The sequence below is a fragment of the Arvicanthis niloticus genome, chromosome 25 (assembly GCF_011762505.2).
Source record: "Arvicanthis niloticus isolate mArvNil1 chromosome 25, mArvNil1.pat.X, whole genome shotgun sequence".
Taxonomy (NCBI): Eukaryota; Metazoa; Chordata; class Mammalia; order Rodentia; family Muridae; genus Arvicanthis; species Arvicanthis niloticus.
In genome coordinates this window covers 40,034,332-40,106,420 of record NC_133433.1, presented here as the reverse complement: position 1 = coordinate 40,106,420, position 72,089 = coordinate 40,034,332, and the positions used below count along the sequence as shown (strand labels likewise).

Sequence of the window (72,089 nt, the reverse complement as noted above, 5' to 3'; positions counted from 1 at the left end):
TTTCTGGGTAGAAACCGGCTCAGTGGCTTTGCAGTACTAGTCACGATTTAGTATTAAAAGTTTATTAAAGTAGGGTTTCTCAGAGCATATCTGTTTATAAATACCAGATTGTCCCTTGACGTTTAACTTGCTGCACGAAAACCTTTAAATGAACAATGAGAAGAAATAACCAGCCAAATGAAAGTGCACAAAATACTGAGACTTATTGTGTGTAACAAGTGGCTGAAGCCAAGTGACTGGAACTGGAATTACTCCCAAGGTGCCCCCTGCTTGCTCCTGGTTTCTATGCTGCCTCTACTGATCTGGTGTACACAGAGGTCTTCTCATCCACGGACCAGGGAGTATTAAAGGAGAAGCCCCCTGTCTTCACTTACATTTTGCAATTTTGTCACCAGTCCTAAGTTTAAAGGGGAAAAGAAAAATAAGATAAGCCACTAAAACAGTAACCAGAAAAGTTTCATCGTTCCTGAGCACCACCAGCTAACAGCATGCTGTATACTGATAGTACTGACATCACCTTGGAAAAACTGGGATATTTGCTGGGACGGTCAGATCACCACCCCCAGGAGTGCAAACATGAATCTTGTGGCATCTCTAGGTGTGTCTGGGGTAGAAGGGCTGGAGGAAATGAGGAAGCTTTCAGGTTAACATAACCTTCCAGTGACCTGCTTCTCAACCACACCACTGAATTCTTTCTTCAGCTGCCAAACATTTAAATCCATTTTATTAACCATAGCTACTCCTACACACCAAATATTTCTCTTTCTGTTCTACTGATGAGAGACTGAGGAATAGTCTGGTTTGGGGGACTTAGGAGCACTGGCAGGAGCAGGCACAGCTATACCACATCTGTTGCCCCTGGCAACTTCAGTGGCATTAGCCCTCTTTGCCTCAGCCTGAGAGACAGTAGGCTCCCAGACACAGTCCACTTCAGGGAGCTGCAGCTTGTGTTTCTTGTGAAATCAGGCTAGGTGGTCAACCTCTGATTTCCTAGAAGTTTAAAGACAACCTTTCACAAGCAGGCACTGTCCTTCTCAGTGACCTTGAAATCTTGACTGTGTTCTTTCTATCACTTCTACCTCAATCAAATACTCCTGATGGCAAACTTCTATATATAGGAAATTATATAAACACCAACACTCTGCACCAAATACTACCATTCTAAGCCAGACAAAGTTATTATATACTTCAGATAGAATTTATAATTGTCATTTGATATAAGATTTGTTACACAGATGCTTGAATGTCTGCAATTGCTTACTTTAAATTGCAATCAACCATATTCTTGTTACCTATTTTACACACTTATACATTTCTCAAGCTGAATGTTCATGCACAGTTGTCCTCCCATACTTTTGAGTGGAAACCCTTGGTAACATAGGGTATAAAATTGTGATGCTATCAGAACTGATACAGTGAAGGCCTGTACAGAGGAAAAAAGTGAATTCTCTTGTAGATTAATTTTTTTGATATAAGGAACTTACAAAATATATTTAAAATAGTATATTACATTCTGAAATGTTGTTAGTATAGCTTTTTAAGGAACATGAATTTGGTGATTTATTTACTACTATATTTAAATTATAATAACATTATATAATACCTTGCAGAATATTTCTGTATGTATGTTTCAATTTACTTTAGAAATGACCTCAACAGTAGGTGTTCCTACTGTTTCCTTTTTTTTTTTTTTCAAGAAGAAATGGAATTAGAGCGGTGAGTGACTCACCCAGAGTCACAAACAAGAATCTAGGTTTCAATGATTCCTGTGCTTTCTCCGTAATCCGCACCATGAATTCGGCTCTACACATACAAAGGAATGACTCCACCATCTTCCTGTGAGCAGTGTGTCTTGCTTCATTGCTGGAAGGACTTTGGCTCACTTAGATTTCAAGGGCACTCCAGTGAGGGTTGAAGATGTGGTACAGCATTTGTCCTGTGCATATGCGTGCATGTATGCATGTGTGTAAACATGTGTGTGAGAGCATGTGTGAGTGAGCATGTGAGTGTGGTAAATGTGTAAGCATGTGTGTGCAAATGAGTGTTACAATGTGATCGTGTACGTTTGTGTGTATGCTAGAGATTGATTGCTATGCATGCTAGACAAACATTTGATCATTAAGTTATATTTTACTTTTGTTGTTGTTGCTGTTGTTTTTGTTTTTTTGAGACAAGGTCTCTGTGTAGCCCTGGCTGTCCTGGAACTCACTCTGTAGACCAGGCTGGCCTCGAACTCAGAAATCCACCTGCCTCTGCCTCCTAAGTGCCACCACTGCCAGGCCATTAAGTTATATTTTACCTTTTACAATGTACATTGAAAGAAATATTTTTTCAATAGTGCTCTCTATTACTGAATGCCAATAACAAATATAAGGACATAGAGTATAACTAGGTGTATCCTATAAATCCTTATGGCAACACATGTTTCAACTCATTTTCCAAAATCTTTCCAAAGGAGATTTTTCTCAGTGGATCTGCAGAGGACCTTGGGAATCTGTACTCTAAGAGTCATGGAGTTCTGTTCCCTAGCCAAAGGATGTGTTGTTTTATTATATTACAAGGACAATTTATTTATTTATTTATTGTAGGGAAGTTGGAAGGATTGCATGTGTGTGCGTGCTGGCCTGTTATATAAGGAGACCAGAATTTGACAGTGGGGATGTCTTCTTGAATTGCTTCTCCACTTTATCTTTTGAGACAGAATCTCTCACTGAACCTGGAGGCCATTAATGGGCTAGACTAGCTGATCCATGAGCCTCTGGAACCCTTCTGTTTCTACCTCTGTTTTTCTGTGGATGTTCCTGATCAAACTTGAGTTCTTGTGCATGTATAACAAGTGCTTGCTTTACCCACTAAGCAAACTCCCCAGCCCTGTGTTTTAAAACAGGGACTAGAAGTAAAACTTGGCTGATGGAGTGGTTGACCAAGCAACCAAAGAGCCCCAGATTCAGTCACCAACACTGAGAGAAGGGGAGCTGACTTTGCTTAGTTTCTTAAATTTAATCAATTCATTTTTAACATTATATATGTTGGTGGTGTTTTGGTTGCATATATGTGGTTTGAGGATATCTGATGCCCTAGAACAGGAGTTACAGACAGTTCTAAGCTGCTGGGTATTGAACCAGGGTCCTCTAGAAGAGCAGTCAGTGTTCTTGACCACTGAGCCATCTCTTTAACCCCCAACTTTGCTTCATAATCCCTGATTATATGTAAGATAATGGAAACTTCTAAGAAAAGAACCTTGTTAACATCTTTTCTATAAAATAGACGTAGACCGGACTACGTTTATAATAATAAGTGCAGAGATAACTGGTATCCAGAAAGGGTGTACAATTCTCAGGTTAGCAATTCTTTGTAAGTTTGAAAGTATTCCCAATTTAATTGTTAAATTAGGTATTGACTCTTGAAACTATTATGAATGAATAAAGAATCCTGCCTTAGAGGATCACATACTGCACTACAGGCTGCTCAGATGGGGGTGGGGGGAAGGGGGAGACAAGAACTGGGGATATTTGGTGAAAAACCTATAATTGATAGTAGTGTATACAGCAGAATATACTAAACTGAACTGTATATGTTAAACAGGTGGATGTTATTATATATGAATTTTATGTACAAAATGCAGTTACCTTAAAATCAGAAAGCAGAAGCAATCTGGAAAAAAAATAAAACACAAATAGAAGATCTGAAGCTAAAAGCTAGCTTGGCTGGGACAGCACAGTCAGGACTTCTCTTCACCAATATGGTCCACCCCTGCAGTAAATAGATCATCCTCCCACCCCCAGAGTATCTCATAGAAAAACATTCTGTTCCTAAGCTTTCAGACCAACAGATAAAAATGCTAACATCAGAGCTTACTGGAAACGAATTCACAGATACTTCTAAACGAGGCTTTTTGTTTGTTTTTAGTTTGCCTAAAGAACTGTGTAAATTTATTTTGGAGCCTTAAATGAGATTTGTCCTCTCTGTCTTCCCAGAGTGAGGAAGCACCTTGTTGGCTGCTCAGGCTCATTTTCTCGGTTTTATTAAGAAGAAGTGGCATCTGGGCTTCAGGAATTCCAAGGAATTGAAACAGTGGATAAGCTTACCTTTAATCAATCAAGTTCAACATGATGTAGGCAACTGCAAGGATGGGAAGAACGTCCACTTAGCACGTTCTCGTTGTCCCGACGTGAGTGGGCTAGCCAATCTATTTTTATCAAACACTTCCTCTTTGTCACTCTGAGACTTGAGAGATTTCAGAAGAACTTAGGTCAACGTTCTCGGCGACTTTATATAAGAGTGGAGGCTGACGCAGCTTGAAAAAATAGTGTGTAGGAGAAATTTTTCATTGGTAGTGGATGTTTTTTCTCCTCCCCACATGAAATAAAACAACCTTACACTAAGCTTACAAGCATGTGACTCCTGACTGAGTTCTCTCGAAAGTGTTTTCTACAGGAACCTGAAAACTAAAGGGCTTTGCATGTGCCGCTGCCTTTATGGCCGCCAGACTGGTTTCATTTAAATATGTATGTGACACATATCAACATGTGGAAATCAGATCTGAGAGCATGGTAGTGTGCATGCCTAAAATGCTTACCGCTTTGGGTTAAGTGATCAGCACTGAAATAGATGAAAGAAAAAAGCTAAAACAAAACAAAGAAAACCCCTGAAATGCTAAAATTCTTATAGGTGTGGCATCCCATTGTAAATGGAGGTATCACAGGTAAGGGGATGGAGACATTCCACCGAAAGGTGGAGTGAATGTTTGCCAGCTGCCTATAGACATCGAATTTTCCTTCCTGTCTTCAAAGGAAGGATTTTCCTGAAGTTGCTTGTGCTAAATTTTCTGTTTGGAAACATTTGTCAGAAGAGAAAATGACACTCCCTGTAACGTTAAGTGATAAGCCTTATCATTCATTTTGAAATCTGGAAGTTATCCTCCTCCTCCTCCCCATATCCAAACAGGTAGTGTGACAGAATCAGAATAAAGAAATTTTACTTATTTTGGTTATTGTATGAGTGTCCATTTTGCAAAATTGATCATTTTTACTTCGGCCCAGGGAAAAGAATTTAGCTGTCTCAAAGAATCAGAGATCTTTCTTTCCTTTCCTTTCCTTCCTTCATTCCTGTCTGTCTGTCTGTCTTTCTTTCTTTCTTTCTTTCTTTCTTTCTTTCTTTCTTCTTCCTTCTTTCCTTTCTTTCTTCTTTTCTTTTGTTCCTTCCTTCTTTTCTTTATTCCCTCTCTTTCTCTCTCTCTCTCTCTCTCTCTCTCTCTCTCTCTCTCTCTCTCTCTCTCTCTCTCTCTTTCTCTCTGCTGTTTGTCTGTCTTTCATGACAGAGCTTCTCTATGTAGCCCTGGATGCCCTAGAAGTGCTATGTAGATCAGGCTAGTCTCAAACTCAGAGATTCATCTGCTTCGGCCTCCTGAGTGCTAGAACTAAAGGTATGTACCATCAGTTTTCTAGACAGCCAACTGGATTCTTTACATTTTTACACTTTTAATATATGAGAATTTCTCCTCTTTCACTGGGCTGTAGAATTGCTATTGTAAACAGAAAACCACTATGAATGAAAACTAAAACCCAAAGAAACACAGATCTCTTTATATAATTCTCAGACCGACAAACAGACCATCACAAACATTTGGGCTGTGAGGAATTTTTACTGTTGTAAACCCATGTGCAGTTATTATATTCTGTATTTATTTTTCTGAAGTTAATTACTAGAAGATGGTTTAACAGTTCTTGTCTTCTATTCTGGTGTTATTTAAACTTTTAAAGAAAGGTTATATCTAGTTTTGGAAGACTGTCTCCTAATACTTTTTGATAACATATTTGAATCAGATTAATTGAGTGCCCACAAAACAAATATCTATGGTATAATATCAGTTCATTAAATACTGACATGCTCTTATTTATAGTCCAATTTGAATTTAGAATCATAGAATTTTCTAGACCTGCCAGATCATTTAGCTTTGCCTTGAGTAAGTTCTGAACTTTAAAGCAATTATTTATCCTATGAATTTATTTCAAAGTAAAAAGTATTCTACCAAGATATCTGTCAAAAATTATATTTTAACAAATATTATTTCTATTTGAAATAATATGATTTAATTCAGTAAAAACACACACACACACACACACACACACACAAAAAGAAAAAGAACGTTGAGTTGTAGAATGTAGTCATTTTGGCCTGCTTTGTTGAGTCAGATCAAACACAGGCTCCTTGCCCAGCAAAGTGGACATGCTAAGTTGGTTTCAGAGCTGATTTGTGCAGCCCATTATAAACTTCACAAAGTGTTCAAGGTTGCTTTTCCTTTCACTCAGCCAGAATCAATAAATCTCTCACCTGGCTTCTTTGCTGTATGTGTTGTCCTGGTTAATCATGTATGTATATGCATAGCACAGCAGGCTTGGAGAGTTTGCTGATAGGAGCCAATTTTTAACCACCACACTGTTGAAAACTGGAAACAAAGGAAAGCACTTCTGCCTACTATTAAGGTGTATTATCAACTAGGAACCACAAATAATTCTGCTGGCCAATTTCCAGGGCCAGAAATAAAGGCAGAGGAGAAAGGGAGAAAGCCATCTTCTAAAGTTGTTCTAAGGAATCACAACTCCAGGTAAATCTTTAATAGAGAGACACAAGTGCTCAACAAGCAATGGGAAAACAGGTCCACAAATACAAACACAACTCCCTGCCTTGCATATGCACATCAGATGCTTTCTAAAGACTGAGTGCTAAACCTTACATCTGTGTGGTAAGTGGAGAAGAGCTGTAGTCAAGGAGAGTAGCCCCTCCCTCATACTGGCTCTTTTAATTTTCTCTGGATTATTCTATTTATATTATAATCTGAAATTAGAGGTTTTTCGAATTTTCGAATTTTTGAATTTTCGAATTTTCGAATTTTCCATGTACTTTGGAGGTTTTTTACTCAACCAAATTATACCCAAGACCACTAAGGATGCTGTTTGGAGCATCAAAATGGGTCCTCCTGCCTACCAAGATCTGTCTTGCACCTGTAGCTCAGTTGCTTGTATGACTTTGGGATAACTCTCTTCTTTCTTCCTCTATGAAATACAGTGTACATATTATGCACACTTTTTGTTGTTTGTTTTTGTTTGTTTTGTTTTGGGAGTTTTTGTTGGTTGGTTGGTTTTGTTTTGCTATGTTTTTGATTTTCTATGTTTATCCCTGGCTGACCTGGAATTGACCTTGTAGACCAGGCTATCCTCGAACTCAGAGATCTGCCTGCCTCTGCATAGCTCTACAGTCATGTTTAATTGATGTTAAATTTAATGATGGTTAGTTATTTTTTAAAAAAAGAATTTTAGAGATTTATTTTATTATTATTATTTTTAATGTTTTGCCTGCCTGTATGTCTGTGCACATGTGAGTGCATGGTGCCATCAGATGCCATGGAACTAGAGTTACAGAACTGCCATGTGGGTCCTAAGAATTGAACTTGGGGGACTGGAGAAATAGCTCAGTGGTTAAGAGCACTAACCGTTCTTCCAGAGGTCCTGAATTCAATTCCCAGCAACCACATGGTGACTTGCAACCATCTGCAATGGGGTCTGATGCCCTCTTCTGGTGTATCTGAAGAGAGCAATGGAGAATACATTAAAAAAGAAAAAGAAACAACAACAACAACAAAAAAGAATGGCACTTGGGTCGTTTGCAAGAGCAGCAAGTGGTTTTAACTATTGAGCCATCTTTACATATTATAGAATTCATTTTAAAGTGTGCAGTTCAGTGGTTTTCATTATACTCACATATGTACATCTATAACCACCATAAGTGTTACAATATTTCATCACTTGCCAAAGTAACTTATAGTTACTCTTATTTACCTTAGGCCTGACCTTAAAAACCATTAAACTAAGTTCTGTCCTCCAGTTTTGTCTATGTTCAACACTGCACATACTACATACCTGTTTTTTTGTGACTGCATTCTCTCAGTACAGTGTTTTCAAGGCTGATGTGTGTTGCTAATCTGGAGCATCACTTCATCGATAGTTCAATAGTCTTCCTTTGTATGGATATGGCCCATTTTATTTGCCACTCGTCAATGGGTTATGCCATTCAGCAAACAGCTCAGTTGTTTCTGTTTGGGGCTATTACAGATGATGCTATTATGAACATTTACGCACAAAAAAATTTCTTGTGAGGATTTACGCTTTCAAGTTCCTTAGGATAGAAACCCCGACCATATGATGACTGTCACACCTGAGTAGCTTTTGGATTGTTTTTCAAAACAGCTGCACCATTGAAAATGTACTAGCCATACGTTTCCATTTGGGTTCTCCGTATCCTTGCTGGTATTTACTGATGCTTGTTTTGTTTATGTCTGTATTTGTTTTGTTTATTTGTTTGTTTGTTTGAGATGAGGTCTGTCACATAGTTCTGACTGTACTGGAACCCACTATGTAGACCAGGTCAGGCTCCAGTGCTGGGATTAAAGGACATCACTACCACACCCAGGTACCGAACGTGTAAGGAGTAGGTTAGACTGCAGTAAATGGGCTTCCGTTGCTGAGCCCCTGTCCCAGCTTCCCCAACTTTCATTCTCTGCCCATTTGACAGAATCTTCCAGCGATTCCAATCTGCAGCGATTCCAAGGCTGCAGCTTTCTGTCTTCTATCTCTGTGGGCGGAATTACCCTATGTTAGCAGAATTATGTAGTCTTTGCTCTTTATGAATGGCTAGTTTCACTTAGCACAGCATCCCCAAGACTCATGAATGCTGCAGCAGCATCAAAATCTCTCTCCTTTATAGGATGAATAATATTTCTTTGTTTAAATAAACTCCACTGAGTTAAATGTCATTACGGTTCAGGTAGGACTATGACTTTATTATTTCACATACACAAATGTAGTTGTTTGAATGTCATGTGGCTCTCTAATCCCTAGTACAGGTAAGTATTGGGATTTAAATTTCTTTATTATTTCAAATTCTTAAATGTCAGAAAAGAAGAATCAAAATTCGGTTGCAAAAGACTTGTTTTAGAGGTGACCATATGTACTCAAGATAAACAGTAAAAATAAAAATAAAAACAAAAACAAAAAAAAAAAACCAAACAAAACCATGTGGTATCATGAGGGTCTTGTTCTTTATAGTTTTTATATTTTTTCCATTTTACAATCAAAATGTAGACTACCACTGAACAAGGGCACTAACAGAAACTGTAACTTAGAAGAACCTTAATTTCTCATCATTATCATTACCAGCATTCAACTATAATGGCTTTTATAAAGCACAAATGAGCATACAAAAAGAAAAAGAATTGTAAAAAAATCACTTGTGCTTTCAAGTTGACAATAGGTGGCGCTAGCCATTAAGTCAGCATTATCAGCATTACATTTGTTTTTACAGTGTTCTAAGATTAATAAACTATTTAAAAAAAAAAAAGACAAACCACCTTCAGGAAAGACACAGATGAGCAGGATAAGATGAACACTTTCCTTCCTCCCAATGCAGTTAGATTCAAATCGATGGTCCACAAAGACAGTTCTGCTGACCACAACAGGGACCTTGTTACAGATTTAAGTTGTCCCAACATTTAAGAGAGGAGCCTTGGGTCTGTTCATGTTGTCTCTTATGATCACAAACACAGTAACCTCACCCTCTTGAATCTACCTTTAAAAAAAATAGAAGAAAAGTAGAGGATTATTTAATATTTTCTTTAATTCTTGCAAGCAAATAGAATTTCAAAAGTGAAGGGTCTACTGGCTACAGGCAGGTTGTTGTTGACAAAGCATAAAGGATTAATAATGAAACAGAATTTTGTAACTTGTGTGTATCTCCTGCATTACTGCAATGGGTGTCAATCAGTCTCACTGTCTGGGAAATTAAGTTATACAAATTGTGTGTGTGTGTGTGTGTGTGTGTGTGTGTGTGTGTGTGTGTGCGCGCGCGCGCAATTGAGTGTTACATGGAGAATTTGAATAATTCCAAAATATTTGACCTACTTTTACAACACATGCTACATATTAGAGTAATACCATATATTGACCATAATGACTGTACTTATTTTTTTTTTGTGGTGTAATACTACAGAAGATGGTAGTTAGACCATATCATTATTTAGTACAAGCAAAAAAAAAAAAAAAAAAAAGTAGAAAGAGAATTTGAAAGACAAAATTAGAACTTGTAATATAATTTTTCATTAGTTCAAACTGAAATGGTTTCATGCTATATAGAAATCCTTAATTTGTGTCTTTGGTACCATGTATTTAAAATGGTGGGCAGTGAATGTTAACATGTACAATGAGAACCATCTGGGGGAATGGGAGCTCTTTCTGAGCACTGGCAGTATCTAAAACACCTCTTACTGACTGCACAGACCACTGAGCTCTCACTCCTCAATGACATCGTTGCAGAACGACTGAGTTTTCTACAGGAATTTCATTAAACATAGCCTAATTCAGTTGTCTTTCATAATGTTTTCAGGGTGAACACTTTGGGGCTGTTAGAAGCCATAAAGCCAATCACCGGGTATTTCCCAACCCATCTCATGTGTACCTTCAACTCTTTAAAGCTTTGATAAACTTAGGATCATATGAGAAATGTAGGAGCCCAACATTGAACATAGCAGCTTATGAAACCTCACCTTGTTCCTACACTCAGTTTTGTGAATGTGGATTGCAGAACTAAAACTTGCAGATTTTTCAAAGCAGAAACAACTTTCTTCACCCACCTTTCAGTGTCTGCTGTGACAGATCAATATTGCTGTCCTCTCCTTCCCACCTAAATGCAGTTTCTACACAAGTGCCACCTCTTTCCCACCATTGAAACAACGTCAGGGACATCATCCTATGACAGAAAGTGCACTAGCATTTAATGTCCATAAATCAGAAAAAGTGGATGTGATAAAAAAATGTTTACATAAGTCCAATAAAGAAATTATCTTCAGAAATCTGCCTCCAATCAGCAAAATATGGGTTTCATGTTTCTGATTAACTTAATTCCAGGCAAACACATGAGTTAACTTGCTTTAAAGTGTCCCCTGAATTCATTTGCAGTCACATTTAACAACTTACTGAGCTTCCATTGGATAAGAAGTATAGTTTGACTCTTACCCAGCTATGATCAGAACTGTTGTGAGACCAAGTGCGTCTGCTTGGAGAACATAAGACACAGGCATTGATTGGTATGGTCTTGAGTCTCCTTGTGGATTTCACACAGTGATAGAACTTCTTCATGGGTTCCAAAGTAGAGTTCTAGAACTTTGGTAAATCCAAATATGTTCTTGGAATATTTATGGATTTTTATGTAATTTTATAGTTTAGGGATGTGGGTTAAAAAAATCAACATAGATATTGTCTTGGTCACAATACTGTTTGAGTGGCTTTGTGTTTGCACACAATGGCCCCAGCTTAACCACTTTAACAGTTAAGAGATAATGAAAAAGAAGGATGGTTAGCTAGCATTCCAGGCATCAGGAATTTCACTTTTCAAATGGCTAGAAAGTATTGTATCAATAATATGTACACCAGATAACTTACTATTTAGAATAAAGTATGTTAAATAATTCTGTTCAAATACTGTGGGGATAAGTACACAGGGCCTCACACATTAGCCAAATGTCCACCACTGAGCCTCATCCCCATTCCCTGAATATTTTGCTTTGCTTTGCTTTGCCTTTTTTTTTTTTTTTTTTTTTTTTTTTTTTTTTTTTTTTGACACTTGTATTTTAGGCATGTCTTGATCTCAACTGGTCAAAGTTGACTTTAAACTGCTGATCCTCCAGCCTCCACACCCTGAATGTTGCATGTACCGCTGGGCCTGGTTTAGAAGTACTGAGGATTAAACCCAGGACTTCGAGCATACTGCAACACTTAACAACTAAACTACATCTCCAGCTTCCAGGAGCAATGTGTTTATTAGTGAAAGGCATGCTCTCCACACACTAATGAGTGTACCCCTGGCTCATCATAATCAAGTCACAAGAGCTTTGTGTTGTTATTGCATTACTGCTTTGAGACAGGTCTTGCTGTGTAGCCCAGGCTGGCTTTCAAGCCTAAGATCCTCTTGTCTCAGACTCCAGAGTACAGTCATCTGCCAACGTAACTGGCCAATTCAAGATCCAAATTCTTATTTCAAAACCTTTGGAGACTATTATGAAAACAATGAAGTGCACATTCATATCTTGGAGAGGTCTGGTACAGTACTCCACAGGCAGATATTGAAATGTGAAGATAAATGTGAATCTTTTCACTATGAAAGTAAACAAAGTTAAAAGGAGACCTTAATTCATTTTGTTCCTGACTGATAGGTTGTAAAATTGTTGTGCTTTTCAGGCCTAAACTTTGTTTGCTTTAGAATTTTACTTGAGGGATCATGGACCTACCAGAGGATTCCTTCAGTCCACATGGTCCTTACATCTGAAGTAGACTGTTCTATGAAATGCTCTTTGGAGTACAGAACAGAAGGCTTTTCATAACAAGGTGGAATAGAAAGTATTACTTTTCATTTTCTTGCTATGTGCTTTTGCATTTAATAGGACTTAGCCCAAGAGGTATGAGCATAACAGAGGGAAAAGGCATAGCTCCCACCTTCTGCCAGTCAATAAAAGATACTGATGCTTAGGGACAGGAAGACCCACCAGTGGTGACCTTGGGGTACAGGTCAATAGGCTCAGGCAGGTGAGCAAAGCTTCAAGCCTGTTAATCTGGGAGGATCATAACACTGGGAGTCATACATTTCACATTGAATTTTTAAAAGGAAAATGTCAAGGCTAGAATAACAGATTCTGAGTAGCCACAAATCCAGTTAGGCTGGGTTTTCCCTATAGTTTTAGATTCTAGAATTGTAGATAAGGAATAGTGCATTTCTCGCACTGGCTAGTTGTATGTTTCCCCAGGATGCAGTCCTCTGTAAACTGTGAGGTGATTTATCTATATACAGCACCTCTGCTTTTAAACTACCCTAGGCAAGCATTCCTACAGTGGCAGCTGTAGCACTCAATTCTGGTTAATTTATGTAACTGTGGAACTGGTCAGGGCAGAGGAGCCAGCAAGAGAGGATAAGTCTCATTACATAGCTAATGATGGCATAAGGTTGAACCTGTAGAATTCCACATCTTGGCCCTGCTGCATATTACAAGTGTCAGAGGAGATATCCTTCTGGGCCTCCCATCTTTAAAGTGGTAGTCTCTCTAGTGAGATCTTCTGATACCAACACTAGGTCTTCTACAAACTTGTGCAAACACCACCACCTAACCCAACCCAGTAAATCTTCAAATCCTTCTGTAAACTGTCAACTACTCCTTTGAGGGAGTGCCTTCACAAAGACAGACACATCAGCAGGAGAATGGGTAACTCCATGGGGAGCCCTCCCAGGCAGAGCCAACACAGGTGCAAAGAGAGCCCAGAGAGGTTAACTCAGGACCCTTTCCTTCCTCCTTTGCTTCCTTGCAGCCTTGGTTCATTCAGTCCATAACACGAGGCGGGGCAAACTTCTTCAGGCTAGGAAGGCTTATGGATTAAGAGAAGAACAGGAAGTGAACAGAATTGTAATGTGCATGTAGAAAATTCTCAAAGAATAAATAAAAATGTATTTAAAAGAAGTATGTGTGGAGTACATTAATGAGGCCTTTGTTTTCAATAGGATCCCTCCACACACACATACCCACCCAATCAGGGACAGCGACAGAATGTGAACACACCATTTTCCATCCCTAGGATGCACTCTCTACTGTATTAGCTATTTTATCTTAATAAGCACTCAGGTCATTGTCAACCTGACCCAGCCAAAGCCAAATTTAGGCTAGGCTGCTGGGTGGTAAGATTTCTGAGACCAGAGAGATCTTTCTTGATCCTAGTAACATGGAGTAATGTTTAGGTGTCCAGGAGGTTTAAATGGGGTGACAGCAGGGAGGATTAAGAAATGCCAAACACTGAAATTTATGATATATATTCACTAGCTGTGTATGTAGAAAGTTCAAAGTGCCAATAAAGAATAAGAAAGCAAAAAAAGAAAGAAAGAAAGAAAGAAAGAGAGAGAAAGAAAAAAAGAAAGAAAGAAAGAAAGAAAGAAAGAAAGAAAGAAAGAAAGAAAGAAAGAAAGAGAAAAAGAAAAAAAGAAAAGAAATGCCAAGGGCAGAACCCATTTAAAGCCACAGAAGTATGAGAGGTACCAGAAGCAGGGAGGAAGATGGACGAGATGGGCAATGTGATACTCATGGGGGAAGACACTGAGAGGAGAGTAGTTCTGCCTCTCAAAGGATAGGTTCCTATTGAGAGCCCTCTCTCCTCCCTTGAAAGCACTGAGAAAGCACTAGGAGGAGGACTGTTGCTGTCTAGGAAGATCCTCCCAAGATGACAAGGAACCAGAAGCCACACAGAGCAATAGCCCGGGTGGGCTATTTGCTGTGTTGAGTGTCTCTAAACAGCCAAATGGGGATAGCCCTGTATAAGACAGTTAATCACACCCCCAATGAACCAGCAATCAGGAAGTTGCTTCTTAAGGATGTGCCCAGAATTCTAGACCTTACAAGGTTATCAAGCGTACCTCTTCCAGCTACTCTGGAAATGCCTTCCCCTGTCTAATAACCTTCTACTTGATCTGCGAGCTCCACAAGCTTCAGTGTCCCATCCTGTCCTTTCCTGACTTGCATAACTTTGTTTCCATAACTCAGGACTGCATGAACTTGCTCATTTTGGCTCAAATATCCAGGGAGAGGGGTCTACTTCATGTTCTCTCAGAGCATAGAGCACAGCCTACATAGTTAGGTCTTTGAATAACTAATAATTTTCATACTTAGTGTAGTAGTTGAAGACATTGGTTACAGTCGTGAGAGGAAATCATGCTAGTTTTCAGTGAACAATGTGACAAAATGGCCCCTGTTATGAAAGGGGGCACTTAGGATCCTGACTTAGCAAGGATGAAGGAGAGCATCAGGAAAATGTTCCCCCAATTAGTTTGTTACATAGTCCACTTTATGTTTTAAGCATTACAGTGGGATTAAATTTCCACTGTCTTTTTTTAAATAGGCTATTTTCTTTGTCTATGTTTTAATTGTTTTCCCCTTTCCAGGTCTTCTCTTCAGAAAGCCCCTATTCAATCCCCCTCCCCCTGCCTCTATGAGGGAGCTCCCCCACCCACTCACCTATTCCTGACTTCCCACCCTGGCATTCCCCTACACAGGGGCATGGAACACCCTTAGGCCCAAGGGCCTCTCCTCCCACTGATGTTCAACAAGGCCATCCTCTGCCACATATGTGGCTGGAGCCATGGTCCCTCCATGATTGGTGGTCCAGTCCCAGGGAGCTCTGGGAGGTCTGGCCAATTGACATTGTTGCTTCCCCCCCCCCCCCAGCCTGCAAACCCCCTCTCCTCCTTCAGTCTTTTCTCTAATTCCTCCATTGGGGACCCCATTGGGTAGCCCCTGCTCAGTCCAATGGTTGACTGTGAGCATCCTCCTCTGTATTTGTCAAGCTCTGGCAGAGCCTCTCAGGAGACAGCCATATCAGGCTCCTGTCCCACTTTATGTTTTAACAATACAGCCAAAGTAATTTTCTGTTTTGAAACAATATTTTGTTTTAGGTAATTTTATGTGTATGGGTATTTTGTCTGCATGTGTCCCTGTACACCACATGTATGCCGTGTCTGTGGAGGAACTTAGGTTACAGATGGTTACAAGCCATCATGTGGATGCTGGGAATTGAGTTCTAGTCCTCTGGAAGAGCAGTCAGTGCTCTTAATTGCCGAGACCACCCTTCAGTTACTGAAACAATGACTTTGACATAAAGAAGGGTTTAAGCCAAATTTAAATTCGGGACTTAGGGCAATTAGATTTCATCTATAGAAAAGTCAACATATTTTTAGAGGATTTGGTAGCTGGATACATGAAATGGCTTTAGTGGATACACCATTATTCTTAATATAATTATTTTAATTACTTTTTTTTTTTACTTTTTTTTTCAGTGGGCCTAAGAATGGTTTTTCTTTCAATATGATTCACTGATAGAAGACAGAAATCAATTGCTGATCACTAAGATGGCTCTTTAGAACATGAAAATCGTAAATGTCATGCTTTTCGTATATATAGGCATAAATGTAGCTACATATATTTAAAATGAAAAAAAATTTAGTCTGTTTTTTTTTTATTTAAGTCAAATAATTTATTCGCACATAGAACCCTCCAGAAAAACATTGCTTTGTGGTCTGTTTGGGAAAGAGCAAAGGTAGTGCATGTATGTGGTCAGTGTCTTCAGTGTGCACTTCTAAATCCCTGCCCAGGGGTGTAGCCCTCATTTTCATAGCTGCAGAATATGGTATTGGGTCAGGCGGTTTGGGGCAGCCCTGCTACTCATTCTCAGCACTGAAGTTCATGTCATTCCATAGTTTTCACTTAAGTAAAACTCAAGCAGGTGGTGAGCTCTCAGCTGTCTAAATGTACCCTCTACCCACAGGAGCAGTGCCTAAGAAACCTTGGGTCCCCACTTTCCCTGGTCGATGGTGGAGGAAGGGCAGGCCAGGTAGGTAGGAGGCACAAACAGTCTTCATTGGGATCACAATAGGAGTCCATTGGTCAAGACCTCTGTGAACTTGCGGATTTTCTTCTCCACATTCTTTTCTGTTTGTTTCTGTAGCCTCAAGAGCTGCTGCTTCTTCCAATAGTGGATCTTGGCCTTTTCCTTCCATTTCTCTTCCAGAGTGGCTGTCCCTGCCTGGTACTTCCACCCGACCTCATGAGCCAGACACCCCAGGTAAGCAAACTTTCTGGTAGGCTTCAGCCACACAACTTTGAGGGCGGCAGGGACCACATGCACTTTTTCTTGTCATAGGGTAGAGAGATCCCATCCATCACCTTTAGGTGTTCCAGGGCAGCCTGGCCTCTCTTGGTCTTGTGGGGCAGCATGCCTCACACAGAGCGCCAAAAAATATGGCCCAGGGCTCGGAGGTGGTAGGACCCTCAGGAGGGGTTAGTATTCATCTGCTTTTGGAGAAAGGCCAGATACTTTAACCTGTTTCTGTAGAAATTTCCAGAAATGTTGATGCCCTCACAGCGTACAACCACCACGTTCCGACCCAGCAGTACCTGCTTGGCCACAATGGCCTCCAGGAGGCCAAAAATATGGCCTCAGCCATCCAATACTAGAACCTGGCCCTCCACCATCTTCGGTAGCTGCCTGAGAACCGCTTTTAAATCAATTTTTAAAGGAAAAAAGAAAAAAGGCACTACGTTTGTGCCTACTTTCTGTAAAAATAATTTTTAGTTGTTTCTGGAGTTCATAAGTTTTAATCAAAATGTTTTGATTGGTTTCCACACAGACACTGGCACAATGTGTATATTACACAATACATACCATTTGGACCATGAAACTAGAGTGTGAAGATCTGTGTTATTTGTGAGAATTCCTTGGCAATGGGGACTCAGCATCTCGTAGCTAACCAATTCCAGGAGGAGGCAAGTTATTTCAGGCAGACACATCCTTATCCAGCACTGGACTGCATCCAAAGGAAACAAGAAAGACTTCTGACATCAGAAAACACCTGTTGTCTTTAGAGCATCCCTGTAGTTGACAGCAGACCACAGGCAGCTGTGCAGCCACAGAGCCTGCTCTGTAGTAGCAGAAAGAATGTCAGCTATGAGCAAATCCAAAGAAAATGGGGACAGACACTTCCAAATTCCTCTTTTTTTGTCCGCATGCCACTAATGGACCTAGATATTTTTAGCTGGCCTCAGAAACAAGTCTAAAACTGAATTTTCAGTTTCTCATTCCCTTAAAAAATGGATTTTAGATATTTAAAACAAAATAGTAACTGTGAAACATCCCAAAGCACCCCAGACTCTTTTCTGAGTCCCCAGAATTTGTTCAACAGAACATCAAATACCTAAAATTTATTATTTCAAAAACATAATTAATCCATCTTAAAAACATGTCAGATAATAAATGATCTTAGAACATTGCAGAATATATAACATAACTTTAAAAAAAATAAGTTGCATTTTTCTATAACAACAATAGACAGTCCTCAAAAGAAATGAGAAAACTTCTAGCTTCCAGTCTACACCGGAGCACAGAGCAGATCCTGGGCTTCAGGTCTGCCCCAATCTCACAAAACTCAGAGGAGGCGAGGCTCCCAGGAGATCTAACCCCAGCAGTATTTTAGGTAAGGAGACAGCAACAGCCACCCCAAACAGGGAGTAACTGGGACCCAGGAATTCACTCCTGGGCTGGGGCACTGGTACCTTCTAGTCTCTGCCTGAGCACTGAGCAGATCTTGGGCCTCAGCTCTAACCCCAGCAGCAACACCCACTTCAAACAGTTCTGACACAACCAAGATAATAGGAAAGAAAGGCTCCAGTCAGAGACAATGCACTTAGCACTAAGGAGATCCAGATGGCAAAAGGCAAGTGCAACAACATAAGCATCAGCAACCCAGGGTACTTGGCATCACCAGAACCTAGTTCTCCCACACAAGAAATTCCTGAATTCCCCATATCACCAGGAAAGCAAGATTCAGATTTAAAATCACTTCTAATGATGATGATCGAGGAATTTAAGAAGGACATGAATAACACAGGAGAACACAGGTAAACAGGAAGCAGCCTTTAAAGTGGAAACACAAAAATCCCTTAAAGAATTACAAGAAAACACAACCAAACAGGTGAAGGAATTGAACAAAACCATCCAGGACATAAAAATGGAAGTAGAAACAATCAAGAAATCACAAAGGGAGACTACCCTGGAGATAGAAAACCTAGGAAAGAAATCAGGAGTCATAGACACAAGCATCACCAACAGAATACTAGAAATACAAGAGAGAATCTCAGGTGCAGAAGATACCATAGAAAATATTGACACAACTGTCAAAGAAGACACAAAATGCAAAAAGTTCTTAACACAAAACATCCAGGAAATCCAGGATACAATGAGAAGGCCAAACCTAAGGATAATGGGTATAGATGAGAGTGAAGATTCCCAACTTAAAGGGCCAATAAATATCTTCAACAAAATTATAGAAGAAAACGTCCCTAACCTAAAGAACGAGATGCCCATAAACATACAAGAAGCCTATAGAGTGCCATATAGACTAGACCAGAAAAGAAATACCTCCTGTCACATAATAATCAAAACACCAAGTGCATAAAACAAAACAAACAAACAAAAAGAATATTAAATGCAGTAAGGGAAAAAGGCCAAGTAACATATAAAGGCAGACCTATCAGAATTACACCAGACTTCTCACCAGACACTGTTGAAGCTAGAAGATGCTGGACAGATGTCATACAGACCCTAAGAGAACACAAATGCGAGCACAGGCTAATATACCCAGAAAAACTCTTAATTATCATAGATGGAGAAACCAAGATATTCCACGAAAAAACCAAATTTACCCAATATCTTTCCACAAATCCAGCACTACAAAGGATAATAGAGGGACAGCTCCAATACAAGGAGGAAAATTATACCCTAAAAAGAGCGAGAAAGTAATCTTCTTCCAACAAATCCAAAAGAAGATAGCCACACAAACAACACCACTAATAACAAAAATAACAGGAAGCAACAATCTCCTCTCCTTAATATCCATTAACATCAATGGACTCAATTCCTCAATTAAAAGACATACACTAACAGACTGGTATATAAACAGGACCCAGAATTTTGCTGCACACAGGAAACACACCTCAATACAAAGACAGATACTACCTTAGAGTAAAAGGCTGGAAAACAAATTTTCAAGCAAATGGTCCTAAGAAACAAGCTGGATTAGCCATTCTAATATTGAATAAAATCGACTTTCATTTTAAAGCTAGCAAAAAGGATAAGGAAGGACATTTCATACTCATCAAAGGAAAAGTCAACAAACATGAACTCTCAATTCTTAACATCTATGTGCCAAATGAAAGACCACCCACTTTCATAAAAGAAACCTTACTAAAGCTCAAAGCACACATTGTACCTCACACAATAATAGTGGGAGACTTCAACACCTCAATCTCAGCCATGGACATATCATGGAAACAAAAACTAAACAGAGATACAGTGAAACTAACAGACGTTATGAACCAAGTAGATTTAACAGATACCTATAGAACATTTTATCCTAAAACAAAAGAATATACCTTTTTCTTAGCACCTCATAGTACCTTCTGCAAAATAGACCATATAATCAGACACAAAACAGGCCTCAACAGATATAAAAAAAATTGATATAATCCCAACCATCATATCAGATCACCATGGACTAAGGCTGGTCTTCAATAACAACAAAAACAATGGAAAGCCCACATACACATGGAAACTGAACAATGATCTACTCAATGATGAATTGGTCAAGGAAGAAATAAAGAAAGAAAGAGAACTTCAGACCAATCTCCCTTATGAATATCGATGCAAAAATACTCAATAAAATTCTTGCAAACCGAATCCAAGAACACATCAAAACAAATATCCATCATGATCAAGTAGGCTTTATCCCTGGAATTCAGGGATGGTTCAATATTCAGAAATCCATCAATGAAATCCACTATATAAACAAACTCAACGAAAGAAACCACATGATCATCTCACTAGATGCTGAGAAAGCATTTGACAAAATTCAACATGCCTTCATGGTAAAACTCTTGAAAAGATCAGGAATTCAAGGCCTGTACTTAAACATAGTAACAGCAATATACAGCAAACCAGTAGCCAACTTCAAACTAAATGGAGAAAAACTTAAAGCAATCCCACTAAAATCAGGGACTAGACAAGGCTGCCCACTCTCTCTCTCTACCTATTCAATATAGTATTGGAAGTCCTAGGCAGAGCAATTAGACAACAAAAGGAGGAAGTCAAAGGGATACAAATAGGAAAGGAAGAAGTCACAATATTACTATTTGCAGATGATATGATAGTATACTTAAGTGACCCCAAAACCTCCACCAGAGAACTCCTAAATTTGATAAACAACTTCAGCAAAGTGGTTGGATATAAAATCAACTCAAACAAATCAGTAGCCTTCCTCTACTCAAAGGATAAACAGGCTGAGAAAGAAATTAGGGAAATGACGCCCTTCACAAAAGTCACAAATAATATAAAATACCTTGGTATGAATCTAACCAAGTAAGTGAAAGATCTGTATGACAAGAACTTCAAGTTTCTGAAGAAAGAAATAGAAGAAGAGCTCAGAAGATGGAAAGATCTCTCATGCTCATGGATTGGCAGGGTTAATATAGTAAAAATGGCCATCTTGCCAAAAGCAATCTACAGATTCAATGCAATACCCATCAAAATTCCAAATCAATTCTTCATAGAGATAGAAAGAGCAATTTGCAAATTCATTTGGAATAAAAAAAAAAACCCAGGATAGAGAGAACTAGTCTCAACAATAAAAGAACTTCTGGAGGAATCACCATCCTTGACCTCAAGTTGTACTACGAAGCAATAGTGATAAAAACTACATGGTATTGGTACAGAGACAGGCAGGAAGATCAATGGAATGGAATAGAAGACCCAGAAATGAACCCACACACCCATAATCACTTCATCTTTGATAAAGAATCTAAAACCATACAGTGGTAAAAGAACAGCATTTTCAACAAATGGTGCTGGTTCAACTGGAGGTCAGCATGTAGAGGAATGCAAATTGATCCATACTTATCTCCTTGTACAAAGCTCAAGTCCAAGTGAATAAAGGACCTTTACATAAAACCAGATATACTGAAACTAATAGAAGAGAAAATGGGGAAAAGCCTCAAAGACACGGGCACAGGGGAAAACATCTATGCCCTGAACAGAACACCAATGACTTATGTTCTAAGATCAAGAATTGACAAATCAAACCACATAAAACTGCAAAGCTTCTATAAAACAAAGGACACTGTCAATAGGACAAAGCAGCAACCAACAGATTGGAAAAAGATCTTTACCAATCCTACATCCAATAGAGAGCTGATATCCAAGGTATACAAAGAACTGAAAAAATTAGACTCTAGGCAATCAAATAACCCTATTAAAAAATGGGGTACAGAACTAAACAAAGAATTCTCAACTGAGGAAACTTGAATGTCCAAGATGCACCTAAAGAAACGTTCAACGTCCTTAATCATCAGGGAAATACAAATCAAAACAACCCTGAGATTCTACCTCACACCAGTCTGAATGGCTAAGATCAAAAACTCAGGTGATAGCAGATGTTGGTGAGGATGTAGAGAAAGAGGAACACTCCTCCATTGTTGGTGGGATTGTAAGCTGGTACTCTGGAAATCAGTCTGGTGGTTCCTCAGAAAATTGAACATAGTATTACCTAAGGACCCAGCTATATCACTACTGGGCATATACCCAAAAGATGTTTCAACATACAACTGAGACACATGCTCCACTGTGTTCATAGCAGCCTTATTTATAATAGTCAGAAGTTGGAAAGAACCTAGATGTTCTTCGACAGAAAAATAAATACAGAACATGTGGTACATTTACACAATGGATTACTACTCAGCTATTAAAAACAGGTGAGTTCATGAAATTCTTAGGCAAATAGGTAGAACTGGAAAGTATCATCCTGGGTGAGGTAACCCAATCACAAAAGAACACACATGGTATGCACTCACTGATAACTGGATTTTAGCCCAAAAGCTCACAATACCTAAGATACAACGCATAGACCACATGAAGCTCAAGAAGAAGAAGGAAGACCAAAGTGTGGGTGCTTTGGTCCTTCTTAGAAGTAGTATCACAATACTCAACCAGAGCTCCCAGGGTCTAAACCTCTAGCCTGGGAACACAAAGGCAGGGACTCATTGTTCCACCTGTATAGGTAGTTGAGGATGGCCTTGTCAGGCATCAGTGGAAGAGGAGAGACTTGGTCCCTGAAAGTTTGGATTCCCTAGTGTTGGGGAATTCGAGAATAGGGAGGTAGGATGGTGGGGGCACACCCTCATAGAAGTAGGAAGAAGGGGGATGGGATAAAGGGTTTAGGGGAGGAATGGAAGAGGGGATAACATTGAAAGCTAAATAAGTAAAATATCCAATTTAAAAAAAAAACAGATAATGGGTCTGGCAATTGTAGTTGAGCAGTCGAGACTTTTTGTCAACAATTTCTTATGGGAATTTTGTATAATCCTCTAGGACAAGGTATTGTTGAAGAGGCTCATGGAACTTTAAAAAGACTTGTGAGACATACTGTTGCTGAGACAAAGAATGATCCCAACTTGTGAGCTTGCTGAGTGCCCTGACAAGGGTGACTGGGGAGCTGTATTGGACATAAGTTCCTGACCCACCTTTGCTTGACTATATCCCAGATGGGACAAGCTGCCTTGCCTCAAGTTTTTAGACCTTATGGGACAGAGAATCAAAATAAGAAATTATAATGTCTCTTGTATTCTTCTTAAAGGTGACCAGCTATTAGGACTCAATCATGTACTGGTCTAGAAATCAATCCAATATGGGAAATTACAGTCTACTTTTGGAAGACTGGATCTGGAAATTGTCAGAGACATATTTGGAAGTTAGCTGTAGCTCAATATGATGTTATGATAGCAAGAGATAAAGTTGGGACAGGATCTGGATTTCAAACAAGGGTTAGTGCATATTTTAAGGCTCTTTTAATTGTCAAGCCAAAATTGGTTTTGTCTCTTCTACAGCATTTATTGTAAGTTGCACTGACTGTATAATTTCCAATTATGTTAGTGTGTTGAAACCTGGAATGTCTGTTACGAAGGTCTCTCAACCAGCTTTTGTCTCACTGTCCTGAGTATTAGAAAACCTTGATTTTCTGGAAAAAAAAAAAGCTTGCAAGTACTGGAAGAAGTGAGTTAGGCTTGAAGCAGACGCAAGAGGGTAGCAGGCTTGATTATTGCTGGTATAACAGCTCTAATTTCATTAATTGCTAGCACCACTGCTTCTGCAATAGCATTGACAGAAGGAGTTAAGACAACTATTTTTGTTAACCATCTAGCAAAAAAGTGTTACTAATGTATTGAGTATTCAAAAGGATTTATCTAGGTATCTGGAACAATGGATGATGCTTTATAAACTATTCAAAGTATCTGAAGGAGGTTCAGGATTCAAGAGTTAGGAGCCATCCCAAGTGTCATGACAAATATCATTAACGTAATGTTACTTTTGAAATTCACAATGATTGTTATTATAATTATTAGAAAAAAGTTTAAAGACACCTGTAGGATATTGGGCATAATCCTAACACCTTTCTGGGTGTGTTAACTTTGCATAGTGAGATTATGAATTTAAAGAATGCTGCTCTGTTGAGCTTTGATGCTGCAGACAATGTCAATAAAATTATCTATATCTTGAGCTCAGTATTTCCATTTTCAAACCTCAGGAATGGCATATATAGCTTGATCAGGCTAGCCCTTCTTGTCCTGGGAATACTTTTATTCCTGCCCATCATGTTAAAGCTTATCTTTAACAACATCAACAGGCTGGCAGCCAAAGTACATGACTTGAAACTGATAATGGACCCCCAGACAGAGTTATTAATTTAACAGGCTAGCAAGCCAAGGACAGGTAAAATTCTGCACAGAGCCTTACCAACCTAAGACGGAGGTGCATTGCTTTTGATAATGCATATTTCATGACAGGTAAGGAAGGCATTCTTGTCAGAATGACCTAAGACAGGCTCAGTCTTGTTAATGAAATAAAAAACGGGGAGAGGTGGAGAACCTTTGGGGCTGCTTGGCAAGAAGCTGCCATGGGCCAAGGACAAGGAAATGGGCTGCTTAGCAAGAATATGGCATTGGCCATGCACAAAGAAGTAGGCTTCAGGCAGGAATCTGACATTAGTCTAGAACAAAGAAATAATTTCAGGTAGGAATCTAAATCTTAGGCTACAAAAAAGAAGTAATCTCAGGCAGGAATCTAAATTATTAGGCTAGAATAAAGAAGTAATTTCAGACAAGAATCTAAATTTTAGGCTAGAAAAAGGAAGTAGGCTTCAGACATAAAAATGACCTTGGGCTAGGACAGGGAAGTAGGCTCAGATACTTTGGTCATTCTGATAAGCCCTTAGAAACAGTGATCATGGGAGTGTTCACGTAATTGGGTTTAATGCCTTGGTTTTTCTTTGACTATTTGTGTTTATTGTCTTGCTTGTTCTTTTACTATTTTCATCTATTGTATTGCTAGACTCTCAACCAAGAACTGACCTTAATACATGCATGTAATCAAAATGGTATAAAAGCATAAAGGAAGAGTGGGTATAGGATAGGGGGTTCTAGGGAAGAGAAATGGGGAAAGGGGATGACATTTGTATTGTAAATAAATAAAATATCCAATAGAGAAAACATCTATTAAAAGGTCACAATATTAGTGATAGAAAACATTTACAGTTAAAATGAATAAATACATAGAGACTGTAAAAAAAAATATTGCTGTCTGGAGTTGGTTAAACAAGTGAAAGCATAGCCTATGTCTTTTAGTTGAAATATTTAATAGTGTAAGATGTAAATACTCTTCAAAGGGATCTAAGAATTCAACATGAACCTCGTGATAGTTAATGCTTATTGTCAATTTGACAGACTTGAGAAATGGGTTTCTGGGCATGTTTGTGGAGAGCCATCTTGGTTACGTTAATCAATATGGAAAGATTCATCTTAATTGTGATCAGGGACATTCTGGGGCAGGAATCCTGTACTGCATACAATGGAGAATATTGGCAGGCAAGCACTCACCCCTCTTTGCCTCCAGACAGTGGATGAGATGTGATCAGCCTCTTCATGCTCCTGCCAAGTACTTCTCTGCTCTGGTGGGCTGTACCACATGTTGTGAGCCAGAAGAAACATCTTCTCCCTTAAGTTGCTTGTCAGAGTATTTTATCACAGCAACAGAAAAAGAAACTAAGACACCCTCCTAAAATCTCAGCTAATTTATTTACACAAATGTACAGGCAGAAATTAAAATTTATATGCAAATGCATAGAACACAGATAAGCCAAAATGATCTTAGGAACAATGAACAAAATTGGAAGACTTACACTTGAATTTCAAACTTCCAGAACTTACTAAACAGATACAGAAACAAGGACTGAAGTAACGTAGACAAGAGAAACACATATATTTATCATTGGTTTTGTTTGTTTTAACTTAAGGACGCTGAGACAATGCCAGGAGAAATCATCCTTTCTCAGCCAAATGAGGAATATCCTAATTCTTTACATAAAAATTCATGTGCAGCATATATATCTATAATCCTAGTTCTGGAGATGCATGAGGAGACAGGAGGATGCCCAGAGCTCACTGCCCTTTCAGCCTGGCTGAGTTAGTGAGCTCCAGGTTCAATGACAGACCCTTCCTCAAAAACTAAAGTGGAGAACGATAGAGAAGGACCCCGGATGTGGACCTTGGGCTCCTCATGCATATAACTGGTCAGGGAATCACAAATCAAAACCATGATGAAGTAGATTTTACATTCACTAAAATGGCTCTCATTAAAATAATAGTCCAAAACAAGAGTGGCTGAGGCTAGCCAGGGGAAGAGGAGCAGTCATCAAAAATCATTGACAGAAATGTAAAGTAAAAGTTCCTCCAATATGTAGGAGGAGCTAAGTGGGAAGGAGTACTGAAAGGAAGAGATGGAGTAAGGAGAGAAGATGAAGGAGAGGAGAAGCTAGGTGATGAGAGAGAAAAAGAGAGAGGGGGCATGGAGGTAGATGTTCACATGTCTCCACCAGTCAAATATAGTTTTCATATCTAGGTTAGGTATTGGGTTACGCTTCTGATTGAGCATTACCAAACTTATAAATCCTTTGATTAACATTTTAAAAAAATTGTATAAAAGCAAAAAGGAAAGGGGGAGCATGGGACAGGGGTTTTCTAGGGAGGGGAAATGGGGAAAGGGGATGGCATCTTAAATGTAAATAAAATATAAAAAATGTTCCTCTAAATGGTCAATGTAGAACTACCATATAACCCACCAGTCCTGCCCCAAGGTACATAACCAGAGAACTGAGACATATATCTACATGAAACCTGCACCATGTTTGCAGACCACAGTTCCTAATAGTCAATGGGTGGTAACAACCAACGTGCCATCAACTAGTTAGAAAAACGCGCAAGAGCTACACAATAGAAATTATTTAGGCACAACATGGCTTGAAGTACAGGGTCCAGTTTAACATAGACTACATTCAAGGGACCTGATTAGTGAGAGACTCCAGACACAATAACTAACCACAGATGGAGAATGGTCCATGTATTCCTCAGAAGAGAAAAAATCTTTAGAAACAGAGTTTATTACTCATTGTCAGAGGTCAGAGGATGGGACAAGGGAGATCCTGAAAAAGATTTTGGCTTTTGAGAGGTTCTGAAATCAGATATAATAGCAGTGGTTACAAACTCTTGTGATATGTATATAGTGGAGGAAGCTGATTGATTGACTGGCTAACCCAGCTGCCTCCTAGGCCCAGATGTTGGGCTTTGAGCTGACCAAACATCTACCCCATTTATGAACTACTAGAGTGTGTGAACCCAGTCTTGAAGATCCAAACCTGCAGGATCTCCATGACACAGAACAACAACAGAATATCATAGAGGATCCAGTATAGATAGTGTAGCAGAAGCCAGAGGTCTCGAAACAGACTAACGCATCATTGGAATGATCATTAGTAAAAAAAAAGATGTGTGAACCAAAGAGCATACTGTGTGGCACACCATGATACACTACAGCTTCTATGACAAGATTTTTTTAATAGTCTATCTTATTTTATTTTCTTTATGGGGGGAAGTTGCAAGAGTGAGGGGTACATATGAAGAGAGAGAGATATCAGTGGGATTAGGGTGCATGATGTGAAGTTCATAAAGAATCAATCAAAGGTTTAAAAAAAAGAAAGAAGATGCTCTTATAAGATGGGCTGTAAGACATTTTCTTAATTAGTGATTGATGGGGGGAAGGCCCAGTCCATTGTCAGTGGTTTCATCCCTGAGGTCCTGAATTCTATAAGAAAGCAGGTTGAGCAAGTCATGAGGACCAAGTCAGTAAAAGCAGCACTCCTCCATGGCCTCTGCATCAGCTCCTGTTTTCAGGTTCCTGTCTTGCTTGAGTTCCTGTCCTCACTGGTTTTTGATGGTTGAACTGCTATATGGACCAATGAATAAAATAAACCCTTTCCTTCTCAAGTTTCCTTTGGTCATGGTATTTTATCACAGCAACAGTAGCACTAACCAGGACGCACAAAAATCACACTTTAAATTAAATCGAAACAATTACTTATCTTGTACTTCTAAGACTTCCGTTGCTTCTTAATGTACAAGAATGGGTGGATACAGGTTCCTGAGTTGATTCTTGCACAGAGATTGTCTCAGCCTTGTGGTCTAATCACCTAATGAAATATCAGTCATGTGGAAAACTGGCCAGGAACACATAGAAAGGTATGATCCCAGTGTCAGAGAGACTGCTGGGGAGTCCTCAGCAAGTACACTGAGAGCTAGTATGTAATGTATGTGGTATGAGGGGGTCAAGAGAAGTCACGGTGAACTTATAAGACATGGTTCTTGAAAAATGAATCAAAGTCACTCAAGCAAAGCAATGGAAAAGAATTCCAGAAAAGGAGGTACTTAGTACAACTTTCTCACCTAGAGGTTAGAGAGAGCTATAGTGTTCAAAGGTCAGGGAGAGGCCTGATCACTGAAGTTCCTAAGCTGCCATAGCAATAGAGCCTCCAATTTGAAAGGTTAAAAATAAACAACCCTCAAATTGATTTGATTTCAGAACAAAGAGCATGGATTTTTGAAAACTAAAGGAAAGCTGGTTGGAACAAACTTGGATTCAAGTGGTTTGTGTGCTCTTTGCCCATCTTAGGCAGGCTGGGAGTTGGCTGTGGCCAGGTAACCACCAGTTGCTCCCAGCTTGTATTCCACTGGCTGACAAACTGGTAGACAAAGCTGTGTTCATGGCCAGTTTTCCACATGACTGACATTTCACTGGGTGATTAGACCACACAGCTGAGATAATCTCTGCAAGAGAAATTACATTTCCTCCTCTCCCAGCCCCTAGCCAAACCAGAAGTATGCAGAGAAATGGCACACCTCAAGAAAAAGGAGGCAGGCTGCCCCCGTGCTTGACTATCACAGTAATCAAGAGACTCTTGGGTAATCAGTGGATGATGCCTCGTGGAGACATTGATACTGGACAGTAAGTGGCACACCAAAAAAAAAAAAAAAAAAAAAAAAAAAAAAAAAAAAAAAAGTCACTGATCTGGAAGTTCGTAGGCTAATCCAAGAAACATTATGACTGCTGACATTAGATAGTATCAGGACAAATGAAGACTAATGAACAAATCTGAGTGATGGAAATGGCAGAGTTTAGAAGCTGTGTATGAGGAAGGGTGCTCCACTGAGAGGAGAGCTCAGTCCCATATCAGGTTTAAGGTAACTAACAAATAAAGACCCATTTGCCAAGGTCCAGAGAACAAGAACAACTCTGGTATAATTTACATATTAAGGGTCCCTTATGTGAACTGCTTGGAACCAGATGTGTTTAAGCTTCCAGATTTTGAAATACTGGCATACATACGGTAAGAATATTTGGTATGAGCACTAATACTAAACACGAAATGCAGATACAGGCAGCCAGAGGTAATTTTATATAGTAACTGCAATCTATTATGTGGGATCATATGTGGAATTTTCCAGTTGTGGCCTCTTGTTAGTGCTCAGGGAATTTTGGATTATGGAGTATTTGAACCTTGGATCCTCAAACTAAGGATGCTCAGACTGTGCCTGTGCAGTGTCTGCTTAGTGCCTAGCTGTAGCTCCTAGTTTGAAGCTCACAAGACCAGAGGGTACCCCAAAGGGGAGTCACTCCTAAAGCTTCCCTATAAAGAAAGCCCTGGTGTCTCCCTGCAGATTTGTATGTAAAATCAAGAAAAGAAAAAAGGAGAGGAGCTCGTCCTGGATTGGCAAATAGGCTGGGCAATCCTTCACCAGAACTCTGCATGCAGCCATTATAAAGGGACTTCAGAGGGAATCAAAAAAGGCCAAGGAACACTAATACATTTCACAGACTGTGTAGCAGAAGCTCTCCTCAAACAGCCAAGGGGCAACTAGCAACTAGCTTTGTTTCCTTCTACACAAAGGTAGAAAAAAAACCTGGGATAATCCTTAAGATAGAATGTGTGTGTGTGTGTGTGTGTGTATACATACATATATATATATATATATATATATATATATGTGTGTGTGTGTGTGTGTGTGTATATGTATATATATGTATATATGTATATATATGTGTGTGTATATGTGTGTATATATATGTATATATATGTATATATGTATATATATGTGTGTGTGTATATATGTATATATATGTATATATGTATATATATGTGTGTGTGTGTATATATGTATATATGTATATATGTATATATGTGTGTGTATATATATGTATATATATGTATACACACACACACACACACATATATATATATATATGTATATATATATATATATGACTGAAGACTGCCCAGAAAATATTGAGTTCTAACTGTACTGTGAGGAAATAGAAAACAGGAGGTAACATGTTTGTATCTGGAGGATGGGAAGGATGTATTTCCATAAGCAATTATAGCATCATTAAGGAAATATGAGAAAGTCATTATCATTGCACAAATACCTGCTAATCTGTGTTTTTGGACATCAAAAACTAAATTCAGATGAACTGAATTTAGTAGTTAATGTATGTTTTTTTTTAAATTATACAGAAATTATATTTTAGTTTTGCTGATTCCTCTTGGGTTTAAATTGATTTCCTTAAACATTCCATTTCTAAATAACATTTAAGATAACCCAAGTCATGCTGTCATTCTCTCTAATAGTGGGATTACACATTCCAAACCCTCATAATGAGGGTTAACTTTTGTCGGTATTTATTTGAATAGTCAACCAGCTGCATAAAAAATATGCATTGCATGCCTACAAATAGAGAAACAGGGAAACATGACACTTCCTTTCCTCGGTCAGTCTGTATGCTTATTCTCTGTGGGGACTCATTGGCCAGTGAGCAAATCACTCTGTTCTATGTTTAGCCTTGTTGATTACCATGCTTCTCTAAAAGTCCCACACCCATGGTCTGTTAGGGCCAGCATTGGCACACAATCCATCTAATTACCCTGATTGTTGCCTTAGGGGGTAAAGAGAACAGGAAGGGCTTTGGAGAATTTTGAGAACTCTCCTTGAATTTAGAGAATTTTTATTCAAATTGATTCTCTCAATTGAACTTCTCTCAGGTTCAGTCAACGGAGGTTGGAATACTAATGGAATTTCTATAGGAGTAACGCCTTCCTCTTGTTTTCAGAAGTGTCTTGTACTTGAGAAATTCTGGAGTTACATGAGCTGACTCCTTACAGTCCTAAAAATAATAATTATTACTTAATTAAAATTATATAAAAATATAATTTAAATAAGGTATGAAACATTAATTAATAAACAATAATGGCAATATAATAATAATTATTAAAGTTGAAAAAGAGCTTTATTTGTTCTGGGGAGTCACCTGTGTGCTTCAGAACTTCTGGAACTGCTTCTTGTGACCTTGAGCACATTAAAACACACTGTCTTGCTCAGAAGCCTGCACTCTCCCAGGGTGACAATGTAGCCAATCTGTACATCCTGAAACAGGGGATCAGGAGCACAGATGTATTTTTGTGACACTTCTGAAATTGATTGTATTTTCAGGCCTAGAGAAAATGATCCCAGCAGGTAACAATGGTCCTGCATCTTCATCTTGGTCACAACACCAGACACACTCTGACCTTGGATGGAGACATTACTAGTGAAGGGGCATTTCTTGCCCATGTAGGAGCCATCAGTGACCTTCCTGAGTATCACGAAGCCTACACCATTCTTGTAGTACCTTGTCAGTTTCTTCTGGTAGAACCCACTTCTTCTTTCGAAACATTGTGAACTGCTTTTGGGACGCATACTTGGTCTGAATGTTCACCGTCTTTCTGGCAGCCTGAGGGAAAATGTATTTTTTAATCTCAAGAATTTGGTTTCTCTATGGATTTCTGTTTTACAGTCATACAGAAACTGCTTTGCCTGCAAGGATTTATGTGCATTATATGTATGCTTGTTGCCTGTGGAGGCCAGGAGGCATCAGATCCCCCAAAGCTGCCATTATAGATAGTTACACATATTTATTTATTGGGAATTGAATCCTGGTCCTCTGTAACAGCAACCAATGCTGTTAACCACTGAGCCATCTCTCTAGCCCCTATTTACTCTTTTTTTGTTTTTTAACTACACTTTATTTATTGCACGCTTTTATGTGAGTAGGTATGCATGTGTCGTGGTGCAGGTAGGTGGTCAAAGGGTAGCCTGTGAAAATCAGTTCTCGGCTTCCTGATTTCGGTTCAGGGGCTTGAACTCAGGTAGTCAGACTTGGCCTCAGGCACCTTAACCCACTAAGCCATCTCAAGGACTCACCCTTATTTTTATTATTTAAGTTGTTTTTGAGTTCAAGTATAAGAGAGCATGGTTTTGAACAAGAGTATGAGTTAAGGACCTGAATCTGAGTCTGGATTCTGACATCTGTGAACTGGTTAAACTGCTGTTTGTGAGAGGTGCATTTTAGCTGCATCACTAGCATCTTTCTTTGATGATCTTTGTACTTTGTGATAGGGCTATCATCCTTTGTGTCTGAAATGGAGAGAGATGAAGGCCTACAGCTGACTCAGAGAGAAAGTGAAGGAGCCCCCTACCCAACTAATCAAATTGCTATCAAAGGGTGTGGCCAGAGATAGTCATTGAACAGATAGATAGTCCAGTGCTCAGAGTCCAGAGGGGAATTAGACAGGCAAACAAGTGCCCACAGAATCGTGAGATATGATAAAGGCTGATGTGAACTGATTCTGAAGTTTAGGGGCAGGGAAGGCAAGCAAATAGCATTGTCCTGAGAGGGTGGAGGACTCAGAAAGGAGCTGACCTTTAACAAGAGATTTGGAACAAATAAGGTGCAGTAAAGATACACAGGGTGCATCCTCTGACAGTAGGAGAACAGACATTCCAAAACTACCTGGTGAGGGCAGAGTCAAAGGCACATCTGAGAAACGGTGCAAGTAGGATGGTCGGAGATACAGCTTGAAAATCCAGCCAACCAAAGGATTCCAAGCAACTGCAGCTGGTTAGCAGTGTGGATGTTATCCTGCAGGTCACAAGGGGGACTGAAAGAGTTATAAATGCTCAAAGGTCAATGACAATTGTGTGGACTCAAACGGAAACCCTGGTAAGCAATTAGGAGGAAAATTGGAGGTGAACTGATTAGCAGTGCAGGAAAAGGATGAGGTGAGCATACATACAAGAAGGAAAAGGTAGGAACAAACACAATCCATGTCTGGAAGCTGCCCTTGGTTTCTGAGGTCCACTGCATAGTGGGAGGAGGGACAGTGGAAGAAGAGGCAACAGAGATAACTTCACAAGTTTGCTTTCAAAAGCTATTGTCTGGAGTTTCCAAATAAATGCATAACAATATCACTGAGAAAAACATGCATGTAACTCAAAGAGTGAATTTAGGAAGGGAGACTTCATGTGTTCAGTTAGGCACTTTCCCTTTGGGATGCTTGTTGGGTATCAATCTGCATTGGGAAATGGTGGCATAAAGCCTGTGAAACAAAGCCATGCTTGGAAATCATTGAGCATTGGTCATAGCTAGAGCAAAAGACTTGAAGGCCCAGGGGACATGTGTAAGGTAAAAGAGAAAAAAACCTAGGTTGGAGCCCAGACAGGTCAAGGGGCAAGGAGAAGATTGGAAAGATGTAAGCCGGAAAAGATACAGAGAGGGCTTACTGTCCTCACATCAAAGGAAGAAAGATTTTCAGGAAGGGAGTGGACAACAATGTCAGAGGCTTAAGGGTGGCTGAGTAAGATAAGGAATGTAAATTCGAGGAGGACTTTGAGATCTGGAATCTGTAAGTAATCATAGCACAGCCTTCAGGTAGGAGGCATGTGTGTTACGGAAAGGATGAGGTCAGTGTGACCCCTGCCCCAGGAGTCAAGGTCTTCAGAACCCTCTATACCTAAAAATGACTGAGACCACCAAATGTTTTGCTTATGTGTGTCACAACTATTCCTATTAATTCCATTAGAGATTGAAACAGAATATGGTTTAACATATCTACTTTCTTGTCCATTTAAAGCAATAAATCTGGATCTGAAGAGGTGGCTCAAGAGTTAAGAACACTTATTGCTATTAAAAACAGTTTTGTTCCCCAACTATTATCTCAAGGCTGTCTACAGCTCAAGTTCCCGGGGATCTTAAATTTTAGGGCCCCACAGGCCTCCGTATTCATGCACATACATTCATACAAACATTTACATACACATAATTTTAAAAATAACACCTATAAAACAGCAAATCTACATGTAAGATTAAGTTCTTGATAATCTATGCACAAGGACCTCAGTACAGATCTCCAGAGTCCAGAGATAACACTGCGTGACTTCCCACGTTTGTAAGCCCAGTGCTGTCAAGAAAAGGCTAAGACAAGAGCATTGCTGAGACTTGCTGGTCACCAGCCTCTGCCCAGGTTCAGCAAGAAACCTTGGTTTAAATGAGTAGAACAACCTTTAGGTTGATAAAAGAGTACACCCCCATGTCTCATCTGTGAGGGCACATAAAAACACGAACACCTGTACACACAAATCACACTCATACATACCTACACATACAGGTAACGAATACATTTTAATCAACATAAATATCATTTTTTAAGTAAAAAGTAACTAGTTCTCAAGCCAAAATAATACAGTCCAGCTGGGTAGTGGCGCTGCATGCCTTTAATCTCAGCACTCAGGAGGCAGAGGCAGGTAGATCTCTGTGAGTTTGAGGACAGCCTGGTCTATAAATAGAAGTCAGAGACAATCCGGACCCCCCAGAAAGACCCTGTTTCAGAAACAAAACAGAACAAAACAAAAAAGATTCCACAGTCCAATTAATAACTCTTAAATTGCCCACCTATGTAAGGCAATTGCATGTTCACCTTTTTCTTGATGTGAAAACTCAGAAATCTACTTGGGTATCACAGTCTGTGTTTTCATAAGAAAACGCTCAAAGATGAAAACACTTGAACAGCCTCCTTCAGAGCGTACATTAGCATTATAGTGTGTGTGTAATTTACAATAGAAACTAGCTGCCAAGTAACAGAAATTAAGGCATTTGTGTAAGTACATTGTTTTCGATCTCATTAGCAAGTATCAGATACACCTTCTGACTACAATGTTAGGACTAAAATGGAAAATAACAATTTTTGTACTCTCATATTCAACAACTCTCTGGTCTTACAGCTATCAGACAGGACAGGGTCTCATTTAGGTCAGGCTGGTCTCAAACTCACTACGCAGCTGAAGATGACCTTCAAATAGTCTACTAACTTAGCTATCTCTTCAGCCCAACATCAGACATATTCTTGCACTTTCTAGGCAGAGTGAAAAGGATACCTAGGTATACCATTTAAAGTTCTATCTTCATAAAGAAAGCTGAGACCCAGACATGATAGCAAGGTTTATCTACCTGCTAGGGTATTGGTTGGACTGGAATTTACATATAAACAACGAACGCTTCTAGAGATGTTTAAGATATTACAGCATTCCTTCTTGATTTTATGATGGAGTGTCTTACTGTTGTTCACGCGACCTTTTTCTTTTTTCCTAAAATTAGGAGAAAAGGTTATGTGAGGCTCATGATTTACACAGAGAAAGCACATCAGTGATTCTTATTTAGTCACCCCAGTAGGGAAGTCAGGACCATCCCCAGGACTCCTCATACTCATTTTCTACTGGACAACAAAGACCAGAGTGATCTGTTCTGCTGTTTTAAAATAATACAATGGCTAAAATCAGACCGACAGTGCCAAGTGTTGGCAAGGATATGGAGAAACAAATCTTGATACATTTGTGATAGAAATGAAAAATGGTATAGCCACTTTGGAAAACAATTTCTACCTTTTTATTTTATATGTATGTTTTTTCTTGCATATGTGGCTGTGCAATACTTTGCATACAGTGCCTGATGAGACCTAAAGAGGTTGCTGACCGCCTGAAATGCAAGTTACAGACAGTTGTGAGCTTACATGTGGGTGCTGGGAGATAAACCCAGGTCTCTGTAAAAGCAGGGAATGTTCCTATCCACTGAGCCATCTCTCCAGCCCCAGAGACACACTCTTTCAAAGTTAAACATACACATAATGCACAGACCAGAAATTCAGCCTAAGAGAAATTAAAATACATCTACACAGACTTGAACACAAACGTTCATAGCAGCTTTACTCACGGTGGCTCAAATAGAACGGATCCAAAAGTTTGTCATTTAAAGTAAATAAATGGAGTGTGTATTTCTTGGAAGTAAAAAGAAGAGGTCAATACTTAAAATAACAGATGACTCTAAAAACATCGTGTTAAGTGAAAGAAGCTAGATGTAAACTACTATACTGTATGATAACACTTATGAGCTTAACATACACACATATACACACAAAGTGTGGGATACCTCCCTATTAGCTGTTGTTGGTGGATGGGGGCATACAAAGGCCCGTTAACGATAACAAGCTATTGCCAATGCTCTTGGTTGGCCACCAAAATAATTTCATTAGATCTTATTGCTGAGGCCATCATACACTTGGGTTAAGGAGCATTGAGACATTTGAACTGAAGGGTTCCTCCCTCTTGACTAGCTCTCACAGTACTAGAAGGTGCTTTGCAGGAGGAGATAAGACATCAAAGCTCTTCCCAAGCTGTGCACACCATGAGTGATAATAACGTGCATGACAAGGTATGCCTACCCATGCAAAAATAGCATGACCGTTACTGGGGTAACCCACAGCTCTCTTCATGGCTTTGAGGTTGGTTCTGCAGGAGGGAGGAGCTCATGCCCTTTATTGCAAACCTTGTGAAGAAGTATCTGAGGAAGTCATACTTCTTAGGTGAAAACTTAATACTGTTACTTTGTTAAATGCACATGGTATCAAACATCCTTCTAAGTGTTTATCTTTATACCCACAAATTATTGCTACTCTCAGTCTTTGCCAAAAAAGCTTCTTTTTATAGTGGGCAGTAGTATGTCTCACAATTGATCAAAATGAGAAGAATAATTTACTGTGGAGTGGCCAACCCTAAATGAGATGACTATTTTATACATTTTCCCCCTAAAGCTTAGAAAACATTGGGGACAACACATAGAAAGAATGTAAAAATCAGTCCATGAGGAGGATTTCTCTGAAACCAAGTCTTCTGGTCATGATACAGTCATCGTTGCTCTCATGAACTCCCTGAAGTTGTGGCTATTTACACAAGATCCACGGAACAGATTCATTACCATTTCATCATGTACAAGGGAGGACTTAATGAGGTTCCGTTTCTCACTGAGAGTTAATGGGCAGACAGTTAAAAAGTACTGGAGAAAGGAAAGTATTTTCCTTTCCATAGCCAGTAACAAATTGCCCAGTTAACAACTCTCAAATCATTCTCATACAAGAAGCCATAACTAAATGCAATGGGTCAACAATGTTTCTCATGGATGTAAATTTACCACATTGTGTTTATCTATGCTTCTTCAATGAACATTAGGGCACTTGTGATTTGGGTAGGAATGTCCCAGAAGTGGCGGATGAATTAGAAGATCGTCTCATCTTAACACTGTCAAGTCTCCCAACTTATCACCACTGTCTTTTCATTTATTTAGAAATTTAATTTTTTTCTTTCCACCATGATTTATAGTGTTTTGTTAAACCTGAGTTTGTTATTCTAAATGGAGTAATTTTCTTAATGTTCTGTGTCAGTCCATGTTTCTTTTTAACAGTGGCAAGCTCAGGATATGGGCGTCATCTCTAGCTCAAAAAGGAAAGAGCAAATCTGAATTCATTCTGAGGCTCTCGTGTTTGGCTGAGAATAAAGCTACAGATTTTATTCAAATTATCTAAAGCTCTCAGGTGGTAGACAGGTCTAGGACACTTTGGGACACACCGTTTTGGCACATTCTCATCATACGTAGTACTGGATTTCATAAAAGCATTTTCATAGAAATATATAATGCACTTCCACTATGTATTATATATTTATTATATATCCAATATTAATAATTAGATATATGAGGGACCACTGCAGTACCCCTCTATCATCTTCTTCCCCTTCCCTCCTACATACTTTTAAAGTTCCCAGATCCGACCTTAGCAGAAGCAGAAATAGCAATACAACAGCATGCTTGTAGTTCCTTCTGGGTGCTATGGGAAAGCTGTGGAAGCCACCAAGGTCATGAGGCCACAGGCAACATGACAACTAACACACTGCCCACGGGAGTGGCCCAGCCATTCCAGCTAACGGCTACCTCTCTGCATGCATTCATTTGCTCATCTTCAAAATAAAAACTATAACCAGCTGTAAAGAGAATGCATATTGGACTGCAGCTATGGTGCCCATACTCCAGCAGCAGACAATATGCTGTCATACAAAAGAAATTATGAAAGCTTCTGGGCTGAAGGTGGGGTCAGTGGTTGGGAACATGCTCAGTGTACCTACGGCCCTAACTCAGTCTCCAGCACTGTCAGAGCAAAAGAAAAGGAAATCTAGGAAATTCAGCTTATATTTAATTATGTAGCACTTGAAATTTTGTTCTTGTTTATGCTCTAGAAGTATGCATGCTATAATATAGTAGCAAATTTACATACTGTATATTAAATTAACAATCATAACTTCTTGGTTTGGGTTCAAACAATTCATTTTCTTTTATTATCATTTTGTGCTCTCTCTCTCTCTCTCTCTCTCTCTCTCTCTCTCTCTCTCTTTGTGTGTGTGTGTGTGTGTGTGTGTGTGTGGGGGTGGGTGGGTGTGTGTGTGTGTGAATGCAAGCCATAAGGGGGCTGAGCATCTGCAGGCCATAGGACAACTTCACAGGGATCAAAATCAGGCTTCTAGGTGATCAGTGTCTCCATCCACTGAGCCACCTCACTGTGTCTCGACTAGTTTAACTGGGTGAAGGCTATTAGATGAACTCATTGCTTGGTACAGAGAAATGTTAGTTTCTCAGGGAATGTTAGTTACCTTCAAAATGGCATTTATGTAGCTGAGGGTGAAGCTTGGTGGTAGAGCCCATGCTACTCATGAGGTTTACACACTTACACATTGTCCTTTTCTGTTGCTGGTAGTGAATTTATGGGGCACACTAGCACGGAAGGTCAAATTTATCAGCGTGAATCAAAACCATTACGCCAGCCATAGACTCAACGCTTTTACAATTGTCATTTAAAAGTATGGGAAAACATTGAAGTCCAAGAAAGAGCGAGGCGTTTTAGCTTCCATGCCCTTGGGAAGCATTAAGCAATCTGAAAATCATGTACTGACGAACTCCATGTAAGTTGTGCAGAACCCATTTGGTTTCCTTCTGTCTTCTTTCCTCAGCCATAGGACTTCAAACATGCTAGGTTACTGCTTCTCCACAGAGCTCCGCTCAAGTTTTGCTCCTGGTTGTTAAAGCTCCACACACTGAAGCCCAGGATCTCTGAACTGTGGGAACTCCAGACATCTCTGAATTCCTCCAATTACTTCGGTCCAGGATTCAGGCGCCTAATCTGGGCCTGGCTCTCGCCAGGCCAGCTTCCCTGCCATTCTTTGCAAGAACTGTGTGTACGGCATCAGACTTACTTTCCCAGAAGTGCTTCTGGGACTAGAGTCCACACAAAGGGGCTGTTAAATGTGCTTTCCTCCCTTTTGGTTCAGCTGGCTCCTGAGCTTCAGGTCACACACAGCTCACAGTTCCTATCAACTTTTCCCAAAGGATCCCTAGGCTCCTGCAGGAGCCAGCCCGTCCCTGGGGCAGGAAGTTCTGTTTACACTGTCTTGGAGCCAGGTGCTCATCCATAAAAGGGAAAAGAGTCCTTTAGGAAAAGGGCTGGGTGCTTGGAAACTCTTTAAAAGTGAAAGCCCCAAGGCTGCTGTCTGTTGTTCTGCACTTTGGCTCGATACAGTTTTTCTGAACATAAAGGCGCGCGCTGTGGGGATTGACTGAACAGAACATCTGAAAAATAACAACCAATAAACAGGAAGTGTGGAGCGAATGCCTTGGGAACTCTCAACACTGCACAACTGGGCCAAATTACTATTTCTTTGTTTGTTTGTTTGTTTTTTCTTTTCTGTTGATGTAGCGGTCACAGGTAGACATCAGGTGTCTTTCCTCACATTCTCTGTCTTTTTACATTTCCTTTTTTTCCATTTATGTTAATACTGCTTGGGAGGTCAGAGGACAACTCTTAGGAGTCAGTTCTCTCTTTCTACCATGAGTTCGACGATCAAGCTCATCTGGCTTTATTAGCAAGTGCTGAGTCATCTCTCTACCCCCCACCCCCCTCCACCCCCCCACCCCCATCCCCCCCACTCCCCCCACCCCCACTCCCCCACCCCCACCCCACTGCTATTCCATTAGCCTTCTGGAGCCCAGTTCTGAAGGATCACTGTTATGTGAACAACTGCCTCAGTGGTGCTTTGGATAAGAAGGAATGGTCATGTTGATTTTGGGTCTATGGATGGTCGCCTCCAAATTTCCACATGATGTCTGGCAAGGAAGCTCAGTTCTATCTGTTATAGACACATGTGGACAGTGACATATACTACAAGCATGCGTGAGAGACAAGAAAAGAGTATCAATGGAGTGGGAGAGAGGGCTTTAGGAATCAGAACTCTCAGGGGATTCAGTCATAGCAGGTAATATTATTAAATCATAATATAAATTATTAAAATTTTCATTATTTAATAGTAATTACAGTTAATTGGAATTGTTACCAGGTTTGGGGTTAGGGATTTTGCACTTGAGATATATTCATATTTTAAATATAAACAGCACAAAAAAATGGGACAGCTTAATGCACTGAAACAACCATTGAGGGGCTGAGAAGATAGCTCAGCTGAAAATATGCTGACCACACAAGCTTAAGGACCTCAGTTCAATCCCCAGCATCCATGTGAAAAGCCAGGTGTGGAGGCAAGTGTTGTAATCCCATTGCTAGAGAAGAACAGGCAGATCACTGGGGCTTGCCAGACAGCCTAGGCTAACTGGTGACCGCAAATCCCAGAAAGAGACTCTGTCTTCACTGGCAGAACAATACCTGTGGTTTTTCTCTGGCTTTCACGTGGATGTGCACATGAAAACACACACACACACACACACACAGAGACAGAGAGAGAGAGAGAGAGAGAGAGAGAGAGAGAGAGAGAGAGAGAGAGAGAGAGAGAGAGAGCCTTCAGTCACTCCATGTATTCAGCACGTTCTGACAACTAAGACCATACCTAGAGATTCTGAGTTATTCTTCACTGGTGAACTCAGCCAGAGACCAGGGTTTAATTAAAGCACAGGGCTCAGCCAGAGTTTTACTCTACCACACTGCAGAGTGGTTTTCTGTGTGCCTTAAGCATGGTCTTCAATGCATACATCTGGCTAATACAGCCTCTCAAACTCCAGCTTGGGCCAGCAGCTTGCCCTCATCTCTGCTGAGTGGAGGAAGCCACTCCTTCCTCCCTGTGTGTTCCCCAAGGGGTCTGCCAGTCCACATGTGATGTAAGGTGTGCTTGCCTCATCTTACAGGCCAGCATGCAGGTCTTTGCAGAGAGATGAGCTTGTGCTACTATGACTTCTCATCCCTTAACTGCACTCCCCACTCCCCACTGCTATCTGTTGAGCTGATGTGGCAAGGTTCTTTGTGAAGTCCCTTTCCCCAAAGTGCAGCTGCCTCAGGGACAACACCCTGAGAAGCTGAGAACTGCAAGTATGTAGTTCCCAAAGTTTAGAAGTCACTGATGACATTAATAAAAAAAATCTTGAAATAGGATGTGAATGGTAAAGACAGCAAAAAGGTGATGAGACAACTCATTTGATAAGTTGTATTAAGAGGAACAGCAATTCACAGGCAAATAGCCACGGGACTAAGGCTGGAAGGATGGTTCTTGTTATTATTTTCTAGCTGTTGCTGTAGTTAAGATGATAGAGACCTCTGAATATTTATGAGAAGGAAGAAAAGTCAGTAGAGATAAGGGAAGGAATGATGGAGGTTGTGGAGTGACTGCCCTGGCAATCAGATTTCTCAAACGTGGCATCGGGATTTCTTTCTTCATATTCTAAAGCTCTCTCTCATCTCACATCAGTATACATTTTTCTTTTTTTAAAGATCACCAATGACTTCCAGATTGCTGGAACAACAAGGCTACTTCTCACTGTAGTAAGTACAAACCTGATTTTGAGGAGAAACAGAGAAGTCCTGGCTGGCTGGCTATTTCCTTTCTCTTCTCTTCCCTCTGTGTGTGTGTGTGTGTGTGTGTGTGTGTGTGTGTGTGTGTGTGTGTGTATTTTGAGACAGGGTTTTTCCATGTAGTCATGTAGCCTTGTCCTGGAATTCTTTCTGTAGACCAGGCTGGCCTTGAACTGCCTGCCTCTGCCTCCTGAGTGCTGGGATTAAAGGTGTGCACCACCACCACCCACTGGCATTTTTACTTTTTATGAATTATGAAGTCAAGCCGACAGGGGTAGGTAAGATATTTGAAGAAGAATTACATAGATGTTTTAAGAGCTTTGTAAAAGGGCTGGAGAGTAGGTAGACTAGAGAAGTGTGAGGAGATGGCCAGCAGTATGTTGCGCCCTGGGAGGCTGGTGTGGGAGCATTTCCAGTCATCTCTGGCTGGCTGGGCTGACCCTCGGCAGCCCTCAGCTGCCTGGTACATGATGAGATGGCGTGTATGTTGGGATCATCTGGATTTCAAGCTTGCCAGGTGTAGCAACAGCATGGAGTTTGGGATGTGTGCAAGGTTTGCATCAGAGGCCACAGGATTCAACCTGCACATCAGGACAAGTCAGGGGGAATGACCCATAAATGGGGAAGGGTGGATGGGAGGAGAAGTGGAAACAGTCTAGAGAGAGGAAGGGTGACTCTGACAGATCTGAGCAAGCTTCAGGGACAGGCTATGTGTCAGTGAGGAGGATGTCTGAGTCTGAGGGTGGAGGTGGAGCCATTCAAGAGATAATGTGGTTTAGACTTCACAGCCTGCACCGTGAGAACAGGAAGCCAAAACTAAACAGAGAAAAAGATCATTAGGTCAAAGAGCTAAGAGGTCACAGGGTCATGTGTGCCCAGAATAAAGGCAAATGTGAAGATGAAGATGAATGATATTCCAACATTTTCCAGGAGTAGTGGCAAGTGTCTGGCGGTGGGCTCAGCAGAGGGGTTCTTCCAGCTTTGTTGATGAGGGAGAGACAAGGATGAGGATGAGCTTGAAATTCAGTGATGCTTAAGTTCCCAATTACAGTGCATAAGCTTTCAAACCATAAGCCAGATGTACATTACTAACCAGTGCCATGAAAAGATGGAGAATACTAAAGTATATGGTGGCTTTGGATAATAACAATGTGGCCAGTATATTCATCACTTGTAACAGCAGGTGTAGGTGGGTTAAGGAGGCTGTGCACAGATAAACCTAAACCTTCTCAATATTTTGAAGGGGGTTAAGAATAATACAGTTTTGGGGCTGGAGAGATGGCTCAGTGGTGAGGAGCACTGGCTGCTCTTCCAGAGGTCCTGAGTTCAATTCCCAGCAACCACATGATGGCTCATAACCATCTATAAAGTTATTTGATGTCCTTTTCCATCATACAGGTGTACATGCACATAGAGCACTCATATACATTAAATAAATACATAAATAAATCTTTTTAAAAATACAATTTATAAAAATAGAAAAGTTAGTGACAAAAGGGAAAAAGATGAATTCCACAGTCTCAATAAAAAAGTTGGTTATTTTCTATTGCTACAAGAGAAGACAAGAGTGGGCAATTTATAAGGCAAAGCAGTTTATTTCACTTGTGGTTCTAACTGCTGGAAGTCCAAGGTTTTGCTTAAATATGTCACTGGGTTTCTGTTGCAGCATTCCTTGGGCCAATTCTTCTATTGAGAAGAGTAAACATAACGCGGCTTTTTTTTTTCTTCCGGCTTTGCTTTTGTGTATGGTTGTTTTTGCCTGCCTCTGTGTGTGTGTGTGTGTGTGTGTGTGTGTGTGTGTGTGTGTGTGTGTGCTGCATGCCTAGGGCTGGAGGATGCCAAAAGAGGGTGTTAGAGCCTCTAAAACTGAAGTTACAAGTGGTTGTAAGCCTCTTGTGGGCACTGGGAATTGAACTCCCACTCCCCTAAACACAGGCCTCACCAGAGCAGAGTTTGCCTGATTACAGCCAATCACCAAGCAAGAAATGTGACTCTTAGAAATAAGTCTTTAATCCTGACAATTAACCTAAGAAATAGGTCTTTAGTCCTGACAATTTCGGGGGGTGGGGGGGCTGTAATAAAAAGCCACAATCAAAGACAACTTAATGAAGAGAGAGTTTGTTTTCATTTACAGGCCAGAGAGGTACGGAGTCTAGTACAGGAAGGAGACATGGTAGCAAGTGGCAGGCATAAGAGCTGGGAGCTAAGAACTCACATCTTCAGCAAAAACACAAAGCAGAGACCTAAACTGACAGTAGAATAGCCACACAATCTCAAAGCCCATCCTGACGCCTCCAAGGATGCTTGAATCATTCAACCTCCCCAAACAACTGGAAACCAAGTGTCCTAACACCCAGGCCTGATGAGGACATCTCATTCAGATTCACGACCACCTTAAGATTTCTGCTTTCCTCTCAAGAGGCAGTCAAGAAAAGAACATAATTTTTAAAATGTAAAAACACGAAAAGAAGTATTTATGGCTCTAAAATAGTATGAAAAACCAGGTTTCACTCCACCTCAGAACCCTACCTTTTTCTACTGCTCTTGAGACACTGCAAAACATTCTTAGCCATGAGAACTGGTCACTCAAATCAAAGAAAAAAAATTATTTCTTAAATGTAAGTAGATTAGAAATTTTCAACTTAAAGTCAGAAGATTCAGTACTTAAAAACTAAATTTGTAAGAGAAAATGCAGAAATGACTTGTCTCTGGGCAAGATTGAGCTTTGCAGCAGTGGGGCTAGATCTATGGTAATACCACAGAGCACTCTGCCCTTAACTCACTTTGTCCAGAAGAAACTGGCTCAGGATCCGTGTTTTCCAGACAAATTCAAGGGACATCAGAATTCAGTTAGTTGTGCTTGTGGTCAACAACTGAGGCTACAAAATCTTCCATTTTTTTTTTTTTAAATTTAGAGTCATATGACTTCTAGACATATTCATTATATAATAAAACAAGTTGCAATTTCTCAATAAATATTCCTTGGCTAGGCTTTATCATAACACATGGAGAAAGTCTATTTTTAGCTTCACCTTAATGGCAGGAAAACACAGTCATATGTGGAAAAGAATTTCACTAAGTCACCTACTGAGTCATTCACAGGACCCAGTGGGACAAATTAGACTTCTTGAAGTTCTACTAATACTTGCAGGCAAAAACGAATTCTTTAAAAACCCTCTTGGCATCACAGTAGAGCACTAGGTAAAAGGTAGAAGGCACTGAGAACAACATACAGGAGGAAAAAGGGCTAGCAACAATCAAATCATGTCATATACTTACATGAAAATTTATTATGAAACCCATTTTTATATTAATATATGCAAATGAATACCCCATTTCAAGTGGGGGTTGCTTTTTTTCCATTTGTGAAAATTCTGTATCATTTTCTTTTTATCAAGAATCTGAAAAAGTAAGAGGTATGGCTAATCTCTAATATCTTTAAAATGTATGTCAAGAGCAAGTGAATGAGAAATGCCCAGCCAGCTCACTGTACTGTTTTTGTTAGCAACTAAGTTGCCATCAAAATATACTTTAATATATAAATATATAGCTTATATATAAATATATATAATAAAATACATTATATATAACAGGAAACTAATATACACGTGTGTGTATTATAATATGCATATATACATATATGTATTGTATACCTATACATATATATATCATATGTATGTCTATATATGATTTTTATAAATGTCACAAAAAGGAGCTGTAGAAATCGCTCATCATGTTAAGATCTTGCAGAGAACCCAGATTTGACCCCAAGCACCAACATGGAGGTTCATAATGTTCTGTAACTCTATTCCCGGGAGATGCAATGCCCTCTTCTGGCTTCTGAGCTCACTGCATACTTATGGAGCAGACACACATGGTCAGACACACATGCAGGAAAAACGCTCATAGACATAAAATACAAGATGGAGCAGAGACTGAGAGAACAGTCAACCAATGACTGGCTGAACTTGAGACCCATCCCACGAAAGAAAGTCAACCCTGACACTCTTAATGATATTCTGCTATGCTTGTAAACAGAAACCTAAGATAACTGTCTCCGGAGAGGTGTCACCCAGCAGCAGATGAAAACAGATACAGAGAAGCACAGCCAAACATTAGCTGAAGTTTGGGAAGTCTTGTAGAAGTGTGGGAGATAGAACTGAGCAAGCTGGAGAGATCAAGGACACCAGAAGAAGACCTACAGAATCAACTCACCTGGGCCCATGGTGGTTCACAGAGACTAAACCACCAACCAAACAGCATATAGGAGCTGAACCTAAGCCTCCCCCGACCCCCGCCACATTTGTATAGATGTGCAGCTTGGTCTTCATGTGGGTCCCCTGAGAAATGGAGCAGGGGCTGTCTCTGACTCTGTTGCCTTCTGTTGGGTTTCTTCCCCTTCCTGACCTGCCTGTTTGGGCCTAGGTGGGAGAAGAAGTGCTTAGTCCTGCTGAGACTAGATGTCCTAGGGTAGGGTGATACCCAAGAGGGAACTTCCCCTTCTCAGAGGAGAAGGGAAGGAGGTAATGCGGGGAGGGTTTTACAAGGGAGGGAGGAGAGGAGGGAGAAGGGCTGTGATTGGGATATAATGTAAACAGAAACAATAATTATGGGAAAAAATTAAAAATATCTGGCAAACACAAATGACTACTAGTTCTGGCTAAAGTTTTTAAATAATTTTAATTTTTAAGGCTTCAAATAATTTTATTTAAAGCTCTAATTTTTAATGTAATTTAGCGTTAGACAAGGTCTTACTATATATCCCTGGCGGAGCTGGAACTCTCTACTTAGACAAGGCTGGTTTAAAACTCTCAGATCCACCTGCTTTTGCCTCCTAATTGCTGGGATTAAAGGTGTACATTAGCATGCCTGGTTTGAAATTTCTAATTTTTATTATCGCCATAAGCATAGCCATAAATGGTTAATAGGTTGGTCTAATCATGTCAGTTTAATGCTTTTTTTCTGCTGTCCTCAATCTAAAGTTAAATAGTAGAGAGACGGAGGGTGTTAAAATGCGTTCTTTGTTGTGTGCACAGTTCCTTACATAACAAATCGTAGGATGCTGCCTTTGTTAGCTATGAGGATACCATTGGTGAATAATTCAGAAAAATATTTGGGAATTTGAAATGGATGTTGTCATTCACTGTTAGATTCTGATGTCTTGCAACCACACTGAAAGGTCATGTCTTAAGTTTTCCAAAACAGAACAATGGTATCCAAATAAATATATAATGTGTGTGTGTGTGTGTGTGTGTGTGTGTGTGTGTGTGTGTGTGTGTGTATTCATGCGCACACGCCTGCACATGAATGTGAGTACAATGCCTGTGGAAGCCAGAGTTACTAGATTCCCTGGGAATGGAAGTAAGGTTACCTGCAAGAACAGCAAGCTTTCTTAAACACTAGATCACCTCTCCTGACCCTACTGGGCATAATGATACATGCCTTTAATCCCAGCACTTGACAAACAGAGATAGTTGGATCTTTGTGAGTTCTAGGCCAGCCAAAGCTCCACAATGAGACCCTGTCTCGGAAAGAGTAAAAGAAAGAAGGGAAGGAAACGGGAAATAAGATGTATGTTTATTTCATGCAAAACCATATACATATAAATGTGTATACATATACATATGAGTGCATATACATGTATATTAATGTTTGCCATTGCTTTCTTTGGCCTTTTGAATAAGGATCTCATTATATAACCCTGGCTACCTGGAAACTAGCCAGTAGACCTGACTGACCTCCAACTTGAAGCAATCCTCCTGTGAAGTGGAAATTTCTGGTTTTCTTAACTCAGTTGTATCACATGATGCTTCGTTGAAAACAGACTTGAGAGTTCATGCTGTTTAGAAAGAATACAAATGGAACCCCACAAACAGTGAGAGGAGGCACTTCCATGTTTATGTCCTGCAATGCTTCCCTGGTCTTTGCTGATCTTTGCTGGATTTCATAGAGAGAAATGTGCCAAAGAACTTCTAGTGGTATTCCAGCTGCTTCTGCTGACTCATTCCACCACTACTGACTGGTGTTTGATGTTTGCTGTTGAACTGGACTGCTGTTATCCTGACAACGAAAAGTATAATTGTTCCAAGGAATTACTTCTAAACAGGTCCACAACACCCTTTTTCTATTTACCTTCTTTTTCCCCTACCTCTGGTCAATGGGTTAGAAAAGAGGTTGAAGCATTTAAGCACCCTAAATAAAGTATATTTTGAAAAAAACTAAGCCTACACTCCTGCCTTTTCTCCTGAGTGTTGAGATTACAAGTATTCAATGTTAGATTTTTTTTCTACTGGAACTTGGAGGTCTTTTGATCTAGGTTAAGAAACATAATTTGGTTAAGGATAGAAATTTTACAATAATTTCTTCCAATCATCAAATACAAAGACAAAGTGTATATAATAACTCTTATGATGATAACAGAAGGCTTCTATTTAATCAAAAGGCACCTGATTAAAGAGACCCTTCCCATAATTGATATTGGGTCAAATCCCTCATATTCCAGTGACCCAGACAAAGAAATGAAATGATTTATCCAAAGAAGAAAAGTTTTCAAATCAGAAAGTTCAAATTGTAAAACAATGTGGGTGCCTGGGAGCAGTAATTTATTTATGCCCATTCAACAGGCAGTTATAGAAGGTGGCAGCAGTTGGCACTATGTGGGACTACCAAGTTACATAGACAATAAGCAGAAAGACCCAGGGATATTGTCTGGCATGAACTCAGTTAAATCTAGTGTGTCCAGAATACTCAGCACACAGGGCACGAAGACTCCAGGGAAGGCTTCTTACTCAAGAGGCTGCCTGGGCTGAGTCATGAATATGGGAGTTTAGACCAAAGCATTTACCTGGTAATCTAGAAGCATAGCAGGTATATTTTACAAAACAATTAAAATGAATCTGCAGGCTATTTATGTGTCCATATGTATATTCTGAATCATGGAAAATTATTCAAGTTTGTAAGACAATCTGCACCAGCCACACTTTATTTTTTTTATTTTTTTTATTGGGTATTTTATTTACATTTCAGATGCCATCCCTTTCCCCCATTTCCTCTCCCTAGAAAACCCCTATCCCATTCCCCCTTCTCCTTTTTGCTTTTATACAATTTTTTAATGTTAACCAATGGCTTTATAAATTTGGTAATGCTCAATATCAATCAGAAGTGTAACCTAATACCCAACCTAGATATATCAACTATCTTTGACTGGCGGAGACATGTGAACATCTGCCATCATGTCTGGCCCCTCTCTCTCTTTCTCTCTCATCACCTAGCTCCTCCTCTCCTTCTCCTTCTCTCCTTACTCCTCTCCTTACTCCTCCCACCTTAGCTCCTCCTACATATCACCTTTCCTGTTAAAATAAAACTTTTCTCTCAAAATACAATTAGAGCATAACTATACCAATTTATGTCAGTAAGGTGCAAGATAGACCTAATACCCAGAGTTCATCATTTTGTTGACTAAGCAGAACCTCTGTCATCTCTCCTAAATAAAAGACTTAGTTCTGAACCTGGCTTTTTTTTTTTTTTTTTTTTTTTCTTGGCTTTAGAATGAATGTCAGCTGTCAGCTACACTTTAATACAGCAAGCAAACTGACTGTTGGCTTTTGTTAAACTCAGTTTGTCTCTGCATTGAGAAGACTTTTAATAATATGTGAGCTTTTCCTTGACAGCCAAGGAAAGCATAACATGAAAAACTCAAAATATATAGCTTCTTGTATTAGAAAGAATCGGGGTAGAAGCCTCAGACTTTCTCTTCCTCCTTGACTGAGGACACGACTGTCCCCCTGGTCTTCCTAATGCAGTAGAAGCCAAACAAGATGCAGGATCTTGGGACTTCCATGAAACTACATTGTCAGGGCTGCACATGCTACAGAGTAAAGCAGTGACAGGAAGTCACAAGACAACTAGATGGAGTGAGTTCTCTCCTTCTAACGTGGGACTCAGAGCTGAATTCCTGTCATTAGGCTTTGTGACAAGCTCCTTTACCTATCAAGCCATCTTGCCTGATCCTGAGATGTCAAGTTCCTTGCTTGGGGCTCTAGTTACAAGATGTGTTCAATTAAATGCATCAAGCTGCACCGCAAAGACATTACACTACATGAAATTAGCAAAACAAAATCAGCCACACTCCGAGCAGCAGCCTTGGTGTCCTTAGAATCTGAAGCTACCAATACAGCTCTGTAGCTGTCCCTCCTCCCAGAAGTCTAGGCAGCAGGAGCCCACACTCCATGAGGGATGAGTAACCTCCTCCTTACTCAGCTTCCTTTGCTCAAGTTAAAGCTCCCAGGGATGTACGGAAGGCCTCCCTGACAACCAGGAAGCCTTCTCATATGAGCGATATTTTTTAAGTTCCCTGATAACAGAGATAATTCTTATGAAACAAATTGTTTCCTTTGGATAGAAAAATGTTAAAAGATACTGATTTAAGACAGTCTTGCTGATTCATCATTCCGATCCACTTAAAGAGAAATTACTCATCCCGTTTTTAAATGAAATAAGATTACTTCTTGAAATATTGAATTTGAGTAACTATTCAAAAGTCTTTTGTTGTTGTTGTTTGTGTTTTTGAGATAGAGTCTCACTATGTAGCTCTGGACATTCTAAATCTCACTATGTAGACCATAGTGAAGAGATCCTCCTGACTCTGCCTCCCAAGTGCTGGGGTTAAGGCGTGTGCCATAACATCTGGCTAATCTTTACGATTCTTCCAAAAATTTTTGCATACAATTTCTCAGTCTGGATTTAAACTTGAGATTCCTGTTTCAGTCTCTTGAATGTAGGAATCACATGACCCTCTAACACTGTACAAAAGAATCACTTGTATGTGAACAAGGTGGGTTGATTAATTACCTTTAAATGTTTTTAGATTTATTTATTTATTTATTTATTTATTTATTTATTTATTTGTGTGTGTGTGTGTTGTCTGCATATTTCGATGCACACATGTGTGCCTGGTGCCATGGAGGTTAGAAGAAGGTGCTAGATTTCTCTAGAAGTGGAATTACAGATATGAGCCAACATGTAGGTGCTGGGAACTGAACATGGGTCCTCTATGAGAGCAGTCACTGACTCTAAACCACTGAAGCACTGTTAGTGCAACGACCAGATATTTGATAAAGCAACTTAAAGGGAACAAGTTTTTATAAGATTTGTTTTTATTTATGTGTACCTGTGTCTGTGTGAGTCTATGTCAAGAGTGGGTACCTACAGAGATCAGAGGTCAGAGGTCAGAGGTCAGATGTCAGATCTCCTGAAACTAGAACTACAGGCAGTTTTGAGCTGCCTGATTTGGTTCTTGAAACCAAACTCTGTCCTCTAGAATACCAGCAAGGTCTTTTGACTAGACCTGTCTCTCCAGACCTGGGGGAAGGTTTTAATTTAGCTGGTGATTTAAGAGTATACAGTCCATTATGGAAGCCATGGAGACAGGTGGCTTCATGGTGGCTAAAACATGCAGCTAGGACTCTTCAGGTCTTAACAGATCAGGAAACAGGGAAAGGGCAGGAAAACGCCAGGGATGATACATGTCTATAACTCTAACTAGGTCCTCTCGTCTAGCATGTCCAGCAACCTCACAACACAATGCTGCCAGCTCAGAACACAGAGTTCAAGTCTCAGACCCGGACTACAACTCTCAGACCCAGACTACAACCCTCAGACCCATACTACAACCCTCCTCCCTTGGACTCCATAATGCAAAAATGCAATTAGTGCAATTTCAAAATTCACAAAGTATTAACAGTCTCAATTCAGCTCAAAAGTTCAAGGTTTCTTCGCTTAGAGTAAAACAGTAACAAACTAACAAAAAAACACACAAGATAAATACCTGTGATAAACAACAGCATAAAGCAGACATTTTCATTCAAAAAGGGAGAAACAGGCCACACAAAGGAAAGATAACACCAGATGAAAGACTGAAACCCAGCAGGATAGACACCAAGTGTTACAGTTCTATGCTTAACATCTGGAATCTATGGGCTTAAGAAGCCCTGGCTGTCCAGCCAGCGAAGACTATGGACTCTCTTGGTCTAGCTTCAGCTAGCTAGTGCCTGTAACTTTTCTCCATGGACGTCCCACAACTCATCATATTTTGATGCTTCCATAGAAACTCTGTCTTCAGTTTCCCACCTTCATGCTCAGCCCACTAAGAAGCACATGCAGATAGTAAAGCCTTCTATACACTGCCTGAAAGACCAATACCACCTAGATGATCACACCAATACCACCTAGATGATCACACCAATACCACCTAGATGATCACACCAATACCACCTAGATGATCACACCAATACCACCTAGATGATCACACCAATACCACCTAGATGATCACACCAATACCACCTAGATGATCACACCAATACCACCTAGATGATCACACCAATACCACCTAGATGATCACACCAATACCACCTAGATGATCACACCAATACCACCTAGACGATCACACCAATACCACCTAGACGATCACACCAATACCACCTAGACGATCACACCAATACCACCTAGATGATCACACCAATACCACCTAGATGATCACACCAATACCACCTAGATGATCACACCAATACCACCTAGATGATCACACCAATACCACCTAGATGATCACACCAATACCACCTAGATGATCACACCAATACCACCTAGATGATCACACCAATACCACCTAGATGATCACACCAATACCACCTAGATGATCACACCAATACCACCTAGATGACACCAGCTCAACATCCAGGTTGGCCTCCTTGGACTACAGTTAAACAGCCTCCATACTTTTGAAGCTGAACCCTGGAAAACCTTCTAAAACCTTCTAAAGCAAGATGCCCTGGAGGGTCTCTTTTTACTGCCTGATGTTTATTCCCAAATTCCTTATAATAACCTTTTAATATATTGTCCTTAAAGCTATACATATTAAACCAGCAGGTCATTACTCATGTGAGAAATAAAGCCCCACCCCACTACTATTTCAAATTTTCAAGACTTCATAATTCAATTTATTTTTATTTATTTATTTTTTTTTTAGACAGGGTTTCTCTGTGTAGTCCTGGCTGTCCTGGAACTCACTCTGTAGACCAGGCTGGCCTCGAACTCAGAAATCCGCCTGCCTCTGCCGCCCAAGTGCTGGGATTAAAGGCGTGCGCCACCACAGCCCGGCTCGTAATTCACTTTTAAACCTTGTAATTTCCTGTTGAATAAATTCTATTCATGGAAACAAAAACCTCATTCTCCACTGAAAGTTCTTTCCTACACTCGAGAAAAAAATATTGGGTTAAGTGCAATCTTGTTTTCTTTTGTGTTTTGAGACGGAGTCTCTCTGCATAGCTCTGACTGTCCTGGAACTTGAGGCTGACCTTGAATTTACACAGGTCCGCCTTCCTCTGCCACCTGAGTGCTGGAATTAAAGTGTGCACCTCCATACCTAGCTAGGCTAACTATAATTTTATATTTTAAGGAGATTTTAAAGTACAGGCATTCTGAAAATTCAATTCTGTTAAAAGTATCAGGCAAAACCACCTCAGTGGTCTTAATTTCTATTTGTCATAAAAGAGGAATTCTGTAAGCTTTATATCACTACATACCTATTACACATACAGTGCAGGAGACATTTTACCTTCCAAAAATAATTTTATTGGCAGATAAAAGAGCATCTTATAGGCAGTGTCTGGGTATAGTCACACATTACATAATAATCAACTCTTAAGTTACTTAGATGCCAATCAAACATTCAGCATGTTTTTGTGATAAGAACATTTGGAATCTTTCCTGCAAGTTTTATGGATATAAAGTGACACCATATTTCCATTGGTGATAAGTCCCATGTAAAATAACACGAGCATTGCCTCCTCTCCAGCTGTGGCTGCCTTCTCCCTTATTCCCTCACTGGACCCTGGTAACTAGTATCCTGCTCACTTGTTCTATGGGTTGAATGATTTTTAGATTTCACAGATGAGTAAAACACAACATTTGTAGTTCTATGACTGGCTTATTTTGTTTAACATTATCACTTCTATCCATGTTTGCAAAAATGACGTAGTAACTCTTTAGGGACTGAAATGATTCCACTCTGCGATACCACATTTTAAAAATCCATTTACAGACAATTCAATGGGTTCTATATCTTGGCCATACAGCTGAGTGTGTGCACAGGGTCCTTGGTTTAGTCCCAAGTACTACATAAAAAGGAAGAGACACGCCTTTCTATTATAAATAGTATTTCATATAACATCAAACAGATGTCTGCTCTTGTCCATGTATGTTGCAGACTAAATGTTTGATATGTTGACTTTATATCCTTTGAGGAAATGTGTGGCATTGGCGGATCATATAGCCAGTCAGTTTTAGTTTGGGGTGGAGTTTATGTTGCTGTTATTGTTTTTTGTTTTGTTTTGAGTACTTTTTCTAGTATTTTCCTTAGTGACTATAGTAACTATAGTACCAGTGAAGTAAGAGTTCTTTATCCTCACCAGCAACCATTTCTGTTTGGCTTTTTAATTTATAGCCGTTCTAATACTGATTAAGAGAGATGCTCTCTATTGTGAATTTGGATGTGCAGCCCCTTCCTTGATTGGTGAGTTGAGCATTTCCCATGCATTTGCTCATCTTCTGTTTGAGACATGCGCAGTCAGATCCTCTGCCCACTTTAATCCTTAATATTAGTGGTAGCAGTCTTTTGTTGTTGCGTTCTTCAGTTCTTTTGTGTTCTGGGCATCACCTCCTATTTGAATGAATTGGTTTTCAAATGTCTTTTCCCATTCTGCAAGTGTGGCCTTTAAGGAGTGTGAGATGTAAGAGAATGTGTTGGAGGAACTCAGCTATTAGTACCTAGTGAAGGCCACGGACAGAAAGAGACTAGAAACAGGAACATATCCTGCTTTTACAGGACTTGAGAAGCTAAGGATTTTGCAAATAGGTTATAGTAACAAATCAAGAGCCAAATGTAATAAAAAATGACTGGCCAAAAAAAAAAAAAAAAATTTCCAGTGAAGATGTGGATAAGTCCAAATGAGACTTAAAAATGAAGTTGTTTGATTGGAAAACAGATCTCAAAAGTTAAATACAGAGTTACCATGTAACCCATAAATCACACCCCTCTGTGCGCGCGTACGTGTGTGTGTGTGTGTGTGTGTGTGTGTGTGTGTGTGTATGTGTGTGTGTCCAAAAAGTTCAAATGTGTTCACATGAAAATTTAGACAAATAATACCCAGGTGGTGGTGGCACATGCCTTTCATTCTAGCACTCAAGTAGAGGCAGATGCATCTCTTGAGTTTGTTTTTGAGCTGAGGTCTGTCATTTTGCTCAGGAAAGCCTCAGACTCCTGCGATCCAGCAGTTGTCTCTGCATCAGCTGGTGTCACCAAGTCAAGTTCACATATTGGGAGAAGTTGTTATCTTCAGCTCTGTCTAAATTGGGTTTGCACTGCATCGAGAGGAATCCCAAGAAGCACAAAGCAAATATCTCAGCCTACAGAGTTCTGTTTCATCCTCCAGCCAAGCTTCCCAGACTTCTTTCAGTGAACATCATTTTCTGCCAAGTCCTGGTTCCGGTGAACAGCAGCCTGCCAATAACTTGCTGACCCAGGAGCAGAGGCTTGAGACCTTTTCTGGTAACAGTTGGATTAAACTCTTGACTTATGAGAGCAGGCAGCTCAAAGTTCTAAACTTTCTAGCATAGACTACTCCTAAATAACCTAGTTAAAATACGCCAAGCCCAAGAACATCAAATAATTTTTAAAATTAAAAAAAAAATCCTCCATACTCTCTAAAGTTTTTTTTTTGACACATTGCTACTAAGAAGATTTAATGGACTTTAAAATGTTGATAGTTTAATCCATACCTTTGCTTTAGAGTTCCATAAATTTGAAAATAATTCAATCAAGTATGCTAAAGGTCGGTGGGGTAGGAATGTAGTAATTGCTGGATGGATAGCTAGTAGGCGCAAGGTCCTGGAATTCACCTCACGCACAGTAAAATAAATACCCTAAAAGCTGAACATTGGACACCAACAGTAAGTGTTGCGAGTCACTTTGGTCCACTTTTCCTGCAGAATCGAGGCCAAGGCTAGAGAATCACAAGTTCCAGACAAGCTTGAGCAACACAAAAAAAGACCGTGTCTGAAACAAACAAACCCTTAGAGTGGGAAAGAGAGCCCAAGACTGAGGAAGGTATCTAAGTGTTTAAAACTCCTTCAGTCAGCTCTCCCTTCCAAGCGAAGCTACGCCTGCTACTCTGAGAGCCAGGGAGTTCTTCAGGCGACTGGGGCTGTGCTCCTTCCCGGGGTGGGGTGAGCACAATGGACCGCTGCGCTGCAGCGTCTGCAGTTCCCAGGGAAAAAGTGCACCGAGCCGTCTCTGCCCTGCGGGGCGGCGAGCGCCAGGCGGACAGTTTGTGCCGCGGGGCAAGGACAGGAAGCGCGCGTTTCTGCAGCCGCGGCTGGCCCGAGATAATGCCATTGTGTCCCGGCGCAGCGACCGCTCCCACCGCCGGGCCGCGCTGGCGTCGGGCTCCCTGGCCGCGGGCCAGCCAGCGCTGCAGCCTGCTGAGAGGCGCGCGTCCCCTCCTGTCCCCTCCCGTCCTCTCCTGTTCCCTCCCGGAGGCACAGCCACGCCTCGGGCCTCCGCAGGAAACCTGGCCACAGCACCAGACTTCGTGACTTCTCCTTTACGAGCTGCGCCCACCCGGCCTGGCCGGGCTTTTGTTCTCCGCTCACTGGGTGCTGGCGCGGAATTTTAAAGCTGCAGGCATGCAGGAGCGATGACAGAGTTATTACACAGATACAGTATCTTGCTGCGCCCTGCTGCCTGCACTGCAAGGCTGGGTCCTCTCATCGCCTTTCCCAACACCTACCTCTTCTGTGCAGCCTTCCATCAAGCATGGTGGGAGCCCTCACCAAGGACGATTCTAGACATATTTAGCAGCAATATTGTTTGATTTCAACTAGACATTGTTCTAAACACACAAAAGAGTTCAAGGCTGTGGCTTCGGTTTTTGTTCTCCCCTCCTCCCGCTTCCCTCTTCAGGCTGTCAAGTTTCTCTGGGAAAATGGAATCAAAATGCTTGGCGACATTTCCACAATAAAACACTCATATATATGAAATAAAACTTAACATATTTATTAAAATTTCCTTTCTACTCATGTCCAGATTATAACTCAAATCTACAGAAGTCAGATTTATGTCGACAGTTTCCTCTTAAAACTTTCAACAGACTGACAAGCAACGTAAAAATTTTGTTCTTAGTAGAACATTCTCCTTTACTGTAAGTACCAGAAAGTTCCTCACAGTGAAAAGGAGTTGTTCTTTCAGAAACTAATAAATGATTTCAGGTATAGAAGGTAAAATAATTAACTCACTATCTTAGGTTTCTCTCTTTTTTAATAATTTGTTTTTATTTTATGTGCATTGGTGTTTTGCCTGTTTTGTTTGTGTGAAGGTATTAGTTCCCCTGGAGCTAGACTTACAGACATGTGAGCTGCCATGTGGTTCTGGGAATTGAACCTAGAGTCCTTTGGAAGAGCAGACAGTGCTTTTAACCTCTGAGCTATCTCTCCAGCACCCTCAGGTTTGTTTTAATTTTACAAGTAGAAAAAAAAAAGGTATGAGCAAATGAAAATGGTTTACTGTGTCTAAACGTCTATTATCTTATATTCCAATTGCTGGAGATTGAACCCAGAGCCTGAGGAAGACTATGCAAACATTGTACCACTAAGCCACATTCATGGGCCATTAGCCTGTTTTCTCATCTATAAAGGGCAGAGTGAGTAGTGCCTACCTTTTGGGTTACTGGAGATGTTTCTAAAAGCAGTTCTTCTACAACAGGAAAATACCCATTTGGTGAAGGTGCTTATTCAAGGTTTACAGAGGAAAATAAATGTAGTTAGAATGAGCTTCCAAAAAGCAATTATCAACATGCTTTAAAATTAGCAGAAAGAGCCCATGGGGAAAAAATCTTAGGGAATGAGTCTAACAAGAAGGGTACAAGGAAATCTAAGGACTCAGAAATAATGCTAACAGAAAGACATGACAGATTCAAGGTATCACCTGGCTATCCAGGATCTGAACAAGCTACCATGCTGGCTCTACAGAAATAAAGACAACACAATGAAATAGTGATCTCTATGAAATAATTTTTCTTAAAAACTGGAATAATTGTTCAGCAGATGCAGATGGCAACAGGGGGAAGAACAGGGATTTCTAGAAGCCCAGGAAAACTGCAGCACAGGGAGGGCAGGCTAAGACAGTCTACCCTGAGCCAGATCCCCCAGACCTTACTTCATAAACTGTGAGCTATAGGAAGACAGAATTTTGAGTGGTCTCAGCACAAAGAAGTGGCAAATGTGACAGTGGTGAGTATGCCAATCACGATCTCTGAAGGTTGTATACAGGTATTGAAATGGTAATACTGAGTCCCATGAACACATACAATCACTGTGCGCCGACGAAAGTATATATTTATAAACAGTGAGCTGGTATTAGTTAATGCAAAGCCTTTAGCTGGGAAGACAGGAAAATGAGTTCCTGAAGTGCAGAGACTATGATGTCCTGTGCCTATAGCATGGCCGAATAGCCTAGGGAAATGAATGCATCTTTTCTCTTCTGATGATGTAGCAAGAAAAGCTTAGCAGTCCACAATGGCAAATACATTATCTCTCAACTTAGATTAGAAATTTAAAATGCCAGTTTTGGACAGTAAGTGGACAGATCAGCTCAATTTTCATATCTGAAAGGATATTATAGTTAAAAGTCATCCATCAGTCCACAGCCGAGAGACTGTGGGAAAAGGAAGCCACTCCAGGCCAATTCCACTTCCATTTATGATAGACAGTGAGCTGTGTAATAAAGGCAGAACAATGGATGTGGAATGTGCTCCCAGGGCCACGGTAGGAACTTCCTTGTCAGCTTTCTCAGGCCAGGCCTTCTCCCTGCCCACCTGCCTGCAGTGGCTGCTCGTTCCCAAGCCCGGGCGCTGGCCTGATGCTGCTTGCTCTTACATTTACTCCTTGAATCACACAAGTTGCTTTCTGTGTGGCAAGTGTGAGGAGAAGCAGAAGTGGGAACATTGAAAGACACCTGCTTGTACCATTTACTGCCATGAGGGTCCTGACCCTGGCTGACTTTTATATCTCCTTTTATTAAATAGGATCAAAATATCATCCTTTCATGATCACTATATGCACACATCTTCTCCAGCCTTGGGCTTTAACCAGTTCCTAGACCATTATTGCAAGAAATATTTCTTTAAATATATTTTAAACTACTTTAATATATAATATATTAATATATAATATGTAATATACAGTATATGGCATGATATAAGATAGTATGTAATATATAACATGTGATATATGATATAGAAAGAATAGAATATAGAACATAATGTATACAATATAGAATATAAAATGTAGAATGTAGAATGGAATTCAGAATCCTGAATATAGAATACATATGCCCACTGATAAAATTACACTGGTTTTTAATCTCGTTATAGCCCCCTTGCTATTCCCATGATGCTATTTAGAGCAGATGAGCAGCTCTCAGCAAGGCCCAGAACCATCAGGGGAGAAGCTGTCTGCTCTCAGCCAGCACTCACTGCTGGAACTTCTTCCCACCTCGCTTTTTCTTCCTTCCTTCCTCCCTTCCCACCATCTGCTTCTCACTCATGTAGGCCTGATGCTGGCAAGAAAGAAACTTCCAGAACTGTAAACTCACCCATGAGACCATGCTTGTTCCTCAGCCTGATTTCCTGGAGGGTTCAGGGGCATCAGACAATGACATTTCAGCATCTATTGGAATAAGCTTGGAGTTTATCCCCTGTCCTCCTCTTCGCTATTGGCTGTCCCTTTGGTCTGACCCCAGAATGACTTAGCTGAATATTGTCATTTGCATTGCTGGAAGTACAGAGAACTGGTTGATGTTTGTTTAGGCAGAAGGGAAACACTGTTGCTTTCTTCACAGAGTAGGTGAACAGACCATGTATCTCTCTGGGTAATGGTGGAAAACAATAAGGTTAAAACACAGTGATAGCACCATGTCTGTTAGGTCAGAGAAGGTGCTGCCAAGAGTCATGACTGCCAGATTCTGTCTTATGATTTTAGGAGCAGTTCTTTCAGAGGAAGCTCTTACTGACCTGGATGTCATCTTTGACTTCCTTGTCTTGCCCTTCAGTTCCTAGAGGAGCTCTATGGACTTCAGTTTTCTCAGAGGGCTTAAAATTAAATATATCCCTTGATGTCTCATTATTCTCAATCAGCTCCATAAGTCTTTACGGAAAGCAAAGAGGGGTGAGGCAGAAGAGATAGACACTCAGGTGAATCGATCGTTATGCTCACCAGAAGTGGCCCTACACTGCTGAAAACGCATGGAGTGTCCAGTGCGGTATGTAGGAAGCCACCCCAAGCTATGTGTGTGAACAGGACAACTTTGCTACCAAATAAAAGAAAAGCCATGGTTCCCAGTAACCCCATATGGTGCCATGGATTAGCTATCCCTGTCAGCTGGGTAAATACCATCTCAAACTACAAATGTAATCAGCACACTTTACTCTCAACACATCTGAGTCTCACACACATATTCCAGAATTCCATATTAACTTGTAATAAAGTATGCAACGAAAAGGACAGAACAAGTCAGCATTACTGTTATGATGCAGAATCCATGACAGCTCACTGTCCAGCACACAGTGTTACAATAGAGGACAGATGTGCTTGTTTCATAATTAGCGATTGCAAAGGCGAGCTCAAGAAGGAAGAACAGAAAGGTGTGGAGAAAATAAGATCCAAATGTTGCATCTTCTCCAAAGGAGACCTTGTCATAAGCCCGATATGTGGATGGCTTTAAGAATTTATGAAACAGTGTATCTAGTATTCAGCCTCGGCAGATGGCATGGCACAAAGGAAATGTTCAAATCAGCCACTAGGCCCGTGGATTGTGAGGGTCAGAAAACTGGCTCTGCCCCTTTAACACTTCTTAACTGTGGGACTGTGGGACTGTGTGCAAGTTACTTAATCTCTTTGTCTCTCTGTTTCCCCATGTGCAAGGTTAAGTAAGTAACAGCACCACCCTTGCATGATAACCCCTCAAATGTAGGACACTGTATCAGGCTACTTCCTTATCATGTTACACAGAAGATAGGAAAGGTGAATGATTATGTTAGTAAATGAAAGTCATCTAAATTAAAATAATTTATAATGTAGAATTATGTATATGTGTCTTCTATGTTTATAGTCACTATGAATAGTATTTACTGCCATACCTCAAGCAATTCAAAGGTTCCGAGGAACAAAGACATCTGGAGAATATTTGTATTAAAAAATATGAATAAATAAAGTACATTCTAAAAATATTAAACATAAAATTGCCATATTACCAAGAAATCTCACTTCTACATACATTTACAAAATGATCTACTTTGATTCTGTCCCTGTGATAAACAAGATGACCAAAAGCAGCTTGAGGAGGAAAGTGTTTATTTGGCATTCACCTCCTGACTATAGTCTATCATTGAGAAGAAACTTGTCAGGAACTCAAGCAGAAGGAGACACAGGAACCATGGAGAAATGTTGCTTACAGGCTTGCTATAAATGGCTTACTCAGCTTTCTTTCTTTTTTCCATTTTGACTGTTTTATTTTTCCTTCAAATATTAATATTTCAACATAATTTCAAGAGAAATTGTTCCACACATGTACTTTAAATTACAAAAAATATAAGAATAACTTATTGTCTTCCCAACATGAAAACACAATCAATTTAACATGATTAAAACTTTGTTGACCATCACCAGAATTTCTAACCTTCTCGCCATCCTAAGCACACTTTAGATACCCGGGTTGTTAAAGTCAGTTGTAAAGCTACTCCAACAGGTTTCTTAGTGCATTAGATGGGAAGTGTCACTGGGTACCCATGATGAGTCTCCAATGTTTCCTACAAGAATCGTGTGTGTGTGTGTGTGTGTGTGTGTGTGTGTGTGTGTGTGTGTGTTTTACATTTATATTTGAAGTTCATATACAGTTTGATTTAACATTAACTCTAAGGGGCTTTACAGGTACCATTCTTAGTTCCTGGTGAGCAGGATTCCCTAGACTATAGTCAACAGAGACCCAAGAAATTGTGATTAGAGGGGACAGGCAGCTTTTTTACTAAGATGATCTTGGTATTGCCTCTCCAGAGAAGGCAGTGACACTTACATGGTGGACATGCACAAGGCAGGCATCTAGCCACAGAGCTCTTTACACATCTCCTTCTGTCCCCTAATCTCAGCTTACTTCCTTATACAACCCAAGATAACCTTCCCAGGGACACCACCACCCATCAACCCTTCCCCCAGACATTCTCATAGACCAATTAGATGGAGGCAATTCTTCAGTTGAGGTCCCTCTTCTCAGGTGACTCTAGTTGGTTCACTCTGCTGAAATGTTCTGACCTCCCTGATTGCCTGCCTCAGGTGCTCAAGCATGGCTATGGCCATACCACCAATTGAGCACTCACTTGACATCCTCAGAGCTGGTCCACCTCATAAGCATCATCTGTTACTATTACAGTACCTTCCTGAAGTCCTCCAGTGGTGCTATACCAGCAGAGTATACTATATCAGCTTGATATTGGACAGCAGGCATCACCATCAGCACATTGGATACAGCGCATTGTGCATTCTATGTGCCTCTCTCTTTCTTGTCTATGGCCACATCCACAACACCAGAGAAGTACCTGCCTGCCAGTGGAGACTGGTAATTATTGCTTTAAAAAATATTTCAAAAACACCAGGCACAGATCCATGGTAGAGTGACTGCCTCACATGCATAAATCCTTGGGTTTAGTTTCATCATTATGCAAAAGTAAAACCAGTGGCTGCCTCTGCATCATTTGTCACATTTACTCATGTTGTCTAGTTATCCAGTTATTTAATTGGTGATCTCTCTGAAAAACTCAACATTATTTCAAGCTATTTTGATAACCAATTTGAGTGTTTACATGAGTAAGTTTTTTAACTGTATCTTATTTCCTGTCCCCAGTAGGAGTTCCTCAAGTAAAATAACCTTTATGAACTTAAATATTCACAATGCATGATTTCTTAATTCTGTGGTTCAAAATGCTATATATTGAACCAGGAGTGAAGCAACAGTGACAATTAGTCCCTCCATCAAATCCCTCAGCCTTGAAGACTGACATCTGTTTATATAGTTTACAAAGATATATATGTATGTGTTAATATGTATATATGTGTGCGTATATATATACATACATAAGTGTATATATAAGTGAATATAAGTGTATATATACATACACACATACATATATATTTATATGTAGTGCTATAGTACAGTTTGTCATGGAGACTGTAAATGTTCCTTTAACTGTAACATTAGCGATGACTTTGAGTCTCCTCTTGAGTTCTGTCTACAATAAAAAAAAGACCTCACTACTTATTATATAACCCAGTCTAGCATTGGATTTATCAATCTAATTAATAATTATTAGATTGGTTATTTAAATTATAGATAAAACATAGATTATTTTAATTATAGAAATATAATTAAAAACATATTTCTTGAATGTCTTCAATGAACCTGAGCTCTATTCGTGGTGATGATAAGCCAAATACTGTCCCGACACTGAGACATGTATCGTCTAAGATAGCCCTGTGCAGGTGAACTCTCTGAGATGATGGAAATAGTCTACCTTTGTGCCCATAGGATACAGTAGGTCTAGCCTGAGTGTTGTGCCACTTTGAAAGGTTGTAGTTCTGCATTGCACTGCCTCCTGTGGTCTACAAAAAAAAATACTAAACGAAATAAAAATGTTGTAGCTGCTGTACTTTTGGGATGTGCAGTAGGTGGGTCACAGATGAGGTAATGTGACCAGGCAGATGACTGTTGGGTAAAGTGCTTGTCTCTCAAGCATGAATACATGAGCCTAACCCATTTACTCCATAGAGCCTATGAAAAGCCAGCTATGGTAGTGTATGCTTGTAAGCCTACTCTTTCTGCAGTAAAATGGGGCAGGAGGAGATAGGAAACTGTCCAGAAGCTTACAGGCCAGCTAGCCAGGTATGCATGGCAGAAAAAGAGAGAGATCTTGTCTTGAACAAGATGAGGGCTGACATTAGAGTTTGTTCTTTGACTTCCAAACACGTGTTAGTGTGTGAGCACCTGCAGTCACACAAACAAATGTGCACATGTGCATACATGTACACACATGCTCATACACACACACACAAACACACATTTCTTTTATTAAAAAAAAAAAAGGAGGAGGAGGAGGGGGAAGAGGAGAAGGAAGAAGAGGAGGGGCAGGGGCAATAGCCACATTTCAGCAGTAGCCACACTTGCCTGAACGTTGAATCGAGAATGGCTTTCCACATGGTGTGAAGGAAGAATAAGGAGCTGTTGGAGTCTTGGTCTGCTTGGGGTTGCCGGCAGCAGCAGGTTGGGTAATAAATAAAAAGGAGATGAGTATTTTGATTTGTGGTCTATCCTAAGGTCAAGAAGCTGTGTGTGGTGATCACCTTATCCTCTAGCTATAGGACTGAACTCCATTGTGACTTTCAGAGGGAGCAAACCATGGGGCACCTGACAGTGCAAGGAAGAGTCAGGAGGAAAGGAGGGAGAGACTTGAACAAAGATTTGATTGTTTAGAGAAGTCAGAGTTGCCTGACTCTCAGGCTGATAGAAGGGAGTGAAAGAGAAGACAAAGGGGAGCAGGGCAGAGGGCTGTGCAGTGCTCCCATGCCTGGTCTTGGGCTAGCTTAAAGTTCTCAGAAAGGTTATTTGCTTTGTGGAAAAAAAAAAAAAGAATTTCTATAACTGTGGCCACAAGAGGGAATGTTCTTCCTTGTTATTCACAGTTTACCCCCTCACCTGTGAGCTGGCCCCTCAAACACAGTGGCACTGCCTCAGCCCACTGACTTTCCTTCATCTCAGTCACCTCCAGCCTATGCCACATAAAGGTGTCCAAACCTCTTTGTTTCTGGAACCACATCTGGCGCCATTAGAGTTGAGAGGTGGTAAAAAAAAAAAAATCTCTAGAGCTTAGAATTTATGAATCAGTTAAAGTATCATGGACTTTTTGAGAGGAAATTCAGCAATACAAGGAGAAATTCATGCATTTGAGTGAGGCATCCCTGCTCTTTTTAATTTAAAATAAATGGAATTTATTGCCTAAGTAGTTACATGGTAGATGATAGACCAATCTAAGGTACAAGGGGCAATAAGAATGTATGGTATGACCCTTCCTAAAATGCCATGTTTCATTAAATTAGTGGTGGCTTTCAAACTGAGATCCTAAGAGCTCCTGGAATTCTTTAAGATGTTTCCAAAAGTTCAGTAACAGACAAAGTAAAGGCATATCCTCAAGTCCCACTTTAAGCTGGGCAGGGCCAGCGTGGTCTGATTTATGTGTATGCTTTCCTTGCCAAATCTCACTGGAATAAATTGTTGCACAGTGATAAGGCTGTTAACAGTCAAATATATTCTATGTGATGAATGACATCTTAGTGTGCCCCATAGACAGAATCTGTTCTGGCCTCACATCATACTAGGGGAAGGGCACTATTCTGAGTATCTAGGCTTATAATTTATTTATGGCTTTATTTTCACTATTTATATGTTTTAGTTGCAATTTTAAATAAAAAATTCTAATAGCTGTGTATGCATAGAAGCAACTAAACAACTTGAAATCCTCAAATTAAATAAAACTTTGCAGGCCATAAACTATATACATCTTACTCAGGGTGAACCAGGGATTAGATATCTTTAGCAGGAAGGAATGCCCAGGAAGGGAAACTCATTGGTTAAACACTCAGGGATTACCTAGATACCTCATTAGCATGGAGAACTCCAGGTTTTTATGCTATGTGACTGATTGTCATGATCCTTTCAGTGGGGTGTCATGGTTATGTGTTCCAGAACAGGTAGAGTTAGGCAGGGCGCTGGCCCCACTCCTACCATTCTCATTTCTGAGTTTCATTGGTTTCGGTTCACTCAACCTTACCAATTCTTCTGTCTGGTAACATGGTCCACTTGCCCCACATGAAAGTAAATCTTTAAAGAGAAAGTTATTTGTAATTGAGAAAGAAAACTGAAAGTTAACAATGCCTTAGTTGATTGGTTACCAAAAATAATATCACCAATACAGGCAAATAAATAGACAACAGATGTCCTCAGACAGGAAGTGATCTGTGTAAGCAGACTCCCACCCAAAGCACCTGCCCTGGCACTAGTCATGAAAAGCACCAGAGAAATCCAAGCAGAGAGGCACTTTACAGCTGCCTTTTTCTTCCAAAATATTCATGGTAAAAGCCGGGTACGTCAGCTAGTGTGGCAGTAATCCCCTGCTAGACTCTACACCAGAAGTTGCCACAAAGAGAAAAAACAGGAATAACAGAATTTTTGGAGTACCAACTTTAAATTCCTTAATTGTAAATAAGTAAACAGTGGCTAATTTGTATGTGGAAGAAATAGATATTAGATAAGCAACCAATATTCAAAGATAGAAAAATATTTGTGAATATATAATTCATATATATCACAAAGAGAATAAAAAATGTAAAGGTGCCAAGATTTTAAACAGTGGCAAGTTTATACAAGGAGTCCTTGAACCAACTTACAAATTTATATCAGTTTTACATTGTTTTGCAATTAATAAGGTTTAAAATATCAACAGTAAGAATAACAACAACCACATGTTTCAAAACTCATTCCTGGATTCTCAAAATCAAACAAGTCCAATCACTGTAAGAGAAAGCACCGACCGACTTCAACTGGCAGCTAACCAGGGCACAGGGAGACAATCGCATGGTGTTCTCTGGATACTCATTCAACCAGTACTTACTGAGATGCTCTGGAAGCTTAGGGCCTCTCAGATCCCAAGCGATCCCGAGCGTGTGGCCATGAAGGAAAAAGTCTCTGCTCACAGGGTCTCATAGCAAGTGGGAAGGATATCTTGCAGTCTTAGGTATGTGCAATTGATTTCCAACCACACTGATTAGTTACCAGAAGAGACCTAAAAAACTTATTTAATGTCATCATTAAATAATAAGGTAAATTGGGCTGCAGATGTAGCTCAATGGGAGAGCATATGCCTAGCATGTGCAAGGGCCTCAGTTCTTTCCTCTCACTGCAAGAAAATAAATAAAGAAATTAATTAAATAGAAGAAAAAACATGACTAGTGAGTCTTGGTGACTCTTCTAGGTCACCTGTATGGTTAAGGGAACAGGAGAGGAAGATCAACATTCTTTATGAAGGTGGAACATGTCCTTTCTTCAGTGTTTTCCAAATTTTACCTCTCTATTTCTCCCTTTGTTTCCTCAAGGATACTGAGTCTCCCATTCCTTGGCAAAACTGTTCCAAAGCTATCTGTAGTGAAGATCAAACAAGAAAAACAAGCAAGGAATAACACTGTACATATCCACACCAGGTTAATTCTCGCTGGTGCATGATCTAATGGAGTGAGTTTAGTTTCATCACATGCTCACTGAGCAGGGATGGTTAATTAGTGATCTTAGAGGTGTATGACAACATGGAAGAGCCCACCTTCAGAAGGATTTAGAGCATTTGAGTATAAAATGTCAGCATCTTGATTGACACTGTCTTCAAAGCTCTCTTAATCCTCCTATCTTCAGGAATTGTTTTATGACCCAAGTAGGGTTACCTGCTGAGCGTGTTGTTAAGAGGAAATATTCTAAAGCAAACATCACTTAGATTCCTTGATTATCATGATAAAGACAGTATTTGCAGACTAGCCTCTGAAATGCCCCAATTTCTCTCATGATATCATAAAATTGATTTGGAGGAGTGGTAAATGGTTCCTGTACTCTTAAGTGAGGCTATATTAGTTTCTTACCATCTACAGCATGGGAATAGTTTCATGTTAGAATCCACAAGTCCATTTTACCCCATCTGTATCAATAATAGCTAAACACTTATTTATCACACTCATTAAAAATGGTTAATATAAAGAAATAAAAACAATGAATGTTGCAAAGAAAGGGTACTATTTGCTCACTGTTAGTGGGACTGTGAACTGGTACAGCCTACATAGAAATCAACCTGGAGGTTCCTTTAAAAGCTAGAAATAATACTACCACAAACCCAGCTATACTTCTTAGGCATATACTCAAAGGACTCTACATACTAGCACAGAGATACTTGTTTATCCATGCCCTCCACAGCTCTATTCGAAATAGCTGGGAAAAAATGGAATCAGCATAGATGTCCATGGAGTGTATCCGACACACAGAAGTTTTGTTCAGTTGTAAAGTAACCCAGGCATAGAAAGACAGATATTGTGTCTTCCCTTTCATGTGCCAATCCTAGTTATTGATTTTTGAATTTGCATTGTTTACCTTGAAACATCTATGAAAATGTAGAATCAAAAAGGGGGCTATTGGGTTGGGGAATGACGTAAGTGAGGGAGAAATAGCAGAGCATAGATTATGTGAGAGTAGAGAGGGGATGCTGGAGAGTAAAGGTTCAAGTAAAAACCAGAGGTGGAAGAGGGGGGAAGATGAAAGGGTAGGGAAAGCCATCAAAATAAAGAGAGTCCCACTGCCCATGGAGGAGTGTTCCTCTTGGTCCACATCCTTGCCAGCATGTGTTGTCATTTGTGGTTTTGATCTGTCAAGTGTAAGGTAGAATCTCTTTTTTTTTTTTTTTTTTTTTTTTTTGCATTTCCTTGATGACTAAGGATGTTGAACATTTCTTTAAGTGTTTCTGGGCCATTTGAGATTTCTCTGTTGTGAATTCTCTGCTTAGATCTGTACCCAATTTTTAATTAGATTAGTTTGTTGGCATCTGTTTTTCTGAATTCTTTATATATTTTGGATATTAGCCCTCTATCAGATATAGACTTGGTGAAAATTTTTTCCCATTTTGTGTGCTGCAGTCTTGTCCTATTGACAGTGTCCTTTGCTTTAAAACACTTATCAGTTTCATGAGGTCCCATTTATTAATTTTGCATTCTTCTACATGCAGACATCCAGTTAGACCAGCACCATTTGTTGAAGATGCTTTCTTTTTTTCATTGTGTATTTCTGGCTTCTTTATAAAAAATCAGGTGTCCATAGATGTATGGATTTATGTCTGGATCATCAATTCTATTTCATTAGTCATTGATCAACATATCTGTTTTTATGCCAATACCATGTGCTTTATATTACTATTGCTCTATAGTACAGCTTGAAATCAGGGATGGTGATACCTCCAGAATTATTCAGGATTGTTTTAGATATCCTGGGTTTTTATTTTTCCATCCAAAGTTGAGTATTGTTTCTTCAAGGTCTGTAAAGAATTATGTTTGAATTTTGATGAGGATTGATTTGAATTGATATAACCTGGAGGCCTGCTCTTTCCTGAGGGGAGTTGGAAGGGGTGGCTCTAAAGGAAAGGAAGTCAAATGTAGATACTATGGAAGGCGAGGGAGGGGAAATTTTGGTCAGGATGTAATATATGAGAGAAGATATCAGAAGATGGAAAGATCTCCCGTGCTCATGAATTAGTAGAATTAGCATAGTCAAAATGGCCATCCTACTAAAAAGAAATCTACAGATCACATGGAAACTTGCTATTTTGTAAACCAATTTAAAAAATAAAATGTTTTTTTTTTTTAAGAGTCTAGACTATCCAGACTACCATGCATGTCTGGATAATGCTTTTTTTATAGTCATGAGTTATTAAACAAAATCCCAGTACCAGGAGTGGGATACCACCTTTATGAGTTGTTGGTCAATAATGTCACCAAAATAATATTACTCCTCTTGGTTGGCCATTATAGACAGTTGATAAAAGCCTATTGCTGAAGATATCCCATACCTCTATAGCAAGGTTTAGAGGAATGAAGCTGGAACAGAACAGGAAATTTCTTCTCTATAGCTAAGTTTCATTGCAACAAAAGGTGATGATATTCAGGCTGCCGGAGTAGAAAACACGTCAACAGCCAGGGAACTCTATCAACTGTGCCAACTTGCCAGCAACACGAACCCATTGTGCCAATGTGGTGTGACTGTTACAACGCTAATTAACCACTCTCTGGTTGGATTTGAGGGTCAGTTCACAAGAGGGAATCCAGGCCTTGTGCTGTAAATAGAGTTTTAAAAAACACGACTGATGAGGTCTCAGGCTTTGGGAAGAATTTATCACAGTTGGTCAGACAAACTGCCAAACGGCTTTCTAAACAGTTACATTTATATTCATAAACGCTACTCCTACTTTTACCCAGAGAAGCTTCTCATTGCAAATAGTTGTGGTGAATGCAAATACTATTATGCTCAAGGGTTGAGAGTACTCAGTCCTGAACAAGAAAAAATGTCAGAGGTAGAAAACTGGGGAAAGAGCTGTGGAGAAAATGCTATCTTCTAGAATGACACAGATACTGCAGTCACGACCTCACTGAAGCCACTATTGCAAGCACAAGACCCAGCCTGTCATAACTCAGTCATAGACTAGGAACCATGGGGTCACACTCCACCCTGCTGAATTAGTGGATATTGGTGGGATCTGAGGGAGAGACAGTCATTGTCTTGTGTGTCATAGGTGAACTGACCACGTCCCTGCAAATAGTTCAAAACCCATAGTCACACAGACAGCCCTAGTTAAACTCAGTGAGTCACAAGACAAAACAAAGAGATGTGAATGAGAAAAATGAACTTGTAGGAAGGGAGGGATCTGTGACTTGGTAGGGAGATGGAGGAGTCTGTATAGATGAGAGTGATCAGAGTGTATTATATCATATATGAAATTGTCAAAGATAATGCTTTAATCAATTATTTTTAAAATTATACTACTCAAAATTCATGAAAGATATTGGAAAATGAGAATGTGCATTAGAATATAGCTCCTGGTAGTTGTTTTGACAATAGCTTATATAATTAAGTAAAATAAACAAGTTATAATTGTAGATAATTGAAATAATAGTTTTCCTTTTTTAAATTGAAAATATTTTTTATACAATATATTCTGATCATGGTTTCCCCCTCCCCTATTTCTTGTTAGATCTTCCACACCTCCTCACGGAGCCAACTCCATACCATCTTTCTCTCTCTTTCTTCAAAAAACAAACAAATAAAAAAAGAAATAAAAACAAAAGCAAAGAAAAAGCACAAGAAACACACACACACACACACAAGCCACAAAACCACAAAACTGGAAACCATAATATACAAGCAAAAGACCAGTAAGATAAAAATAATCATAAAAACAAAGCATTATGAGATTTAAAAATCTACAAAAATATTGAGTTTGTATTGTGATGACTATCTACTTCTAAGTTCAGGGCATACCCTTAAGTGTACTTAATATACCCAGTGGAACTTCATTGGAGAAAATTAATTTCTCCTTTGCAAGCAGTTGTCAATTGGAGATAGCTTCATGGTTATGGATGAGAGCTCATGTCTGTTTTCCCCTCTCAGCACTGGGACCCCATCTGGCTAGAACTTGTGCAAACCCTGTCCATGCTGCCATAGTCTCTGTGAGTTCATGTGCGTGTCAGTCCTGTTGTATCTGGAAGACACTTATCTTGGTGTTATCCATCCTCTCTGGCTCTTACAATCTTCCTGTCTCCTTTTGTACATAGTTCCCTGAGCCCTAAGGGGATGGAGGGGTTTGATGAAGACATCCCATGTAGGACTGATTTCTAATCTCTCTCACTTTCTGAACATTGTTCAATTGTGGGTCTTTGTTCAGTTCCCATCTATGGTAAGGAGAAACTTCTCTGATCATGGCTGAAAAAGACCCTGATCCTTGGGTACAGCAGAATATCATTAGGAGCCATTTCTTGCTGTGTTCTTTTAGTAGAACAATAGTATTTGACTTCTCTGTAGGTTCCTGGCCTATCTACTCTCAGGCTCTTGGCCACCTGAGCACTGTCAGGCATGGGTTCACTTAAATCTAATTGGTGGTTGGTTACTTTCACAATGCTTGTGACACTATTATACCATTATAGCATGC

General features: G+C 39.9%; 2 pseudogenes; both read right to left on the bottom strand.

Annotated features, from left to right (window-relative positions):
• Positions 1 to 16,502: 16,502 nt before the first annotated feature.
• LOC143438660 (large ribosomal subunit protein uL13 pseudogene) lies at positions 16,503 to 17,110 on the bottom strand (annotated as a pseudogene).
• A 14,313-nt stretch (positions 17,111 to 31,423) lies between these two features.
• Positions 31,424 to 44,440, bottom strand: LOC143438430 (small ribosomal subunit protein uS17 pseudogene; annotated as a pseudogene).
• Positions 44,441 to 72,089: the final 27,649 nt, after the last annotated feature.